The sequence below is a fragment of the Micromys minutus genome, assembly GCF_963924665.1.
Source record: "Micromys minutus genome assembly, chromosome: 18".
NCBI classification, from domain to species: Eukaryota; Metazoa; Chordata; class Mammalia; order Rodentia; family Muridae; genus Micromys; species Micromys minutus.
This window is the reverse complement of record NC_137953.1, coordinates 25,627-94,502: the sequence shown is the minus strand read 5'-3', so window position 1 is coordinate 94,502 and position 68,876 is coordinate 25,627. Positions and strand designations below refer to the sequence as shown.

The following is a 68,876-nucleotide window of genomic DNA, read 5'->3' as shown; positions in this document are numbered from 1 at the left end:
AGCATACTCCAAATAGACCTGTCCCTTCCCACTCCTTTCCCTTTCTCTAGTCTATCTTTTACATATATCATTCTTTAACATAATTTTTGAGGTGCTATGGATTAAACCCAGGGCCTTATTGTTCTACCAGTGAGCTATATATACCCAGCCATTTAACATACTTTGGGGTTTATTCTTTTGCTGCATTCATCATCCATTATGTGTCTCCCACTCACTTGGGGAGACAGCCCAGGATCCCCTGAAAACACATCTGAGCCTGGCATGGTCACATAGACTATAGCTGTGGCTGAGATGAATGTGCTGTGACTCTCCCACTGGGAAGGCAGCCTAAGGCGTCCTCTTCTGCAGCCGCCTCCTTGGACCCAGGATGGTAGCCTAGGCTGAGTACAGTACTGAGACCAACAGTGGCGGGATCCAGCCTGCAGAGCTGCGATTACTAGGATTCATTTTTCATGTTAATGTAATGCCAGCTTCTTTCTGTCTTTTTAATGCCGTTTGTACTCAGGTAGTTCAAAGTTCTTACAAACAGCCAGTAATTAATTCAACTTCATTAAGGCCAATTAATCCAGGATTAATTATAAACTTGCCCACAGGAAGTTATTATACTGTGCTCTTTGATTTGAGTTTGGGTGTTATTTTAAAGATTCTTTCAGGAACAAGATAAAAATGTGCCTTTTCTCTGAGGGTCTCTACTGCCTTGATTATATTAACCATGTGCTTGCCTTGGTTTGTCCCATACTAACCCAGAGAAGGTTGTCCCTCAAGCCTCCAGTTTATCTAGCTAATATTCCAAGTTCTGGACATAATCTACCAGTGCCACCCTGAGTCATAGATCAGATGTCATTGCAAAAGCTGGTCCCACACCAGTTTGGACTGTGCCATTAGCTCCCATCTTGCCCTCCCACAGAATAGGCGGTGTCTCCTGAGCTGATTGAGTCTGCAACAGTCAGCATCTAGGCCTTGGCTGGTCTGCGAAGATCCTTGTTTCTATTCCTCAAGGTGCCTGGGAAGTTGTTAGTGTCCAGCCTGGACTCTTAATACAACCCATTATCATGTTCCCACCCTCCTAGGTAAGGACATGCTCAAGTACAAGCAGCCTCATCCAAGAAACAGTGATAAACTGAGTATAAGAGCCCATGTCTTTAATCCCAGAACTCTAGAGGCAGAGGCTGGCAGATTTCTGTATGTTTCAGGATAACCAGGGATGCATAGTAAGACCCAAACAAAAAGGATGTGTGTTGAGATTGGGGGAGCAGTTTTGAAAAGCTGGGTCTGATAGCACACACCTGCATTCAAGTGGCTAAAACTAGAAGCCAGTCAAGACCAATTAAGATCCAAACCAGCCTGGGCTACAGTGTGAGACTCTGGATAAATAAGACAGCACAAACCAAAAATCACAAAAAATTGGGTTGGCAAGATGATGAAATGGGTAAAGGTAACAGCCACCATGCCTGACAACCTAAATTTAATCCCTGGAGCCTACATGGTAGAAGAGACCCAAAAGGTTTCCTCTGACAACACCCACACACTCAACCAATGCAATGAAAACTTTCAAAAATAAAAAGATATCAGAAGTAAAGTGGACTTGTTAGAGTTTTGGTTAGTCCGTGTTTAACTTTTCAAAAAACTGATTTTCACAGCACTGGTGATATATATATAGGTTCTTACCCATGTTACATGATTGTTTAAGTCTCTCCAAATCCTTGCTAACAATGGTTATTCTCCCCTTTGTTAAGTATAGCCAATTGAGTGTAAATGAGTGTCTCAGTGGGGTTCTGAGTCTCACTGAACCAATCATACTTGTAGAGCCTTTCTTTCTGCTTATGTGTCTTTTTGGAGAAATACCAAGTCCTTTACATGTTTTTTAAAAATTGTTATTTTATGTGTCTAAGTGTTTTGCCCACATGTGTGTCTGTGCATCACAAGAGCATCTAGTGCCTGAGGAAACCAGCAGAATGTGGGAATTCCCTGAACAATTGTGAAATACTATGTGGATACCAGGAATTGAACCTGGGTCCTCTGCAAGAGCAGCAATTGATCTTAACTTTCAAGCCATCTTCCACCCTCCACCCCAACCTCCATTGTCTCTTTAGCAATTTCATATTGTTCTTTGATGAACAGTCTTTAATTTGACAAAGTCTAACTTCATCCTCCCATTTGTTGACTGTGGTTTTGACCATATTTAAGAATTCATTGTCAGGTGGGAGAGACAGCTCAGCTGGTAAGAGTGCTTCCTGCTCTTCTGGTGATCTGAGTCCACTACATCATCCAGCTCTAGTGGTGGGTCTAACACCGTTCCTGGCTTCCACAGACACATGGCACACATATACACACAACTAAAACTAAAGTCTAAAACAATCCATTGTCAATATATGGTGGCACTGATTTACTCCGTGAATGTCTCTCTCTCTCTCTCTCTCTCTCTCTCTCTCTCTCTCTCTCTCTCTCTCTCTCTCTCTCTCTCTCTGTGTGTGTGTGTGTGTGTGTGTGTGTATTGTAGTACCAAGGATTGAACTCAAGGCCTTATGAATGTTAGGCAAGTGCTCTACCACTGAGCCAATTCCCCATCTCTTAGCTGATTTTACTTTGAATGCTTCAAGGTCCATCTATATTATAATAGAAGCCAGAATTATTTTCATCATCCTTGTCTATGCAGCACAGTCTGACCTTGAATTTGGGGTCTTCCTCTTTCCATTTCCCAGGTGCTGGGATGTTAGGTTCACAACCCTGTGCTTCAGGCTGCTTTCCGGTTCCCTTGTAATCTGCTCTTTGCCATATTAATGGTCCAGGAGTATGTTGTTTCAGGGTATGATAGCACATACTTGTGATCCCAGCACTTGGAAAGCAAGCCTGGAGGACTAGGAGCTTGAGGAGAGTCTGTCTCTGCTGCACAGAGAATTCAAGGCTGGCTGGAATCCCCTATGTCAAAATGCAAAGAAAAAAATGCTTTAAAATTTCTACATCTTTGTAAATTTTGTACTTTATTCAACTTTATGTTTCAAGTTTCATTCCATTGTTTTTGGGGAAATTTTATATCTGACTTCACTGTTTGAAAAATATATTAAGATCTGTGCTAGAGAGATGGATCTGTGACTAAGAGCACTTGCTGTTCTCGTTAGATGACCTAGGTTTAGCGCCCACTGCTCACCCCAGATGGATCACAACCACCTATTAACTACAAGTCTAGGGGTTCCAATGCCCTCTCTGGCCTCCAATGGCATACTACATGTAGTGGGCATTTGAATAAGCAGGCAGACACAAATACACATACAACTAATTTTCCTCATATTTATTTAATTTTATGTGTATGAGTGGTTTGCCTGAATGTATGCATCTGTACTCACTCCATTTGCTCCTGGTACCTGAAAAATCCCAGAGGTCAGAAGAGGGTATTTATTCTAGTTAGGGTTTCTATTGCTGTGATAGAGAGATGGCTCAGAGGTTAAAAACACTGGCTGCTTTTCCAAAGGACCTGGGTTCAATTTCTGGCACCCATATGGCAGCTTACAACTGACTCTACCTCTAGCTTCAGAGAATTTGACACACTCACACTGATGCATAAAGAAAAAACAAACAAAACCCACCATGATTAACAAAAAACAGACAAACAAACAAACAAACAAAAAAACATCATCACCATCAACAAAAACCCACTATGATAAAAGCTACTTGGGAAGGAAAGTATTTATTTCAGCTTATAGATTCCACATCACAGTCCACCACTGAAGGAAGTCAAGGCAGAAACTCAAGTAGTACAGAAACCTAGAGGCAAGAACTGAAGCAGAGGCCCCAGAGGAAGCTGCTTACTGTCTTGCTTTCCATGGCTTGGCTGGCTGCTTTCATACACATCCCAGGACCACCTGCCAAGGAGGCATCACCTTGGCTCCCTCCAACCCAGTAGTAGGCTGGGCCCTCCTATTATTGATCTCTAAGAAAATTCGCTACTGATTTGTCTATGGGTAAATCTTACAGTGGCTTTTCTTTTCTGAAACAATACTTAACTTGGGTCAAGTTAACAATAAACTAGCCAGGACAGTATTGGATCCTTGGAGCTGGAGCTACAGGCAACTACATGCTGCCCAGCATGTGTGCTAGGAAGTGAACCTGGGTACTTTGTAAGAGTAGCTAGTTCTCTTAACTCTTGAGCCATCTCTGGGTCTTCTTGACCACACACTCTGGGCAAGGCCTACCTTCTTTGGACCTCACTTTGCTCACTATAAGATGGTGCTATATCGTTTGCTTCTAAGGGAGTCACAGCTGTCAGTGAGGTTTGCACACAGGCACCATCTCCTCACTGATGCCTTCCTTCCCAGGCTCTACGGGCTGCTCCAGGTGCCCACTCTGGGCTTGCATACCACTATAGGATTTGTCCTCACGTATCTGTTGCATGTTCTCCAATCCTTATAGGTTCATTGTCTTAGTTGGGTTTAACTGCTGGGAAGACACACCATGACCACAGCAACTCTTATAAAAGAACACATTTAATTGGGGTTGTGTCTTAGTTAGGGTTTCTATTGCTGTGAACTGATACCATGACCAAGGCAACTCTTATAAAAAAAACAACATTTAATTGGAGCTAGCTTACAGGTTCAGTCCATTATTATCAAGGCAGGAAGCATGGGGGGGCTGAGAATTCTATATATTGTTCCAAAGGCAAACAGAACACTGGTTTCCAGGCAGCTAGGAAGAGGTTCTCAAAACCCAGTGACATACTTCTTCCAATAAGGGCACACTTCTTAATAGTGCCTCTCTCTGGGCCAAGCATATTCAAACCACCATAAGCTGACTTACAGTTCAAGGGTTTAGCCTATTATCATCATGGCAGACAGCGTGGTGGCATTCAGGCAGAGATGTTGCAGGAAAGGTAGCTGATAATTCTACATCTTGATGGGTAGGCAGGAGGCAGAGCACTGACTTGAGCTTCTGCGACTTCAAAAGCCCATCCCACAGTGACAAACTTTCCCCAGCAAAGCTACACCTCCTACAAGGCCACACCTCCTAGTAGTGCCATTCCCTATAGACCAAGTATTCAAACACATAAGTTTATGGGGGCCATTCCTATTCAAACCACCACACTCATCAAGGCTATTTCCTTCCTGTTTCTGAGTGCACTATAGTGTCTAGTCACACTGTTGCTAACAACTGCTTATTGAATGGATGGAGGTACATTTGTGTAGGTAATATCACTATGGAACCCAACAGAACATATTTTCTGGATTATTGTCTCCCTCAATTTGTAGGATTAGATGAATATGACGTGGAATTTCAAATCTGAAGTCCTCCACCGGAGTTCCAGTTCTGATGATTTGTTGTATGTTCTTGCTTGGACCAATCTTTGGATTTCTTTAGCCTTTAAGTTTTTGTTTTATGGTGTTAGGAAGTGACCCCCCCCCCCAATAACCAATAAGATGGCTGAGTCCTTCTTTGCTCAGATAGAAATCCTGGGTAGGTGCAAAGTTCTTCAGTGCTGGAAGTCTCAAACTCTTGAGAGCCACTGTCCAGGGGCTGGACTGGCAAAGCAAGAGGCTTACACCTTCAGTTCTGAGAGCCAGGGGCTTGTTGCTCTAAGCTTAAGAAGCCAGAGGATTCCAGCTCTGGGAGATCAGATTGTCAGCTCATCGCTCTTGGTTTAAACTACCTGTGGCCCCTGTACATAGCAACTGTTGTTAATACATAGCTTCTAGCAGGAAGTGATGCCTGCCAGCATTATAGTTTCTAAGTGGGTCAAGTGGTGGGACCCTCAACTCTTACAGTGTCTGATATTATAAATGTTGACCCTTAAAACTTGAAGCTCCCTGGGGTGGAGAGATGAGTCTTCAGTAAATAGCACTGGCTGTTCTTACAGAGGACTCAAATTCAATTCCCAACACCCATATGGTGGCTCACAACCATCTGTAACTTCAGTTCCACAGGATCTGACACCCTCTTCTGACCTCCTTGGGCACTGCATGGTACATTTCACACCTGTAGGCAAAATACCCATACACATAGATAAAACAATAAAATAAAAAGACCTGTCATTCCCTGAAACTTGTCTAGCAATCTCTACCTTTGGTTTTTCTGCTGCCTGTAACTTGTCACTTCTGTTCCCACTGCCTTTCATCACTGTCTTCACTGCTACATACATTCAGCCTGTCTTTTTCATATTACCAGCTCAGCCCATGATATTATTAATAGAGGTGGAAAGACCACTCGAGAAATCTGACAATGGGCCTACTGTTGCAACACAACCATACATTTATTGTACAGCACAGGAAGGTGTCTCCTGGCTGACTTAAAAGTGAGGGACATCTGCTTAGATAGCCAGAATGTCAGAGAAGGCAGTAAACAAGAGTGCTTGCTGTTCTTAAAACAGCCTTACATGCAAATGCATTAATTTACACTATGGCATAGTGGATTGTGAAAATGAACTACCACATTTGCACCAATAACAGAACAGCTGCTTATTCAAATTAAGGACCATGTTTTCAGCAATCACAGGCAGTTTACCTGGAAACCTGTACCCACTCCAGACTGGTGAAAATGGCTGGTCAGAGTATGGTGGCAGCACCTTTAGGTGGGGTCCTTGAGTTCTAGGCTAGGCAAGGCTGCACAAATACATCTTTTCTTTTCCTTCCTTCCTTTCTCCTCCTCCTTTTAAAAAAAAGTTTCTTGGGCATGTGATGACCAAAATTATGGCATAAAGTATTTGAAAAGTTTTGGCTGGAATAGTGCCTTCAGGATCTAGTGTATTCTGGCAAAAATGGTTGAGCAACTTCTTCAGGGCATCCTTGGGGTGTCTAAATAATTCAGTGCACATGGGAGAAGTTTGGGCAGCTGCTTTGTTGATAGTTCTCTCAGGACATCCAAGCACCTGGGAAAGGTCTAACAATTGTCAGTGAAGGAGTCAGCTCACCCTGGCACAAATATCTTATTCTAAAGAATAAAAATAAGCATCAAACCACCCTATTAAAAATGGGGTACAGTGCTAAACAAAAAGTTCTCAATTGAGGAATATTGAATGGCTGAGAAGCATCTAAGGAAGTGCTCGACATCATTAGCCTCAGGGAAATGCAAATCAAAACAACCCTGAGAGTCCACCTCACACCAGTCAGATTGGCCAAGATAAAAAATTCAGATGACAGCAGATGCTGGTGAGGATGTGGAGAAAGAGGAACACTTCTCCACTGTTGGTGGGGTTGTAAACTGGTACAACCACTCTGGAAATCAGTCTGGTGATTCCTCAGAAAATTGGACATAGTACTACCTGAAGACCCAGTTATTTCACTTCTGGGCATATACCCCAGAGAAGCTACAACATACAACAAAGACACATGCACCACAATGTTCATAGCAGCTCAATTTATAATAGCCAGAGGCTGGAAAGAACCCAGATGTCCTTCAGTAGATGAATGGATACAAAAATTGTGGTATATTTACACAATGGAGTACTATTCAGCTATCAGAAACAATGACTTTATGAAATTCTCAAGAAAATGGATGCATCTAGAGAATATCATCCTGAGTGAGATAACCCAGTCACAAAAGAACAGACATAATATGCAGTCACTGATAATTGGATACTAACCCCAGAAAGCTCTGAACACCCCAGAAACAACTCACAGACTATATGAAGTTCAAGAAAAGAAAAAAGAAAAAAAGAAAAGAAAAAACCATTATGCTTAATTCTTACACACCAAGAAAACTTTGACTAATTCCAGGTTACATCCTGTTTTACATGTACTTTATGCTCATTATAACTAGTAAGATCTTAATGCACACTATCAAACCTTTTTAAAAAAAACCAGGCACTGACAAAAATGTATTTGTATACTTTTATACAAAAATGCTTAAAATCTGTACATTTATCTTTGTTTTTTAAAATAAAGTTGTTCAATTAAAAAAAATAAAACATGTGTATCAGATACATTTTTACGAAATGACCTACATCCTTTTTATCTGTATGCATGCTCAGTCAAGAAAGTGTTTTTTTTTTTTTACTTCAGAACACAAGACCTTTTGATTTTATAAATATACTCTTTCGTGTATTAAACATGTGTTAAGTGTAAAAAAAAGAATAAAAATAAGCATTAAAAGAGGAGTTTATAATCTTAAACTTGCCATTCACATAGTGCTTAAGTATTAGGTGGTTCTCAGACAAACCTGGCCAGGGCAGGAAATGCCTGTCCTGGGGGAACCTAACCTGTAACACAGACGGAAGTTGGTGGGTGAAACTCTGCAGCCCCGACCAGCGTGGCTTGTAACCAATAGAAAGCGAAGGCTTCTTGCTTCCACCAATGGCGTACTAATAAGGGCTGGTCCCAGAGAGCGGCCTAGTAACGGCCGCGTGGTAACCCAGGCGCCTGGCCCGCGGTAGTTCCTACCTCTCCACGCTGGTTGTGGCTCCAGACACTCGACAAAATGAAGATTGAGGAGGTGAAGAGCACCACGAAGACGCAGCGCATCGCCTCCCACAGCCACGTAAAGGGTCTGGGGCTGGACGAGAGCGGCCTGGCCAAGCAGGCGGCTTCGGGGCTCGTGGGCCAGGAGAACGCGAGAGAGGTGGGCGTGGGGCGTGTGCGCGAGGAGTCCTGGGCGGCGGGACTAGGACCCACTAATATCTGTTTGAGAAGTGAGGATCACACTAGCTAGCAAGGGTCACGGCACGCAGATTAGGCCTCAATGAAACACAGTGGAAAGCTGTGGGGTTAAGTATAGAATTGACTAAGTTTTCAGAGTTGATATACCTCTTTGGGCCTGGGAGCTGATCTGTTAAGTGGAGCGGTGTGGAGGAACAGTCTTACCTATTCCCCATCCAAGCACTCTTTAGCTTTTCCAGTTCAGTCTTCTTTAAAGTCATTGGAAGTCATGCCAGGGATTTCGATAGGTTCTGTTTTGCACACCAAGAAATTAAAGGTGGGTGAGTCTGGTATTCCCCTGCCCCCAACCCAAATGAGTACTCTTCCCTTTTCCTCAGCCTGCTTCACTCTGATCTCTGCAGAGGCTCAGTATCTACAAAAACTTGCTTTTTACATGTGGTGAAGACGTTCGACCTTAGCTCACTTGCATCTCTTTTTTTTTGCAAGCAGGTAATAGTAGTTTAATGCTTTCTATTTGTCAGGCAGCTTTGAGTCTATTATTTGTTATTTCATTTCTGTTTAATAAACCTCACTTTGGTACGATGCTTTCTAGACATACTGAATAAATCCCATTGTGACCAAATTCCACAGTTAACATTTTACAGTGATGCTTTATGGTGTATTCATGTATGTCTAGTGTCACAATTCAGAGTAAAATGCAGACATCAGCACACTTTACCCCTAAGCCCTTTCTTGTGTGTACAGTTATTTTGAACATTTGGATTCAGATGAATAATAGTGATTTGTATGGGTTGTAGGTAAAATAAGTCTGAGGGCACTCACCTCAAGTGAAATGGCCAGGATATAAACTGGAGTGTATGTGACTTCAGAGTCTGCTCTAGACTTACCTCTGCACCGGGGTTCTTGTATGACTAATGACACCAACAGTCTCCCTGGTACTCAGTGTCTTCACCCTTCCTATTATTTTAATGTTAACTGGTATTTATTTTTGTTTGTTTGTTTTCATGACAGGGTCTCACTGTGTAGCTGTGGTTGTCCTGGGACTTTGTAGACCAGGCTGGCCTTGAGTTCACAGGGATCTACCTGCCTCTGCCTCCTGAGTGCTGAGATTAAAGGCATGGGCCATTACACCTGGCTTCCTTAGCTGGTATTTCTGTTTCTTTTCCTGTTTGACAAAATGCATGTGTATGGTCTGCAGTCATATAACTGCCATGGTGCTTTGGTAGAGGTCAGAGGTTCTCTCCTTCCACTGAGGGATCCAGGGATTGAACCCAGGTTTTTAGGTTTATATTGCAGGTGCTTTTTACCTACTGAGCCATCTCATCAGCCCCTTCCAATTCTTTTATTGGATGGATTTATAGCATACCCTTTTTGTTTGGATAATGTTGCTGTAGCCAAACTGGCCTGGGATGCACAGCCTTGTTGCTTTTGTTAAGTACTAGGTCTGCTGGTCCCTGGCTACCTCAACATCCCCTTTCCTTTGGTTATTTTGAGTTTGCATTTTTTGACTGAAATGTAGTTTTCTGCTCAGGGCTTCAAATGTTACATACAATGTTATGAGAAAGCGCTGCCCCTGCCCCAGCTCTCCATAACCACTCAGTGTCTCGTTGTCTCATTATGCTTCTCTCTTCGTGGGAGCATCATATGGCATGAGCTGGAGCACATGGTTTTGCTGCCTCACCTCCACCGCTCCACTCCACAGCAGCGGTTTCATAGCTGTATTGTGTCAGAAAAGCATGTGAGCTGTGTGGACCAAGCCCTGAACTGTTTAATTGTTTCTTTCTGTTTTGTGCAGGCATGTGGAGTCATAGTAGAATTAATCAAAAGCAAGAAAATGGCAGGAAGAGCTGTCTTGTTGGCAGGGCCTCCTGGAACTGGCAAGGTATTCATTCATTTTCTCTCTTTTTTAAACTAACCAAGAGAATTATATTGATGTTTAAGCCCAGTTGAATTCATGCCTTAACTAGTCTCTGTCTAGCTAGACTGGTTAGGTTAAATGAATGTTTTAAAAACCAATGTGCATTAATACAATTTAGCATAGCATAATCTATGGCCTAAAATTAAAATGACTCTGGCCTACCTCCAGAGCAAAGAGTAAAGTCCTTGGAGGGTCTCACTGTCTCTAGAATGTTCCTATTGTCTCTTTCAAGTCTCCTTTGCTTTGCTAAGAAGTAACCTTTCTGCTGATCTGAGTCTCAAAAAATAGCCAGTAATAATTTCTTGAGGTTGCTTATTCTGCCTATCCTTGTGTCCTGTGAGGGATGGTAAGAGACAAAGAAGCAACATGCTTTTTTATCTTTAGGAGGCTCAGAGTCTACAGGTGAGAAAGGGGAGACATGACAGTAACAAAGGGGTTCTCCTGAGTGTGACTGAGGGTCCTGACCAGTCCAAAATGCAGCTGGAGTTTATAGGGAGGCAGCACAGTGACTGGAAAAGTAGGTGTTGGTGCCTAATGTTTGCCCTTTAAAGGATGTGGGAGGATTGGCCTTGCAAGGAAGAAAAGGTCTTTAGGCAGGGGACAGTGTTGGAGATTGAGTGGACACACACACACATACACACACACATAAAGTACCACAGTGCATGTGTAGAGGTCAGAGAACATCTTTCAGGAGTTGGTTCTCTCCTTCTGTTGTGGTGTCTTGAAATCAAACTCTGGTTGCCATGCTTGTGCGGCAAGTGCTTTTACCTGCTGATACTTGAAAGTCACCAGAGTACATAGTCTGAGCCCCAGTCCTTCCTGGAGGCCAAAGAGACCAGGCACCTGGGTTTGTATGTGCTAAAAATAGGCCCTTGCATTCTTCCACACCTCACTCCCTACAGTTCTTAAGTCAGTGGTGAGAATATCTAATTCTTACTTTGAAATCATAACTTGAATAGGTGGTGTGTAGCCCTGGATGTCCTAGCACTCTATAATATACAGACCAGGCTGGTCCTGAGCACAGAGATCCACCTCCTGCTTCATTCGTTATGGGATTAAAGACTGTGTCACCTGCAGGGCTATCTTATAGAGGGGATTTCTTGAAGAGGGAAGAACTGTGTTAGTAAGTAGATTGAACCATTCACAGTGAGCTCAGTGGCCTCTACACAGCAACATCTGCTTGTCCATGGCATTGGGCATCTGCTTATCATGTCTTCTTGCCCTCCCTCTTTTGTCCAGTTACTTTCCTAAAGTGCATTAGCTGGGAGTTTCTTTTTATAGGTTTGTTAGTAGGAAGACTCTGTTCTCCTTATTTGGTGGTTATTGTTTGAGGCAAGGTCTCATGGAGCCAAAGCTGACCTCAGAAGTGAAGATAAAATGCATATCTCTACTGTTGTCCATTGGAAATCCTCCTGCCTCATCCTCAGAGCTGGAGTTACAGGCATGACTGCCAGGCCTTGTCCTTGTGTTGAGAATGCTTTTCCAGGTACAGTGCTGTTAGTGTTTCTTCCTGTTTGTTCTGTTTAGAAGTTTGATGTGAGTGTTTTCTTTTCCTTCTGGATGTTTGGAGATATTTTCTCTTTAGTGCTTCATTATGCATGCAACAAGGTAGATTTTTTTTTCCTGTCTATAACATAAATTATTCTTTCTTAAACATCAGTATGATGCCTCTAATCTATTCTGGAACATCCTCAGCTCTTTTCTTCGCCCATTTTCTTTGTTGAAGTTGAAGTTAGAATGTGGATTTTCAACCTACATTTGGCATCATTGGTGCTAATGGCCAGACATGATGCTGAACATTTTCCAGGGACTTTAACTGGAATAAGGAACTGTCCTGTCCCCAGTATCAGTTGGACTAAAGTTGAGAAGTTTGAAGAGTAGGAGTAGGACTAACAGACTTGTATGGTGGGCTCGTCTGTGCCTTATAACTGGGGAGATTTTTTTTTTTTTTTTTTTTTGACATTTGCTATTTCTCTATTTCTGAGCCATTTGAAAATGCGGGCACCTGTTACTTACCACAGCATCTTCATCCTGCCTTTCACCTGACTCTTCCTGCTAATGTGAAGTTTATGCCAGCAAACTAAAAACAATTAACTGAAAAGGATTAGAAGCAGGACTAGGAGGAGAATGGTCTCAGGACCATACCTTTCAAGGAAGGTGTTGGGAGCCCTGTCCACTCTGTGGGGAATTCGAGGTTGAACTTAAATGATTTGTTTTGCTTTTGCAGTGCTGGGGGTTGACCCCAGGACTTTGTGTACATCAGCAAGAGCTCTGCCACTGAGCTACCCTTTTGAGAAAGGGTCTCACTGACTCCCTCCCTGGTGGTAAGAAACTCCTGTAGCCTAGGCTGGCCTTGATTTTTGTGTTCTCTTGTCTCAACTTCTCAAGTAGCTGGGATTACAAGCAGGTGCCTTGGTGCACAGTAGGAAACATGTTTTTTAGACACGTGTGAGGGTCCGAGTGGTAGTGCTTATCTCTGATTCTAGTGCTGAGGAGACAAGAACAAGAGGACTGGCTAGTTGGGTTGGATTAGTGAGATTCTAGCTCAGAAATTAAGGTGGAGATGACTCATTAGTTTAGGGCACTTGCTGATCTTCCATAGTATTGAGTGGTTCTAGCACTCAGAGTAGGCACATTACAAGTGTCTGAAACCCTAACTCCAGGGTTTTGGATGCCCTCTTTGGCTTCTGTGGATATGTGAATACATGTAGTATACTCATAGACACACATTTGTACTTATTAAAAAAAAGATAGTGACTGAGGAAGATACCCAGGGTCAGCCTCTGGCCTCTATACATACCTGTAAGCCACCCCCCCCCCAAACACATGTACACACAGTGATATGTAGACATGCCATATATATGATATGTAGAAAAGAGGGTTCTTTCAGTTTTTCCCTTTTATTATAAACTTAAGACTACCCACTGTGTATATGTCTAGTGGCTCTGGGAAGAGAAAGTCAAACCCCCAGCAGTAACATCTCTGTTTATCTTCCTTTAGTTTAGAAGAGTTGCTGACCCTACCATTTTGCTTTGTTGTCTCTTGATGATGCTGACATTTAAAAAATTATCTTTACTCACTTTGGGCGGCAGGTAGTGTATACCTGCCATGGTATGCCTATAGAGGTCAGGGGATCACTTTAGAGTTGGTTTTCTTCTTCCATTATGTGGAACCAGGGATCAGAAACTCATCAGCAGTGCCTATATCTCCTGAGCCATCTCTCCAGCCCAACACTACACCCCCCTCCTCATCTTCCCCCTCCCAGTTTCTCTGTGTAGCCTCCTGGCTGTCCTGGAACTCACCCTGTAGACCAGGCTGGCCCTCAACTCAGATATTCACCTGCCTCCTGAGTGCTGGGACCAAAGGTGTGTGTCACCGCTTCCCAGCAACACTGACATTTTTGAAACATCTAGAGCAGTTGCTTTGTTGAAGTCTCATGGCTGTCCTATGGTGCCTCTCTAACTCTTTCCCCTAACCCCAAAACAAGTTTGTTTTTTTGTTCTGTTTTATTTTGTTTTTTGTTTTGTTTTTTTCTTCAGAATCTGTCTTGGGGTAGAAGATACTCTGGGCCTTATTTAGGAAAAATGGCTTCCCCCTTCTTTTTTTATTTTGCTTGTGTAGTTGGGTATGGCAAATCTAAAAGGCTTCTTGCATTTCCTCAGACTGTATGCTTCCTGAGAGGTTAATGAGGGGTCCTGCTCTGTAGATTTCTGGACTATGGGGTCTAGCACTGTTGGGGTGTGTGAGAGAGAGAGAGAGAGTGTGTGTGTGTGTGTGTGTGTGTGTGTGTTCATGCCTTGTACCTCAGGTAGATTTTTTGGTAGTTCGTCTTTTTTTGCCTTTCCCTGGTCCTGTTTCCATTCAAGGGTTTCTGTTTTGATGTCAGTAGCTACAGACTGCAGACTTTCAATGACAGAAGTTGTCCATAGTTTTATATGTTTATGTGCTTTGTGGACCCCTGGGTTTTATGTGGAGTTGGTGCCATGTGGCTCTCCTGTGAATCTTTCATTCCTGTGTGATGCTGGGACAGTTTTCTTCCAGAAAATGTGAAGAATTCAGTTCTTGGCCTCACTTTGTAAGCTTTTCTGATGTGATAAGTTTGAAGGCATGTGCCATCTGATGATAGAATGGTCATGTGTCTGAAGATGAGACTGATTCGCTTCATGGAGAGGCAGGGCACCTTTACTGTAAGGTCCTGAAGACCTCACAAGAACTAAGTACTTGGACCTCAAAAGGAGCCTTCAGATGAGATTGAAGTAAACCTGCTTTGCCTTCTTTCAGGAGCATCTTCATGACAGTCACATGGTCTGCTCACACCAGGGAAAATAGGGGCTCTGGGTAGTGCTTGCATCCTGGCTGTCTTTGAGTAACCTCTGTTTCAGTTTCTTAATCTATAAAATACAAACCAGAACCTGGTCACAAAGGTGCAGGTGTGTAGTCCCAGCACTCAGGCCATTGAGGCAGGAATACCAGGCCAGCCTGAGCTATGTAGTAAGTGCTGGGCCAGATATATAGTAATTTTCTACCATACTCTGTCAAAAACATGAAACCATCAAAACCAACAATAACACAGCAAAACCCCAAACCAAAGCAGGCAAAACAGAAGTAGAACATGAAGTTGATGGCCTCCTGGGGGTCTATGAGATATTTACAGAGGTGGACAGGAGGGTTAGACAGGCACTTTCTGGGCTTTCTATCTAGGACCCTTTTCCAAAAGGAAACTGGGAGTGGGAAGCACTACACCTCCCCTCCCCCAGTGTTCCTGTCTAATCTTGATGGCCACTTCTAAATTAGGCTAGAAGGAGAGGGGCCAGTGAAGTGTATGAGTGCACTCTTGGACATCTGAGGTCAAGGATGGAGAATTGAGGTCTGTGGAACTACTTAAAAGAGACAGAGTGAATTAGGAAACAGGCAGAATTAAGGTAGGAGGTGGACAAAGCTGGCCTCTAGCCCCTACTCATGTCTGTCAATTTCTGTTTCTACCATTCCTCTCTTTCTACCCTGTCATAGCCCAGACATCTCCTTGATTCCAGAATATCAGTGTTATTGCTCTGGGCTCACAAACTTAGGTGTGTGCTTGGGCTGAGACAGTGGCAGGTATGTTCCCATATGAGGGGGCTGCTGTAGGGAGGCACCTGCTGCTGCCAGCTGATGAGAAGTACATAGAACCAGTTTGCGGGCAACTTGTTTGCTAACGTGAACAGCAGCAGAGTTATCACTACTGTGCAGTTTCTGACTCATAAGCTACTTCTTTATGCACTTCACTGTATGTTCACTTGCTGCCAGCTTCTGCTGTCTTGAAACTGTCACCAAGGGGCTGAAAGGAGTAAGAGTACCACTGGCAGGTCACTTACGATGCTGCTTCAGAGTTCTCTTTAGTCAGGTCGCCAGCTTCAGAGGCTGTGGATCTGTGAATGCTCTTAGCCGCTCTTGGGCATTTGCCTTTCATACTTTATATTTTCTGCAGATCTCTCCTGTGTCTGGCCTTGCTTAGTCACTGCCCACTGTAGCTGGGTTACCAGCAGCCATTTGTGTTTCATAGAGCATAATAATGTGTCACAAAAGTCTGCCTAAGGTTTTGTTCTCTTATGGGCCACTAAACATAAAGTGGACATTGAGTGATGCCTTCCTTCAGTGCTGATTTCTGCTGGCCTGTAGGTTGGTGTTTGTGGGACAAAAAGAATGCAGTGTGTTGGTCCACACAATGGCCTAAGCAGAGTAGCTGAATGCTGTCTGACGCTGAGAGAGAATAATCAGGAAGGTAGTGCTATTTCTGGTGAGAACCTATTTTGAGATATTACTGCCAGTCCAAATGTACCTATTTTTGGTTGTGGTACCTGGGCTGTGTATTTAACCCATCTTTATTTCCTCCTTGGTAGAGTGGGGAAGGCAGTGGAATCACTTAGATGTAATATTCATGTGGAGCACTTGCGGTCAGGCCTTCTAAATATGATGGTGATCCAGGCTGGGTGTGATATGCAGAGAGTGTACACAGAGACTCAGACACTGAAATATGCCTGCTGAAGGTAGAGAATAGGACAGAAGTGTTCCTGGCAGATGCTCTCTTAATAACCCACTTCTCTGAATGACCATTTCTAACTCTAAAGCAAATGTCTTCTCCTTCTTGTCTTCCGCAGACAGCCTTAGCCCTGGCTATTGCTCAGGAGCTGGGCAGTAAAGTCCCTTTCTGCCCAATGGTGGGTAGCGAAGTATACTCAACTGAGATCAAGAAGACAGAGGTGCTGATGGAGAACTTCCGCAGGGCCATTGGTGAGTGTGGGGGGAGGGGCTGCCATCAGTAGTTGGTGAGTATGGGGGAGACAGCAGTTGGTGGGTGATTAATGTGGGAAAGTGGCTTTCTTCTCCAGGTGCCTTGAAACTTCTTGGTTGTAAAATGCCCTGTGACAGCTTGTAGCTGTTTCTCTTTTAGCATTGTCAGTATGTTTGCAAGTTAGTGACAAAATCTCAGTGTTCTGACCAAAGTGCTTTAGTAGTAGAGCACATGTGGGCCCCAGTTATGGCTCTTGGCTTCTTCATGTGGTAAAAATAGATGTAAGTCAGGCTCAGAGTGCAGCTTAGGGTTGGAGTATGGTTTTATAGGCAGAGCTCCAGGTTTGATCTCAACATCAGCCTCCTCAGGGAAAACTGGATACACAGCAATTTTTGAGGCAGAATCTCATTATGTAGTCTTGGTTGGCCTGGAACTTGCTATGTAGACCAGGCTGGCCCCAAATTCACCAGAGATCCACCTGCCTCTGCCTCCCAAGGGCTGGGATGTGCTACCACCCTGGCTAAAAAAATCTTTTTAAATACACGTGGACATGTGCATCAGACTTTTTACTGCCTGTGTCTAACTTGAGAGTGGCTGTCCTGTCCATTCAATAGTGTGCGTGTGTCCTTGCTGTCTTGAAACTCACTCTGTAGAACAGACTGGCCCCAAACTCAGATCCACCTGCCTTTGCTTCTTGAGATTAAAGGCCTGTGCCACCACACGGCCCATTGAATAGGTTCGATTCAAGCCATTCATTGTGTGCTCAACTGCCATAGCATGTGGTCCTTAGTGGTAGGCCAAGGGAGTTGTGGCCTGTCAAAGCAAGGGCACTGGGGACTATCTAAGCTTTAAGACCTGTGATGCTAGCCACTTAGGGCCTTTGCTTTCCCTAGCCAAGCTTCTCTGTCTGCATTGGCATTTGGAGAAACAGTCTTAGAAAGTTAATTAACTTGTCTAGTGTTGTGACTAGTAAGTGGCAGAGCTGATTGAAGCTCAGGTCTGTGTGCCGTCTGTAGCCTGGACTTGGAAACTGGCTGTGGGAGAATGGTCTCCCCTGAGTTAACTCCCATTCATAGGACTTCCAGGGTGATCTTTAAGTCCAGTGTCTGTTGGTCTAGTGTTAGGTATATCCTCAGTTTTTGCAGATTGCTATGGAAACGTGGGCTCTAACTATGGTGGTGGCCCATTTGTGAAGGTGGACATTTAGGTCAATTTTTAGGTTTTGCTGTTCAAACACAGGTTGCTCAGAGCATGTTCAAGTGTCTGTGAAACATCTATGTCCCTCAGCATATCTGCTGAGAGCAGGTGTAGACAGGCAACCTGTACCAGGTTGCCAGACTGTGTGAGGTATGTACAAGTGTGTGTACAGAGGCCAGAGTAGAATGCTTTGTCACTTTGACCTGTTTTCTTCAGACAGGTTCACTGAGCCTGGAACTAGGCTGCTGCCCGTTAGACTTCAGGGACCTTTTTGTCTCTACTTCACCCTCTTAGTGCTGTGATTATAGGTGCTTGTGCCACCATGCCCAGCTTTTTACATGGGTGCTTTTTTAACATGGAACTCAGTTCTCTGTCCCACTGAGCCACCTCCCTACCACCCAGAAAAGTATTCCCACTCCATCCACAGACAGGGTTTCTCTGTGTAGCTCCTAGCTATTTTGCAGCTTTGTAGACCAGGCTGACCTCTTGAGTTCTAGGATTAAAGGTATGTAGCTAAAAGTACTTTTTTATTTAAAAAAAAAAAAAGGAAAGAAAAAGGTATTTAATATCATTACTGGGGGGGGTACATGATATATGTATAGGTATACATGCTGTGGCATGCAAATGGAGGTTAGAACAACTTTATGGAGTTGTTTTTCTCTTTATCTTTATTTATCTTCCTTGGATTCAATTCAGGTTTCTGCTAGCACAGAAACCCCTTTACCTAAACCATCTCACCAGTCCCCTCAGATGTAATCTTTTCTTTTTAAGATTTTATGGTATGTGTGTGATTGTGTGTATGTGTGCGCACGCATGCGCGTTCGCGCATGCTCGTGTTAAGGAAATGTACTGAACTATGAGAGGTAGGTAGGAAAGCAGAGGTTGAGATAGTCTGCTGCCTTAGGCTAAGGTCAGGGCTTTACCTTGAGTGTAAGCCAGAACAGTTAAGTATAAGGTGCATGTGGGCTCTGAAGTTCTTCATGGAGCATGGCAGAGGGAGACCCACTGAGGTATGAGCATGGGGTGGTGCTGGAAGGAAGGTAACTAGATTCAGGAGGAGTCTGTGGTCCAGTTAGTTCTTTGGGTTTATAGAAGTGTCTGTTATGGGTACAAAGATGGGGGTAGGTGATGCCTTCAAGTTCTGCTGTGCTTGTGTTTGAGATGATGGGAAATATGAGGAGTATTAGGGGTGTTCACAGTTACTGGGGATACAGATGCCCCAGACCTTGCAGGTAGTGGTTGCTTCTTGAGGTTTTCTGGTTCACGAGAGAAGTAGATGATGGCCTTGAGGAAGATCAAAGCTTTAACAAAAGCTGTGTGATGCTGCCTCATCTTGCTGTGTTCCTTCTTACATTGTGATAAAGTTCATATTTAGGTCTTTTGAGGGATACTAAGCTATACCCAGTACCTGGGGACTGCCATTTTAAGTCAGAGACATTGGTTTACAGTTTTAAAAGCTACAAAACGGTTGGAGAGGCAGCTCAGTGGTTAGGAGCCTTGTTGTCCTTGTAAAGGCCCTGAATTTGGTTCCTAGCACTCACCCACATCCACCTGTCACTCCAATTCTGGGGCATTCAATGCCCTCACACACACAGAGACACATAGCCACATAAATAAAATAAACCTTTCAGAAACCTACAGAATATTTTTTATTGGAAATGTGCTGCTCCCTTCTGTAAGCAGCATGGTGAGAACCAGAGTGAGCTATGAAGTGGAGCTCATGCTGGGTACCCCTCAGCCCACGCATGTCCCAGTACCCATGGTTCTTCTATCTGTTCCCTGCTAGGTGAAGCCTTGGTAAGTGACAGCTAAGACTATATTGTTTGTTGGTGGGCATAATCCGGTCTGCCTCTTGCATCTGAGCTTTGCTCTCTGTTCAGATGGAGCCATGTTATGTGCTGTGCTGACTCAGTGTGCTCATTAGTCAGCTTCAGGCCGTGTTGCTGGGTGTAGTATGTTCCTTGGACTTCATGATGGCTTGAACAGCAGCAGAGGTGGCTCCTGGGCTCTCCAGGGCTGAAAATCTTACTGAGAAATAGTTTTTGTTCTTTTTGTTTTTGTTTATGTTTTCCTTCCCTTCTTTGTGCCCTTTCCCCATTTCCCTTCCTTATTTCCTTTAATTTTTAAGATAGGGTCTCACTCTGTTGCCGTTTTGCCACAAGTGTTAAGCTTAAGGGGGCCCTTCCTTGCTGCAGCCTGGCAAGCAGCTGTGACTTCAGACACCGGACCCATCACAGTTCAGTTATTAACTGGGTCAGTTACTTTTTCCTTTTTCTGTGATGTACTGCTGCTGCTGCTCCCCTCTCTCCTTCCTTTACTTCCTCTCTCTCTTCCTCCTTCCCTTCTTTTCTCCCTTTCCCTCTTTCCTTTCCTCCCTCCTTCCTTCCCCTTCCTTCCTTCTTTTTCTATTGGCGTTGAGACAGGGCCTCACTTTGTAGCCTCCCTGAACTTGACCTCAGTCCTCCTGCTTCTGCTTTCCTGCTGCTGGATTGCAGGCCTTTCCCACACCTAGCTCTTTATAGTTTCCTTTAACTCACTAATTAATTAAACAGCAAGTTATTACATTTGCTTTAAATATATGAACAGTTTAAATTTTAAAAATTTATCTTAAAATGTTTTGCTGACATTAACAAAGTATGAAAAAAAAATGAGCCTCAGGTAGGAGTGTACATTTGAATGAACCATATATTTTTATACAGATCAATTATCTTAGTACCTGGTCATAGCTTAGAGTTTTGGGGGTGGGGGGCAGAAGGCAGGGCTTGCCCATCTGTTGATGGGAACAAGGTAAAGAGATAAAGAGAAGTTTTTCTATCCTTGAATATCATGAAAGGGCAGGCCATTGACTATCTTCAGAAAGGAAGCCTGCTCATCCCCTTGCCCTGTGCCTTTGAATTCTAGTGAGGTTGGCAGAGGGGGTGGGGAAAACCTGTAAACTGACCAGAAATGAAAAGCCAGGAGTCTGTGCTATTTCCTTGATGTGATGAAGGTCCCTGTCAGGGGTTTAGAAACCTGAGCCAGCAGATGAAACCCGTCATTTGTGTCATTTCTGCCAGAGATAGCACCATTCGGCCTTTCTCCTAGCAAACAGCAGGTCTCATTGTCTGTCACCCACACCCCTGCCTGCTTGTCAGCACAGAGCAGCAGCTAACAAATAGAGGCACCAGTGAGCGATGGGCGACCTCTGCCCCTCCTACAGGAATTTTGGGTTGTAGTCAAGGGAGCTGCTCTCAGGGGATGTGTAAGATTTGTTGTAAGCTCACTCAAAAGGACATTTTCTGGGTTGTCACAATCCTTCGCTGCACTCTGTTGGAAGCATTCTGTTCACACTACTCAGGAGCTGAGAATTCAGTAAATAAAGCAGCAGTGTGGCCCTTACTTGGGGCTGTTCCAGCACCTCCATTTGTAGGCTATCGGGTGGATGGTGGGAGAGCAGAGCTGTCCCCAACTGGACTGGACTATTGGAGTGTCTGTTCTGATTAGGTTTCTGGGAGAAAGCTGGCACTGAGCCCATGATAAAGTAATGGGCACATTTGAGATGGGGAGGTGATAGAGAGTGTTCACACCCTGTCAGTGTGGCCTTGTGAGATTTCCATATCAGAGCAGGTACCTGAGTGCCAGTAATTGGCATCCTTCAATCAGGAGCAGCCATCATGCCCACTCCTGTAAGAAGAATGGGCATTGTTTACTCTCTACATTGGGGCTTTGTTGAGCCTAACTTTAGGGTCTTCTGCAGAGCTTATGATATTTGGAGTGGATGGTGTGGGTACAGATGAGCTGAGGGATGTCAGCATTCCTTAAATGGATCTGGAGGTGAGAACCATGACCACAGAACCAGCAGAGGAGCAGAGCAGTATTTTCAGCAGTATCTGCTCCTCCCTCACTAGGTCCCACAGCCATGCTCACTTATTCTTTACCTTCTAAACCGACTTTGTTATTTTGTGCTAATGTGCAGAAAAATGCACAGAACATCCATATTCTCAGTCACTGTCCCTTTCCACATGATGCATGGTCTTGATTTCTCACACTATAGGGAAGCCATGCCTCCTTTTGGACTTCACATTTATTTTCTTCTGTCCTGAAGGCACCTTTCCCAGTGTGCTCTCTGTTTAAGATTCATCTATACTGTTGCATGTAACCAGTTGGATTGCATGATAGGTACCTATGTGATTGTACCATAACTTCATTTTCTCTTCTACTGTTGACAGACTGCTTGGCAGTTGTAAGTGATGCCACTGTGATCACTGCCTGTGCCACTTAGTTGTGCCTGTTCCTATACTTCTGGCTCTATACCTAGGAATGGTAGCTATAGTGATCATGCCATGCTGTTTACATTTCCAACAGCAGCACACAGACCTTAATGTAGCTTTTTAGAACTGAATTCTTGGTATCACATTCCTTTCTACCGTTAGCATTCTGGCTGGAGGTAGGGGAGCAGTGTTTGTTTTTCTTTTTAACTTCACTATGGAAAATGTACAAAAATCATCAATTAAGGTGTCATCAGCTTTAGCTCACAGTTGGATTGGCATAAGGTTTAATCAGTCCCCTTTAAGATTATTTCAAAGCAAATTTTAGATAAGGCTTCTGGTGTGTGTATGCGTGAATAAGTGTGTCACAACTGCCTCCTCATTCCTTCCCAGTAAAGTTCCAGCAGGCAGCTGAGTCTTCTCTAAATGACGTTCTGTTAATGTTAAAAGTTAAATTCAGGACTGAATGTGACAGCATATATATATATATATATATATATATATATATATATATATATATATATATATATAATCCCAGGACTGGGGAAGTGGAGGCAGGAGGATTAAGAGTTCAAGATTGGGGACTGGCGAGATGGCTCAGTAGTTAAGAGCACTGGCTGCTCTTACAGAGGTCCTGAGTTCAATTTCCATCAACCATATGGTGGCTCACAATCCTCATCAGGCAGTCAGATATATATGCAGCAGAGCACTCAGACATTAAATAAATAAAATTAAAAAAAAAATTTCAGGATCAGGGCTGGAGATGGCTTAGCAGTTAAGAGCACTGGCGGACCCAGGTTCAATTACCAGCACCCACATAACAGCTCATAACTTAATGTAACTCCAGTTCCAGGGGAACTGACACCCCGACACACACTTAGAAACAGGCAGAATACTAATATTAGTATATACATAAGGTAAAAATAAATGTGTATGCTTGAGAGTGTGTTAGCATATGCACACACATGGTGTATGTATGGTCATGAGAACTAAAAATTTATCCTTTCCTTTCACTATTTGAGTCCCAGAGATCCAATAATCAAGGATGGTTAGATAGTTTAGTGGTTAAAGGTACATGCCTAATTACCTTCAATCAACTCCTAGAATCCATGTGATGGAAAGGGAGAAATGGCTGACAACTTGTCCTCTGGCCTCCACACATACACTCCTGTACTTACACACATGCATGTCCAAACAAAATAAGTGTTTTAAAATTATTCTTAGGTTAAAATCAGGGACCATGGGAATGGCTCAGTCTCCTGCTACTCTTGCAGAAGACCTGAGTTCTCTGTATTCATGCAGGGTGGCTCTCAACTGCCTGTAAACCCAGTTCCAGAGCGCCCAATGCCCTTTTCTGGCATGTGCAGATATCTGCAGTCACAGGCACATCTTCACTAACAAACGTGCATATACATAATTAAAACAAAAATAAGTCCTTGAGCAGTTGGACCTCTCTCCTACTCTTTATAGCACCTCCAGTTTGCATTTGTGGCTCTTCTGTTTTTCTGTCCATAGTGATATCCTTCCGCTTAAATTATTAAGGTTGGTTTATCATAGATGTTTATGACTAAGAGTTTTGGGATGTAGGTGTATGAGAAAAGGGTGGTGTTTGGGAAATGGTTCTACCTCTCATGGCCCATTTTCCATCTCGTTCAGGGCTGCGGATAAAAGAGACTAAGGAGGTTTATGAAGGGGAAGTGACAGAGCTTACTCCCTGTGAGACAGAGAACCCCATGGGTGGGTATGGCAAAACTATTAGCCATGTAATTATTGGACTCAAGACTGCCAAGGGAACCAAACAGCTGAAGGTGAGTATGTGGAGCTCTTTCTTACCTTAACTTCCTAGTGCTGTGTGGCTCTGGGGAAAGGTGTCTTGGGTTCTGTGCACTGTGGCTGTGGAGCTGCTTAGGTTATTGTAGGGTATTAAATGACAGAACAGGACATGTGCGGGACCTAGCCCTTGAAGATTCAGCAGCTGTAGCTGTTACTTCTCTTCCTTCTAGAAAACTACACATGTACATTAGAATGAGCTGCTGGGAAGTGAGGACCCTGCCTCTGCCACTCCATATTCCATATGGTACTCTGTAACCAAGGTCCCAGCCATCTGATGCACACACAGAGCAGCACCTATTGGAATCTGTCAGACTTATAGAGCAGACCGCTCCTGGGCTGCAGACTCTTGAGTAGCTCCTGATAGGCTTCCATGGTTGAAGCTCAAAGGCTTCAGTGTACTGAGTGGGACTTTGTGTCTGACTCTTGAGAACCTTTCTATCATCCTTTAGGACACAAGTTAAGATGCTTGGGATCAGAGCATAGACTTAGCTTTGTTGAACTCTTGTTTAACTCTTAGCTTTGTTTCTTCCATACATGAAGTGGCATGGTCTCCGAGCAACTGTTTGTTAACTGGGAGTGCTAATTGCTTGTCTCATAGAGTCATAGCTTTGTATTAGTTATTAACATGATGACTGGTGAATGTCATCACACCCTCCTTTTGAGCTTCAGCAGATGCTTCACATACTGTCAGTTCATGTGTGTACACATACCAAAGCTCCTTCCCCCTCTTAGAGGTAAATGGGCAGCTGCTTATAGAGGCCAGATAAGCCTGCATTAGCCCACCCAGGCTGGCTCTGCTCTCAGCCATTGTGCTGTCTGCCTTGCAGCTTGCTGAACAACCCAAGAAGTCATTTGGGCTCTCGGGACTCAGCTTTTCATCGAAGCTGCTAGATCAATTGGGTAATTTCTGTCTTTACTTCACTCTGATGTTTCTGGCTCTGTGATTCCATGAGGTTGTTTCTTGGTCACTGTTTTATGGAGAACATAAAAATGTCACTTCTTCAAAGAGCCATTTCTCTTTTTCCTAACAGAGTTCTTCATCCCATCCCAGGAACTTGCCTTGGCTCAGTGCTCAGGCTTTATTCTGTACTTCTGAGGTTTCCTAGTGGGAGGCATTACTTTTTCAGTAATCACACCTTCAGCTAATTCATTTAGGAACTTAACCAACTTAAAAACACAAGAGGAATACACACACACACACACACACACACACACACACACACTATATTCTTAAGTGTATCTTATATTAAAAGACCTGCAACTAAAATTTGACCTGTCTATAAGGCCACCTGACAGTGTATTGAGGAAAATAAGGAGAAAGTTTTTTAGAAAAAGTTCCAAATGTGTCTACTTCTAGATACTTGGATCAAATGTAGATATTGTCTAGAAGAACCAAAAACTTGGTGGGTGGTCTAGTGTAAAGGGCATGTCTCAGTTTGTTCAAGGAGTACATGTTTAGTCTTCTATCAGGTCTACCTTGTACACTTAGCACTCCTTGTCCTGCTACAGCAGTGCCTAGCTGTCAACCCCTCTCCACCCAAGCAGCAAGGTAGATTCCTGACTTTGCAGCTGAGGTGGTAAGTATTCCAAGGCTCTATTAAGATCACATTTAAAATATAGTTCATTGCTTTTAAATACACATCTTAAGCGATTTTAATATACAGTCTCATAAACCACCACCAGTCTAAATTTAGAATATTTCCATCACCTCCAGAAGAAACCTCAAGCCACTGATGGTGCCTCCCAGCCCACCCTTAGCCCAGGCAGCCACTAAACTATATACTGTCTCTTTAGGTCTACTAGTTGGGGACATTTCACAGAAATGGAGCCACAGAATATGCTTTTCTCTTTGGCTTCTACCTGATGCTGGGTTTTTAACTCTTTGATTTTATTTAGAATAGAGCTTCTGTTTCCCCCACTACAACCACATATGTAACAGCTTTGTTTAAAGTTTAGCATTGAGAGATGTATCTAAAAGATGCTGTTCTAGAATGTCAGTAGCCTAGGGCATGGGTCTGAGAAGCCCAGGGAAGCAATAGACCTGTGCTTACCACTCTGCCCATGCCCATAGGCAGACCCTGAGCACTGGCATTTGACTCAGAGCCCGGAAGGGTCCTAGCTTGTGTCTCATTTTTAATTTTATGTGTCTGTGATTGTGTCTTGGTGCTGTTTAGGAGATGAGGAAACAAGGCTCTAGAATCATGCAGCTGTTAAGAACCAACCTGGTAAGCAGGTATGGCAAGTTCTATGAGAGAAAGGTCCAGGGCTACCTGAGGGCATAAGAGGAGCATAGGACAGTTGACTAGAGAGAGACAATAGGGCTGTTGGTTCTGTGGTCAGCTCATCCATGTAAAGGCAGCCAGGGCCACTTTTAGGAACCCTGTATCTGCTCCTTTATGGCCTCTGAAACTAAGGAAGGTGAAAGATGTTCTGGTATCCTGTGACTGGCTAGTGGGCTCACATGTGCTCCTCCTCTCCTGGACTATTTATCCTTATTCAATCCGATATGCTCCCCACTGGTGGGTGCTCTATGCAGTTGCTAGTCCTCATCCTTGGTGTTTTTGGTTTTTTTTTTTTTTTGTTTGTTTGTTTTTTCAGCTGGACCCCAGTATTTTCGAAAGTTTGCAGAAAGAACGAGTAGAGGCTGGGGATGTGATTTACATTGAAGCAAACAGTGGAGCTGTGAAGGTAATGTCCTTTTTGGGACAAAGCATTATGCCTGATTTGTGTGTCATAGGAAGACCCGGGTACTGGAGGAGGGTGGGTACTGCTTGGTGCCCTGCCATGGAAGGGCAGAGTTGTCTCTTTTCGAATTATAAAGTTTCTTTTCCTTATCTCCATTTTTTAACCTTCTCATTGTGAAAACAGACAGTCTGTTAGAAATACTAAGACCTGTTTAGAGGGGGAGAACAGGGTGAGAGACAAAACAACTTTAGTCATTTTCAAATTGAAATGTGCAGTGTATTTAATCTTCCTTTATCTCTCTGGTATTTTCTTCCCAAGATATATGCATGTGGGAAGGAATGTGGCATTAGCTGGCATTCTTTTCGTATCTGATTCCCAGTGTCCTGTACAGTGTTGCTCACTGTTTAATGGATGAGCATAATACTTGATATCAAGCAGTAAATCACCCACCTACAAAAGAGTCTGAGCAGCTCCCTCTGTCTCCAGTTAATCTGCTGAATTTGCCCTTTATCGGGAATTGCGTACAGTTACGGGTGTTGGGGGACTCTGGAGAAAGTATCGGGTATCTCTAACTCCATGATAGCTTCTTTCTCTTGGCAGAGGGTAGTGGGTACACTGGGGTAGGGCAAATTGGGGATTGTCAGGGAGGCTGTTGTTGTTAGGCTGCAGTTGGGCACCAAACTTTTATCTCACTGAGCTCTCTGCCATTTGAGGACTGGGCAGTGAAAACCCACACAGCATTCATGTCTCTCTGTCTACAGAGGCAAGGCAGGTGTGACACCTATGCCACAGAATTTGACCTTGAAGCTGAAGAGTACGTTCCTTTGCCAAAGGGAGATGTGCACAAGAAGAAGGAAATCATACAGGATGTGACTTTGCATGACCTGGACGTGGCCAATGCACGGCCTCAGGTACTGCTCTGCTGCTGTGGGGAACATACTCAGGCAGCACAATTGCCTTTTGTCTCTGCCTGGAAGGGAAGCTCTGGGGATGAATCGGCAAGGTCTTGTTGCCACTTTGGAAGCAGGCACTCCTTTTCTGTCTGTGATGTTCAGTAATTAACATGGGCATGAGCTACGCAGGACTCCTTTGTTCCCATTCTAGTGCACCAGTCACAGATGATTTCCTGGGCTATTTCTTCTCCCAGCCAAGCTTACCGCCCTGAGCTAGCCAGCTTCCTCCCTGGCTTCTCTCCAGCAGTGACTCATGCCTGGATGCTCTGGGTATTACTGACAGGAGGGCATGAGTGCTGTGTGAACCCTCACAGGGTTTCTGAAAGCCTAGTACAACTGTGACCTTCCCTCCACTTAGCAGAGCCTCACCACCTTTAGCTTTGAGCTGGACCCAAGTCTGAAACTCTGGAGGGATAGTAGATACTTAAACTTTAACTGATCGCTATAGGAAAGGATGTCAACCCAAAACATCAGTTCTGAGAAACTTGATTCAAAGATCCAAAGTATATATGTTCCTTACTGGTGGCCTTTCAGGCTGCATTTGTCTTCATTCTCCCTAGGCCACCTCTTCAGCAGCAGTGAAGAATGGGTCCCTTTAGGCTTTGCTCAAGAGATTGTTGACATCAGTCTTAGACAAGCAAGTGCCTTCTGGAAGTAGATGTCTGTCTGCAAACTGACCTTAGAAGCCTCTACTTTAGGCAGAGTGTATGTAGGTCAGGAGAATGTAAGCAGTTGTGTGGGGGACAGAGCATCAGCAGAGCAGCTTCTTAGAAGAAAGGACCTTCCAGGAAGATGCCACAGACTGCCAAAGCTTTGAGTCATAGCTTTGGTCCTTTGTGGATAATCCAGGAGTAACAAATTTTAAAAGATACGGTGGGAGAAGAGGTCACCCTGTTCTCTCTACTCCAAATGGAAAGTTTATTTGATTCCTAGAGGTCTGGAGCCTGTGAAAGTTCCTCTGTGTTTAGAAGTTTATCAAAGAAGCTGGGTATGATGCCACATACCTTAATCTCAGCACTCAAGAGTCAGAGGCAGGTAGATCTCAGAGTCATAGGCCAGCCTGGTCTATAGAGCAAGTTCTAGGGCAGAAAGGGCTACATAGAAAAGCCCTGTCTGAAAAAAATGTACATACATAGATACATGCATGCACGCACACATGCATATATACATACATACATACATGAAAATAAAAGCTTACAGTGATTTCCAGGAGACTTGTATTAGTATCTCCAAGTGAGTTGACATTGGAGACCAATAGGAAGCAGGGGAATTAGGTTTGGTTGCCTCCTTAGACATCATGGTCACTCAGTCTTCTTTGGCTGACTGAGTCTTCCCTGGCTGACTTAAGTCTTCTCTTTCCCAGGGTGGGCAAGATATTCTGTCTATGATGGGCCAGTTGATGAAGCCAAAAAAGACAGAGATTACAGGTAAGAGCTGGTGATCTGCCCACCCCTAGAGCCTACAGCAGATCAGGGCCCTGGGTGTCAAACTTGGTGGCTCTGTGTGCACCTCTAAGCAAAATATGTGTGGGGATGGTGTCTTCCCTCCTCTGAGATCACAGTGTAAATCTGTGTTCTGTTCAGACAGCTAGTAGTCTGCTCTCTTATCCTGGGCACCTAGAGTTTCTGGTCCCTTTGGGGTCCTAGCAAGGTTGAAAAGCAAACTCTGCTGCCATGGCAGTACCACCTTCTTCCCTCCACTCATGTGTGGCCTTTGTACTCTTCTTTTCCCCACCTCTGTGTTATTGTTTCCTAGCAACCTGTAGGTTGGTATCTTAAAATGTGAGTGAAACATGGAAGTCTCTGTGGTCTTGGTGTCTCAGCTGGAGGAATAGCCAAGACAGTTCTTCCAGATCCCAAGAGCAGCTGTGTCTGGACTTTTGCTTGGCCTTGCGTGGCTGATGAGGCAGGGTTTTACTGTTTAGTCTGGGATCATCTTGAATGCTGCATCATCTCCTGCCTCAACCTCCCTAGTGCTGGGGTCACAAGTGTGTCTGCTACACCCAGCAGCAACCGCTGTGGTCTTTTGCCCCGAGTATGTTCTTTGTTCTCAGACAATCCTTGATGGTAGATTTGGTGGAAGAGGAAGAAGCAACTCCAGCAGGGTGTACAGTTCTATTTGTGGAGACTCACCCCTACTGGTGCTGGTCAAGACTGAGCTGTGGCTAGTGGTAGCTTATATGGCTGTGGATAATATCTTCTAGGGCCTAAAATCTTTCTGTCTGGAGGGGACTGAGACTGCAAGTGCTTGAAGGCTAATTAGCCTAAGCATTGTCATACAGGCCCCAAGACATGGTCATTTACAGAGCACAAAACAGGAAAATTTGCATATGAAAACTTCTGTCAACCCAGGCTTCCAAATCTGCTGGATTTAGAGTTCTAGTGAGAGCTGAACCGTCAGGTTGGAAGTATGAGCCAGTAAGACAGGGTGGGGGTTTGTGTGAGGAGGTGATGGTATTCCGGTGCACAACCCACTTGGGGTTAGCCAGACAACTCTAGGGAAGCTGCCAATTCTGTGGCCTTTAGGTGTGTTTGTTCCTGTTTCGGATGATGTAACTGAAGCTGGAGTGGGGCCAGGGCCTACTGGGGCCTCACAGTTGGGGAAATGGGTGGGTTTAGGTGGAAGTCTGAGCTCAGAGGGGGAGATGTTTGCTGGTGCTGACCCTGCCATTCCACTTCTAGATAAACTTCGAGGGGAGATCAACAAGGTGGTGAACAAATACATTGACCAGGGTGTTGCAGAGCTGGTACCTGGAGTGCTCTTTGTCGATGAAGTCCACATGCTGGATATAGAGTGCTTTACCTACTTGCACCGAGCCCTGGAGTCCTCCATTGCTCCCATTGTCATCTTTGCATCCAACCGAGGCAACTGTGTCATCAGGTAGGGCCTTTCACTCCTGCCCCATGGCTTTCCACCTTCCTTCTGAGCAAGTGTTTTCCTTGGTTCAATATACCTGCATGCCATGAGGCAGATGGGGAAGAAGCAAGGTTGTGTCTCAGTGTTGTTTAGATGGGGAGGGTCTTCCCAGGAGTCTTTAGGGCTATAAAGTGTGTAAAATGATGGCTGCATAGGGCGAGACTTTAGTAGGATGTCACGAGCTAGCTAACTTCCTGTCTCCTGAGGAGAGATAGGCATTGTTAACTTAACTTCGGGTGAGGGAACTTAATGGTGTAAGTTGGCCCAGTTCTTCCCATCCCAGACCTTCCTGTGACAGTGGGGTACCTTGCTGGCTCTCCTCCCTCAAGCCCCCTTGAGAGCTTCAGTAGAGCCCTGAATAGTGGGTTTTCATACAGCCCCCCATGTTAATACAGACTCCATTTTCCCCTAAGTATTCTGGGCCTGAGTTTCTTTTCAAGCCCACAGCAGTTACATACAGAGGCAGTGCCCTGGGGATTTGTGATTCTGACAGTAGTCATTGGATATACTATGGTTCTGCAGCCCATGAGTATGGCTTGCCTTTCCATGATGGTGGACCACATAGAAGAATGCCATCGGCCCTTATTGGTGTTTTCTGTGAGCGGTGGTGCATTATAACTGCAGCCCCCTCAGTTGTGCCCCCTACCCACTTGTAGTTGGGATATGTGTGTGGTTCAAGTGTAGATGGTGGCATGTGTGTTCTGATACCTTATGATGCCATCTGGATAAGAGCATTATCACAGGTATGTCCTATAGTTTTAGAGAAAGCTGCAGTGCCAGGGCCAGGCCAGCTGCTGGAGAGGATCAGAGCCACCTGGTTGGCATCTAGAGGCTACATGTGGGCCCTGGCTCAGGAAGCCTGGCACCTGTGGCTCTGCTGGAGACTTGCTTTTTTGCACAGCTTCATCTGGGCTCAGCATGGACACATGGTACCCCCTGCTGGTAGGTCTGCCAACAGAGCTAACCTAATCAGTGGGTGCCAACAGGGGCTGGCAGCTCTTGGCTCCATTTGCCAGGGCTATCTCAAGAGGAAGAAGCCCTTGATCCTAGCCTGCTTGTGAGAACCAAGCTCTAGCCAGCTGCATGAATGCTACAAAGTGGGCTTGGTGCTGAGTGCCAGCTCCATCGTGCTGACATCATCCATAGGAGGTGACAGGAGCCCACTCTTACAGCACCACACTGCTGCTCTCACTGACTTAGGCAAGCAGGGCCTGAACTCTCACCAGGTAGGCATGTGGCTTGGATTTGGATGAAGACTGGGCTCCAGAATACACTAGTTTGGCTAGGATGCTAAAAGACAGAATTTTAGGACTATCTACACAGTGTGAGCAGCCTGTGACAAGTCATGCACAGCCTTTTCTCCCCAGAGGAGCTGCTGATCTCTTGCACCATCTGCATCATATCTGATTCCCAAGCTCTAATAGGAAGTTACATTGTTGATGGTTTTCTCCTTGTCAGGTTTCTAGAGCTCTCTGTATGAGCTACCAATGGAGAGATATCAGGACACTCTGCCACCCAAGAGCAGATGAGGCTATCTCCCAGTGATAGGCTACAAGCCACAAGTGCTGCCACTTAGCTTGCTGTAAAGCCCACATGATCCTCTCAACCCAGTCACTGCTGGGCAGTAAGTAGGTATAAAGTGTTGAGCATGGCATGACATGGCATGGAGCTGGCCTCAGGGGACACCAGGCTCCCTGTGTTGAGGAAGGTTGGTAGGACCAAAGATGACCTTGAATGCCTAATCTTTCTACTTCCCAAGTTCTAGGATTCCAAATGTGCCCAGTTTTCATTTTGGTTATTTGCCTTTACTTTAGAGTGGTAAACATGCTTTATGTACTTTGGATGAAGGACATTTCTTATGTACAGCAATAATGTTAGGACATTATATGAATGTATTTTCTTTGGGTAGTCTTCAATTTTTTGACACTTTTTTGACACAGGTTTTAAATTTTTATTTAGAACACTAATTTTTAGGGTAGGAATTCAACTCAGTAGAACACTTACCTTGTATGTGCAAGGCCTTGGTCTTTAGCCCCTGTACCCAGGAACAAACTCCAGGCCACCTTGAAGTCCAGTCTGCCTGCTTTTGTGCTTTGTTCTTACATAAGAAGCACTGTCTAACCCAAGACCACAGGGACATGCCTTTGTTTTCTCCCAAGAATTCATAGTTCAGCTCCGGGTTCATAAGTCAATTGGGGTTAATTTTGTGCATGGTCAAAGAAGGGTTGGTTCTACATCCAGACATAGATACAGATATCCAGCTGTCATAGAGCCACTTGTTGAAATGGCTGTCCTTTAAAAGAACGGTTAATATGTATATGTGTGTGCAGGTGCCACAGAGGTTAGAGGGTGCTGGAGCCCCTGGGACAGAGTTACAGGAGGTTACCTGATGATAGTGGTGCTGAGGACCAAATTTGGGTCTCTGGAAGAGCAGTAAGATCTCTTACTTACTGAGCCTCTCCCCAGCCCAGAATGACAATTTTTCTTACCAAGTTGCATTGCAGCCAAGTCATATGGCTGTCCTTTTAGATGTGTCTCATTGTGTCTACTGGGCCATGGTCAGGAAGTTGCCCATTAAATTGCCCGGGTATTTACCACATTTTTACTTGTCAGGAAAGCCTTGTGACACCTGTGTCCCTGTTGTTATGGATTACAGAGAGTAGTAGTAGGCATTGATCCTCCATCAGGTGCCATTGTTACCTGTGAACATTTGGCAACATCTACAGACAATCTTATTTTTCATGACTCAATGTTCATGGCATCTCACAGTGCATATGACAGCCTCAGCCTCTGACAGAAAATAACGAGTCCAGAAATCAACAGTGGCACAGCACAGAGCCCAGAGTTTCCAGAGGAAGAGTGTTAAAAAGTGGGTGTGTCATTTGCTCAAGCATAAGCTATGTTTCTAGAAGCTCTGCTTTATCCCTGCAGAGGTGTCATACCTAAGCTCAAGGAGCATTGGTATGTCTACCTGGAAACTCGGTATCAGCCAAAATCCATTCATTAACAAATCTGGGATAAGGTGTTTTACCTCTGTTCCTAGGTTGGGGGTTGGGGTTGGGGGAGCTGCCAGTGAGCAGGGTCTCTGTGCTTTTCTCATCTTGGATGGAATTTCATTAACTGTTTTCCATGAACATGTTTTCCAGAAGAATCTTTATGCTTCTGACTCACAGCTTGGATGACTGAGTCGTACTTGGCAGTCCTTAGTAACTTCTGAGTGGTCTTTTGGTTTATGTTTTAGATTTATGAACTCAGCTATAAGAAAACTGGTTACTCCATTGCTGTGTAAAGTCTGTTCTTTCGTGGCCAAGGGACATCAGGCTGGAGAGATGGCTCAGTGGTTAAGAGCACTGACTGCTCTTCCAAAGGTCCTGAGTTCAATTCCCAGCAATCACTTGGTGGCTCACAACGATCTGTAATGGAATCTAACACCCTCTTCTGGTGTGTCTGAAGATAGCTACAGTGTACTCATATATATACATAAATAATTTTTTTAAAAAATTAAACACTTCAAAACTTTTTCTTACAAGATGGTAGCTGTTCTAAGTACTGTGTTTGAATCCTGATTAAAACTTCTTATTTTATAATTCTGTCTTGCTATTAAAAGTGTTGCTCGCCTCAGATTCTTTGTATATCTTAAATGGTAACCTTGAACTCCTGATCCTCCTGAGGCACAGTAGTAATACAGACTTGTCCTCTACACGCTGTCTCGGTGCGGTGCTGGGGATCAAACCTAGGGTGCCATTCTTGCTAGGCTAGCACTCTGCTGAGCATGCCCAGTCTGAACATTTGTGGTTTTAACCATTTTTAACTGTAAAATTCATTGACATATGACCATCACTACTATCTATAGTTCCAAAACTTATTTAAAGATATATTCATTTTTATCTTATGTGTATAAAGATACAACCTATGAATGTCTTTGCACCACATGCATGCATGAGACTGTGGAAGCCAGGAAAAGGCATTAGACCCCCCTGAAACTGGAGTTATAGACAGCTGTGAGCCACTTGTAGGTGCTGGGAAAATCAAACAACAGGTCCTCTTTGAAAGCAGCCAGTACCCTTAACACAGAGCTGTCCTCTAGTGCCTGTTTCCAGGACCTCTTCCTCACTGCAAACCAGGACTTCTATGGCCCTAATTAGTATCCGGTCCCATCTTCCCTGCTCAGGCTGCAGTCACCTCTGACTTTCTTCTGTGCATGCTGCCAATTTTGTTTCCTGGCACACAGTCTGTCATCCATTGGCTGTGTTTATTGTTTCCTACTGTGTTTCAAGTCTATCTTGCCATACAGTTTATTTTTATAATAAATACACACTGATACTCACCTGTATGGAAAGAATTTCAAAATAGATTTTTGGGTTTTTTTTTTCTTGCTTTTTTGTCTTTTCTTCTTCTTCCTTTTTTGTATATATGGACATGCTCACACGCCCAAAGCACCGCACACATGAGGGGGTCTCTCTGAATTGAACTCAGACTATTAGGCTTGGTAAGCACCTTTGCCTGCTGGACCAAGTTGCCAGCCCTGAAACCAAATATTTTGATATTAGCAATTAAATTGAAAAGATGTGCTTTGCTCTTTGTTATTCTAATCAGTTGTGTTATTGTTTGCAGTTGTGACTCCTGTTGTTAGAGAGACTGACGGCCACCTGTTTTAGGATGGCCGGATGCAGAGGCCCACAATTGCTCAGCTTCCATTGCTGTGGCTGGGCTGGTTGTAGGGCACCAGTGTCTGCCCAGCATGTGTCCCATCAGGTGGCTGGCACAGGCCTGGCAGGTTGGCAGGCTTCCTCTCCTGGCTGTTGACTAGGGTTTGGCTAAGGGTTGAAAAGAAAAACAAAGGATGTAATTGGACAATTTTCAGGAAGAAAAGCGTGAATATAAGGGAAAACATTTGTACTTCATTAGTAACCAAGGAAATGCAACTCAATCAAGGTGTTCCCCTTTCTCTTTTTCTAAATTATTAAAGCAGCAAATATTTAGGAATTAAAATGCTTGGTGATGGCTGTGGTGCTGAGGCTACTCATGGCTGTACAGGCTGGTACAGGCATCCATGACACAGATCTTAGGGATGGTCAAACATGATGCTAGTTTCAGAGGAGATAATTCATGAATGTGTGCTGTCAAATAGAAATTAGTCCTAGTTATTAAGACTGAAGCAACAGAAAAAACAGAAAAATGTATACATTAGCGGTATAATTATAAAACACTCATTGAAGGTTTGGTAAATAGACAGGTCTGTTTGATTTTGGTTTTGGTGTGTTCCCTTCCCAAACAGGGATAATAAAGCTGTTGCCCAGGGCCACTTGGCCCTGATACTCAGGGGATGCTAGAGCTATCTGCTTGTGCTGTGAGTATCTCCATTCATGTGTCTGTTGTCCAAGATCTGAGAGTCCCTTGGGTAACGGGAGTGATTTTGACCCTTGTAGGGGCACTGAGGACATCACTTCTCCACACGGCATCCCGTTGGACCTGCTGGACCGGGTGATGATCATAAGGACCATGCTATATACGCCACAGGAGATGAAGCAGGTAAGCACCTGAATCTTACACTCTTCCCTCTCTTCTTTCTATCCACTTCTTACCACTTGGCTAGCCTAGGCCTTGCTTTTGCTCACTATTCTGAGCAAGTCACAGTGTCCTTGAGGCTCTGAAAGATGAGTTATTCTGAGCCAACATTCTCAGATGGGTTAGAACCTGTGCTCCCTGCGGGTTGGACCCATCTACTCCTGATGAGCTTGAGGAAAGGGAGGAAAGAAAACATGAACATAATGGCCAATGGATGCCATCAGCCTGAAGAAAGGAGCAAGTAAAAATGATGTAGTTGCTTGGTGTAATAATGCACACCTATAGTTCCAGCACTCAGGAGGCTGAGGCAAGAGGATCATAGGTTTAGGCATAGTGAGATCCTGTCTCAAAAGGAAACAAACAATCAAACACAAACATTCTGGGCCTGTACCTTGTTAGCAGACTCATTTTTCCAGCATGCACAAAGCCCTGGTTTTGGTCCCCAGTATAAACCCGACTTGGTGAAGCTTTCCTGTGCTTGTCCAGCACTTGAGAAATGGAGGTGGGAGGGTCCTCCAAAGCCACCCTATGACTTGGAGGCTACGATAGACTTTTGTTAAAACAAACAAAAACCTAGACAGATGAGAACACTAAGCTTAGCTTTCACAGATGTCTTAATGTTATAGATCATACTAGTTAGTGGCTGGGACAGGGCAGCATGCCTGGAGCATTCAGGTGGGTGTGGCTCTTCTCTTCTGGGAACTCCTTGAAACTGTGTTCTCCTGTGTCCTGTGCAGTGTGGCCCTGCCAGTATTTCTCATTGATAGCACTCGATTCATGGTGACACACTGGCCTATCCTGCATCTCCCAGACCAGCTGTTTCAGTTCATAGTGCCACTTGTGAACCTCACTTAGGAGGTCATCTCCATGGCCTAACTAACATCTTTCTGTTACTGTGACAGTACCTGAGGTAATCAACTTAAGAAGAGGGTTATTTTGGACATGGTTTCAGTGGATTTGGTTTGTGATTTGATCCTGTTCTTTGAACTCATAGCTCTATAGTATATCATGAAGGAGACAAAGCAGAACAGGTAGCTTACCTCTTGATATGCTTGGAGTGAAGAAAGATAGGAAAGACTCAGGGGTCCCATTATCTCCTCAGAGAAACATCCCAGTTACCCAACTTCCACTGGGCCCATGTCTTGAAATGGCCCATTACCTCCCAGGCCAGTGCCAGGGTGGCCACTGAGCAGGAGCAGAAGCAAAACTACACTGCAGACCAAGAAGTACTTGATGTTGAGCTCAAAGCTTTAGTCCTGCCAAGAAATGACACCCACTTTTCTGTGGCTTCCCTTTGCTGGACTAGCGACTTGAGCAACTGGGCACCTGTGATAGCTGGTCTTGGTTGTCAACTTGACACACCTCAGGAAGAGAGAACTTCATTTGGGGAATTGTCTCCCTCAGCCATGTCTGTGAGGCATTTTCTTGATTACTAATGATATAGACTGGCCCATCCCATTTTGGACAGTGCTATTCCTAAGTTAGCCTAGGCTGTTTAAGAAACAAGCTAAACATGAGCCTGGGAGCCAGCCACTTAGAGCAGCATTCCTCCATGTTTCTGCTACAATTCCTGCCTCCAGGGACAGTTCCTGCCTCCAAGTTTCCACTTGAGTTCCTGCCCTAGGTTTCCTGGATGGTGGACTGTGACCTATGAGATGTAATAAACCTTCTCTCCCCAAGTCACCTTGGTCATTGTTTTACCACAACAGAAGCAATCTAGAACACCCTCCCTGGTAAACAAGAGACCTACCTTAGGCTTTGGGCCATGGTCACTCAGATTTCATGAAAAATGGTGATAAAAGAGACTCTCCCTGCTTTGCAAAATTATCACATGAATTCTGTGAGCTAGATAGTAACTGGGCACTATCCTCAACAGCTTTGTGATAACTAGGGTTTGCATCTCAAAGCTAAGTGATGGAGCTAGGGTCCTATCCAGAGTAGCTCACCTTGAAGCCCCAGTTGAAGCTCCTCTGGAGAGCTCGGTCTCCCCTCATACCTGTTTGACTGACAGGTCCACTTGGGCCAGTCCCCAGGCTTTTCTCAGTGTCTTCCTGTCTGGGTCTTAGTTTGGCCTTGATGGTGTCAGGAATCCCCTCAGCCTTTGCTGGAGCCAGGACAGCTTTTACACAGATAAGCTCAACTTAAAATGTGTGTAGTGTGTCACAAGTGCCGACACCTTATAAACATCCCTACGACTTATTAAATGATTAAAGATCTCATTCATGAGCCTGTTTCCAATGATTGCTCTGACCTGTGCTAGGGACACTGAGTGCAGATATACCTGGCATTGTGGAAGGAAGCCAAGCCACAGATCCAGCACAGCAGAGAGGCCGTGCTGTGCTGACCCTCCTCTCAGACAAGCCCTCAGTGTTTGTATCTCTGTGGAGCTGGCAGCACTGGGGATATAACCTAGGACCCTATGCATGCTGAGAACATTCTCTGCCACTGGTCTACATACACCCCAGTCCCTCTTGTAGTTCCCAAAGACTCTTGAACAGCCAACTCTTTTCGCTGTTGGCTTGAAGTCTTCCTTGTCCAGCTGTTGGTCACAGGTCCTTGAGTCATGAAGCTGGCTGAGAGAACATGGGGCTTTCTTTCCACGGCCCTTGTATCTACCTGGTGACTGCCTTAGGCCCCTCCAGTGTTGACCTGATGGCTCAGATCCTGACCCTTGTTTGTGGACTCTGTAGTGTTTGGGACATGCTTGTACCAGTCAAAAGGTTTTCCCGAATTCTGCTCTTGCAGCCTGTTTGAATAAAAGCAGCACCAGTAGTGGTAGCTTGTGGACTGGCCACCTCTCAGGAATGCATGCTGGCCTGCTGGCCTTAGCTCCATGCTGCTTACAGTGACAGCATGATTCCTGTCCACAGGCAGCTGATGATTCCTGACCCCTGGCAGAGTCCTGAGTTGTCCCAAGCTTTTTCTCTCTCTGGCCTGTTCTAGGACTCGGTGTCTTCCAGCCCGTGCCTCTACTCTGGCTGTTTTTACAGCTTTAATTTAAACGACGGCTTCTTGATATCTTGTTTACGAAGCTGCCAGAGTGAAAAATTCCTGTATTATATGAGGCTCGAAGTCCTCGAGTTATCTCAGCCCCGCAACACACAACATCATTATCCCGCTGGCCCTTATCACTCAGTGCTGCTGCGCTTGTGAGACCCCGTGCCACTGCTTCAGCGTCTCACCGCTGCTGGCCACCCCTCCAGCCTCACCAGGATACACTCAGTGCAACAAGCATTAGGCTCTTGATAGATTAGATATCTCAGTGATATTAGGAGAGCTGGTAAATCTTTAAAAGTAACTTTTTATTTATTTATTTAACCATTATATTTATCAAGCAAACAAAAATCTCTTCTCTTGCTTGAGTGCTCATAGGCAATGCTGCCCAAGCTGCCAGGGGAAGTTGGAACCTTGAGGAGTGGCTCCAGTGCTCTGTAACAGTGGAAGAGAGAGCCAAAGGCAGCTGTGAGCTGCCCTGGGTGTGGGAGTTCTCTAGAGTCAGATGAGCCTAGCTCTGGCTGTGACATCATTCAAATAGATTGTGGTTGGACATGGTTTCTCCAGAAGCTCAGTCCAGCAGTGCTGGTGACCATCAGTAGGTCAAACACTGAATACAGTTGAGACACTTAACATTGTTTTTTTTTCTCCAAAGATCATTAAGATCCGAGCTCAGACAGAAGGTATCAACATCAGTGAGGAAGCACTGAACCACCTTGGGGAGATTGGCACCAAGACCACTCTGAGGTAAACTAAGTGGTGCTCAGCTGGAACACTTTTGCTGTGGCAAGGGCCTTCTCCTGGCAGCTAGTCCAGAGCGCCGAGGATCTAGAAATGACCTCCTGTTTCCCAGCAGAGCAGGGAGGGCCTGCCCCTATCACCCTCACTTGTGACTGGGTGTACTCCAGGAATCTGGTGGCAGCAGCCCAGGGGATCAGTGCAATGCACAGTGTTTTCTCAGCTGTTCTTCCTGGGCTTAGAGGCAGTGACTGGAAAAAATAGTTCTTCAAACCCTGAGCCTTCCCTGTATCCCTTGAATCTGTGGCTCTTGTTCCTGAAGTAAAGGGAGAATAGTCAACTGTTTGAACTTTCAGTGATTGGATTTTCATGTCTTGGACACGCATAGGTTTTTGGTTACCTATGTTGATTTCCCTGTTAAAAGTCCCCATCTGAGTTGGCACTGTGCACACTACCAGGGGTGTGTGCTTTGAAGTGTTAGTGTGTCAGCCGAAGGGCAAATGTGAGAGTAGCACTGTCATCTGTCCTTGGGTGGCTGCTCTCTGCTGTGATGGACAGGAAGTCCCCTGCTGCACTCTCCCTGAGCAGACTGTTCATCCATGCCAGTGGTGTCTCCCTTCAGTGGCCACTTCAGTTCACCACTATGCTGTCTGCTGTAGGTATTCAGTGCAGCTGCTTACCCCAGCCAACCTGCTGGCAAAGATCAACGGGAAGGACAGCATTGAGAAGGAGCATGTGGAAGAGATCAGCGAGCTCTTCTATGATGCCAAGTCCTCTGCCAAGATTCTGGCTGACCAGCAGGACAAGTACATGAAGTAACGTTGGGTTTGGAAGTGCACCCAGAGGACAGACCCTACATCGTGGACAGGGTCTTTCCTCAAGCATGCTTTGCAGTGTTAGTTTCTTTGTAAATTATCAAACTTCCATGGTTGTTTGGGTGGAACCCCTTCCCACCTAGCTTGTTTTCTAATAAAACTGCATTTTATTTTGATGATACTTTTCTTTGGGTTTTTATTTATTTTTAACTTGTGTGTGTGTGTGTGTATGTGTTATGTCTTTGTGTGTGCATGTGCACATTCTTGCAGGTGCCTGTGGAGGCCAGAAGACTGCATCAGAGTTCTAGGAGCTGGAGTTGTTATGTAAGGTTCTTGGTTCTTTCCCCAGCACAAAACAAGGTGATTTATGTATAACACACAAGAATTGCAGAACTGATTTAGATTTATAATTACTGTGCACTCAGTGCATGGAGTTGCCGTGGCACAGCCTCCTGTAGTAGGCAGCCATTCATCAATGAGTGTCAGAGCAGAATCAGGGTGTTTCAGCTCATCTTCCTCTCAGGCTGTGAGATACCTAGATATCCTGAGTTCTGATCACCTGAACAGTTATAGACTGTTGAGTATTCTGATCCATGCTCTTGGTGGGTTTTGCTCAGTATTTTTCTTGTGATTAGCCAGGGGTGTAGGTCTCAGAGCCACACATGTCTACAGCCCATCTTGACAAGTACTTTGAATAGGACACCTCCACTGTGACCCTCTGCACCTGGCCAAGGTTGCCATGTCTGCAACTGTTAATCCTCCATGTTCTGTGTGGGCTCTTTTGAGTTAAGTCACTCTGTGCTAACCGCACTGAAGGTTTAAAAGCTGTGCCTCTTAAGGGCTGCCTTAAGGGCTACTTGTAGTTGGGAATTCTGCATGAGGAACTGCCTCACTGCTGACTTATTTAATAAACCATCTGTGGATTCATGGGTGGTCAGTACTCTGGGCATCATGTTTTGAGACAGTCTTACTATGTAAACCAGGCTGGCTTAGTTTTGGCAATTCTGCCTCTGCCTTCTGAGTTGTTGGGATTAAAAGCACCACCATTCTCAGTCATCATTTTGTCTTCATAACAAAGATCTTAGGAGATTGTTGTGGGTATTTAAGCCTACTAGACCAATGAGGACATGGTGTGTAGGCCAAATGCACCTGCCCAGCTAGCAGGAGACAGAAACCAGAATTGAGATCCAACTAGCTAGAGCCAGTGCTAGAAATTGGAATTTCCATGCCCAGTAGTAGTTTTGAATCCGACCTTGAGCAGGTGAGGCTGTGCTGTAAACTGAGGAGGGCTGACTGCTCAAGCCTAACCCTTCACAGCACGTGATCCAGACAAGGAAGTACTGGTCCCCACAGTCCCTGGCACCTGATCTCCAGAGCTTTTAGTAAGGACTAGGAATGTGGCCTTGTGCTTCCTAACCACAGCTCCCTCCTGCCACTCCTCCCTCTTCTGGGGTATGACAGTGCCTTGGGATGGGGGGAACAGTGCTCTGATGGGAGGGAGATGGTCTGGCTAGGTAGCAAGGTTTAGTTATTTTAATTTTCTTCCCTTTCCCTAGTAAAGCCTGTGATTATTACATTAATCTTACAGGCGAAGTTTTTATGGCCCATCCCTTGTAGACTATGAGAAGTTTCTCCATCCATTCCCAGGCGGGTTGCAGACCCTGGTGGGGAGGAAGTATTTGTTACATCTTATCAGGCTGACACACAATCTAACAACAATTACAGCAGCCCCATTTTTCCCACTAGTTCAGCTCCAGCTTGAAAAATTGTTGTAATATTAAAGTCAGGCAGGATGGGGGCTGGTCACAGGAGCTACTTAGTGGCTGAGTAGAAGTGTCTGCTGCTGTTTCCAGGTGCAGTGCAGTCTCCCCAAGCCAAGGCAAATCCTTACCATTTCCAGCTGGCCCAACCCTAGACTGATTCAGAGAATATTCAGGGTTTAAGAAAGAACAGCTTGTTTTCTCACAAAGAAAGGTGGTGGGTCAAGGAGCCAGCCAGACACAGCTAAAAAATGGAATTGCAGGCAGAGGGCGGGACTTAAACCCTGTAGACCTCTATCTCCCTGACCCTGGGGCAGCCCTGATTGGGCAGCTAGCCAAAGCTGAAAAGGCCCTGCCTTTGAGTGAGGAGCAGCAGCCAAGCTGGGATGTGAGAGTCTCTGAAGCCACAGGCATTATGTGACTAGGGTTCAGATCAGAATGACCAGTTCCTGGTTCTTGTTGCTAGAGGAGATCAGAGTTAATAAAACAGGCTCAAGTTGAGGTCCAGCTCTCTGCGTTTGGATGCAGTTCTGTTTATGTTCCAGCTTCCCGAAAACGGGTCCTGCTATCCCCTAGAAAGGAGTAACGGTATGGCCTGCCATCAGCCAGACAAGCCAGTTTTCCCTTGGGACCCTGAGAGGTATACACCGTCCTCCCATCCCATTATGCAAGTGACCTGGGGATGCGGGTGACCTGAGTCAAGGCCCTACAATGGAAGGCGCGGGCTGGCAGGGCTGGCAATCGCCCGCTGGCCCTGTCGCCCTCCCCGTCACTCCGCACCGTGTGGTGATTAATGGCCGGGCCGAGAGCGCGTGCGGCCGTCAGCGCGATGGATGTGGCTGTCAGGCCGAGCGTCCGCGCTGACCCCAGGCCCGGGCCCGCGCGATCAATGGGCGGCGTGCGACGGGAGAAGGCTGGGCTGGCGCGATAAGATGGGCCGATGCACGCCCGCCGATTGCCCGCTCCGTCACCCGCCGTCACCGGCGCCGTCACGCCGCCCGCGTGCGGGTCGGCGCCGTCAGCACGCGTGATTAATGGGGATGCGGGCAGGAGGTTCCACCCAGACCCTTGCAAATGCCCGCGGACCCCGAGTGGCATGGCCCGCAGCGCCCCCGTGTGGCCAGACGAGCAGCCTGTGGGTGAAGGATGCCTATGGGAGAACTGATGGGGTAGGCGCATGGAGCTTGGCTTCTCTCCTCATTTTGTATTTTGGTCTTACTATGTAGGCAGGAACACTCCATATAGAACAAGTGGCCCTGAACACAGATTCCTCTGAATGCCTCTTCCTCCACAGTGCTAATTTTGTGTCAATTCTGAACAAGGAGTAAAATTTGGACTGAATCAAAGGAAGGGGTATGCAAAAATGGTGTGTTCCACTTCTGTGTTCCCTCTGTGCAAACCACTTTAACACTCAGTGTATTTCCTAGTGTACTAGAGATGGCAAAGATTAGGGAAAGAAGGTGCTACAAGTCTCAAGTCCAGCCTCTGCATTTCATAGTGGCTGACCCTGTTCCCTCATCCTGAGTGATTTATTTCCTTGCTTAGTTCCAGATTTGCATGTACTCTATTTTAAAATCCCTAGGCCATAAGTGGGCCACTCTGAGTTCTGACAAAGAAATCTTCCTAATCCCTTGAGAAGAAATGTCTACTCACTTCCTCCTTGGACCTTAGCAACAAACTAAAGTCCACTAAAGACCAGTGAATTTCTTGGTCTTACAGAGCAAAGGGTAGAGGGTTATAGGCAGTTGTATGGGTGACCTTAAAGCAGCCACAATGGAAATGTACACTCAGCAGTGATGGTAACTCCCCCATGGCTGCATAGGTGGAGCTTCTTCCCTAATACATTCCCACCTATATCCTCTAGCCCCTCTTGGAGCCCGAGGCCAAGGTGGTAGAATTAAGGCAGGATTTCATACAACTTGTTGGGACAGATGGCTGTGTACTGAGGGGAGGGTCCTATGAACTTCCCTGGCCTCCGTTGAAAGGAAAGACAGTCAACAAACCCATCTATGAAGATTCTGGGCAAGTAGGTACAGTCAAACTTAAGAGACAATCTTGTACAACAGCTGCTTCTGGCCTACCTTGAGTACTGTGGTTGGAAGGGTTCCTGTCCTAATTGAATTATCTCCTTTCATTCAGAACAGTGTATGGCTGTCCCATTATCTATTTATGACTGCTCATGGCTATTTGGGCTCTCCCATTTCCCATGCATGTAAGAACTGGGAGAGGACATGTACATAGCTTTCCAGATGCAGTGTCATGTCCTTGCCCACTGCCCCCATTAGGTGTCTGTCACACACGCATGCACGGTCTCACTGTGTAGTATAGCTTGGGCTGACCTGGTACTAAGAACAACCTGCTTCCCCATCTGAAGTAATGGGATTAACAGTATCAATCTCCACACCAGGCTCCTCCTTGCCTACTCTAAACATGAACAGTAATGGACACATTGCTTTTGGTATTTCCCTCCAGTGTAATTTAGCAATTTTTCTGATTTAGTCTACACCCATACTTCCCAAGCGGCCTTAAACTCATGATCCTCCTTTCAGTCTTGTGAACTATGGGATTACTGTCACCCCTTTGATGGGTTGTGGGTGATTTTAAATCTTATTGATGTAGGCTTTGAAGGATAGACAGGAAGTTGTCAGGCAGGAGGGAAATATAGGTGATGGGCTTGGTAGACACTGGAAAAGCTCGTTTGGGGTATAAGCTCCCATGGTGGATTCTATTCCCACAAAGCTACTTGCTGGTACAATGCAATACCAGAAGACTGATCACAGGTTTCAGCCAAAAGGGTGCAGGGCAACACCATCAATGGTGGCCCTGTAGCAGTCCAGACCAAGGCCTGGCACATCTAAGTCCAGCCTGGGTTTTTGCTATCACTGGGAAGCATGCTCTTCCCCAAGGCCTAAGCCACCCGTGGAACAGAGATTAAGCTCTTTGGTCTTTCCTAGACTCTACTGAGGCAGTCATCCAATCTAGCCAGAGCAGACTGGGATGCAGGGAGGTAGTGGGAAGGAAAGCAGCATACAGAATTGGGTTACAGGGAGCATAAGAACCTGGCTTATTAGCTATTTGTCTCATTGCTGCTTAAGAGCTTACTCTGGCTCAGTCCATGGTGGCAGGAAGTCAAGGTAGCGTGAGTTTGAAGCATCAGTCACACTGCATCTAGTCAGATGGCTGCCCCTGCTCTGCTAGCTTTCTCTTTCATTCTGTGCTCTGAACCTGAACAGTTAGAGCTATAGGATCCTTCCAACTGTGCCACCTACCTTGCTTGGGCAGCACACTCCAGTACCCTTCAGGACCCAGTTGTACGCTGCTCCTGGAAGTCAGAGCCTTACCCCTGCTGGCGCACAGGGATTCCACTGCCCTAGTCCCATGCCTTCTTTTCCCAGGAAGAAGCAGACAGGCAGTGCTTTGCACAGTAGGTCTCAGGAGATGTCATAGATGAGCTGATAGCTCTGGCTTATCTAAAGCACTCTGAAAAAGCTTTCTGCTTGCTAACAAAGATGACGAGGCAGCTTGTAAAAAGTTGGTTTATTTGTCATGTTTTCACTGTATCTCAGTTAAGCCATTTTGGTGTCCACAGTGACAGTCCTCTTGGAAGCCAGGTCATCCCCACTCACCCACTAATAGCGACCATCAACAATAAGCCACCAAGCCCAGCTGACAGCCAGAGCAGCAGGTGAGGCTGTGGACTCCTCTAGGCCTGATGCTCCACAGCACAGTCCAGAGCTGGGGACTCTGCACCTGTTTGCCAGAAACTGTGGAATCCCTAGGGTAGATGGGAAGCCCTGCTGCTCTGTGGCAGTGGCAGAGGAGGGGCAGTGGGAAGACCCTGTGGACTGGGAGGGCACCGGGCTCCTCTGCTCAGGACTGGGTCTAGACAAGGCCTCGTGTGATATGGTGTGAGTCCTGGGCTGTGTACAAGGGACCTGGCCTTGATGCTGACCTGTGTCTGGACAAGTGGCTAATTGTCCCTTGATTGCCATTTGTTGGCAAGTATAGCAGCAAGAGTTCCTAGAAGCCCTGGGTTAGGGAGATATTTGCTACTTTCACTGAGGTGTGGTAGACCCAGGTGTCTTGCTGCTAGCAGACTGTGACCACATGGCTGCACACCCATGGCTGCTCCTGCCCTTGTGTGAACAACTGGACCCTCCTTTGTCTTAAGGTAAGCTGACAAGCTCTAATTGATCTGATTTCAAACTGCAACCTTTGTGCCCTTGCTATAACAGTTTCTGTCTTAAGCAGGGCCTTTCCTATAGACCTGAGGCTTCTAACCCTCAGGCCCATGCTATCTGTTACCCCAGACACCTTAACTACAAACAAGATTTTGAGCAACTTCCCTAAGACATCTCTGAACCACAGTGTGATTTTCTTATAGGTCCTGAGCCAGTCTACATTTGGTCCTAATGACAATAAGAAAATTCTAAAACTTGGAACAGGAAGTTCTCAGTAGGAAGACAGAGGTGGCCACCATAGGAGCTCCCTTTCTAGTGGGAACTGGAAAAAAATCAAGCATGGCCAGGCTCCAGATAAAGCCAGTGATCCTTTCCTTGCTGGCAATAGCAGACACGTAGATCTTGCTGATCCTATCTGCATTCCCAGATGAGATGCAGACATCTCCTAGTTTGTGCTTCCTTCAATCAGGGCTACAGACTGCCTCAAGGGCAGTTGGGACCCTTGCAGCTGCCAGGCACTGAGAAGTGCAAGGGTTTAAATAAAAGTTACATTAGATACTTGGGGACAATTTGTTACCACACCTCCTGGTCATCAGCTAACAACTCACTTCTATTGGTTTCTTGCCAATGCCAGAAAAAACAAATTTTAAATTTGGAAATTTCCTAGCACTTTAAACAGTGGAATGAAAAGATATGAAATTAAAAAAAAAAAAAAAAGTCCATATGCCACAGTAGCATGCTCCAGCAGTAAGAGCATCCTTCCCGGCAGTTCTGGAGCCTGTGCCCTCACCCTGGTCCATGGGCACACAAGGCTCAGAAGAGAAGGGCTCCCATGCTGCCCACCTCGCTCTGCTCCTTGACGAAGATCTCAAAGTATTGGTAGATGATGGTAACCGCCAGCAGAATCCCGGTTCCAGACCCAATAGCACCCAGGAAGTCAGCCAGGACAGAGAGGGCCCCAATGCACAGCCCACCGAAAGCTGCAGCTGTGGGGATGTACCTGCAGACAGACAGACAGCTCTATGTTGCCTGATGAACCAGAAAGCCTAGTAGGCCCATTAAGCCACATGGGACTAGGGGAATGTGACCAGCACAGATTCAAACATAAATGATGCCACTCTAGATCTTAAACAGCCTGAAAACAAGAATGTGACACTATCCTGGTTCCTGTGCTGCTGGAAAGCTGAAACCATATGCAGACATGCCCAGATGGGTGCACTGTGAATGACAAGTGTCTTTGCCTGAGACTGCTGTGCATTTCTCCTGGACAGCCCGAGTCAGAGGCCTTAAGAGTTAATAGACTGAAGTGAAAGCCCTGCTGCCCCTGGCTCAGAAACAGACATTTCTGGTGTTCCTTGCGGTGGCCTTCTTCAGTGAGGTCAGCAAGCTTCAGATCACCACTTGCTCATTCTATGAAGTGTCTGGTTGTTCTAAGTGACTATAGAAGGACCAACCGTAATGACAGACTGGGCAGAAAGCCTCAGGCACCTTTCACCTACCAAGAGGCAGATTCAGAATATTGACCAGGAGGCATATGCAGGGTTGCCTACTGCTCCTGGAGCTCTAGACTCTCATCTCCTTCTCTTTGCAAGGTGACTGCTATATTCCTCCATCACTTGTGGCTGAGCTTGGCAGTCTCTGGCCTCTGGTTTGATCTTATTTCTGAACACTAACTACCTGTTCCAGGCTAGCTCTTGATAGTATCTTGACTTCATGTGTGCTAGGACCCACCCAGCCTAAACCAGCACTGCTCAGTCATCACCATCCTATACCATTTCAGATTTCAACACCCTGGCTGTGTGCTTCCTTCTCTCCCATTGTGTCTTCTTTGGCCAGGGGCTATACAGGGCTACATTTCAGTGTATTTCTAGTATTCGGACTTAATGACCACACTTACCGGTTGAGCTCATGCACCATGGAAGTCTCCCTGTGGCCTCTCATCACCATCTGCTGCTCCTTCAGCTGCTTTGCAACCTACATGACCCAAGCAGAAGCATGTGAGCCAGAGGCTGGGGGGTGAGGTAGGGCTGCTTTACAGTAGAACTAAACAATTTCAGTTTGTTTGTTTATTTATTTATTTTTAGAGTTTCTTTATGTAGCCTGTCTGTATCCACTTCACAGAGATCTATCTGACTCTGCTTCCCAAGTGCTAGGATTAAAAGTGAATGCTATTACCTCCCGACCAGATATTTTTCCCCACAGCTCAGACAGTTTCTTCCATGGAGAAACTTTAACTTGCAGCAATACACTCCCTCATACAATACTCTATCTTTCTAGTATGGCCTCTGGTTGTCAGAACCAACTTTGTTAATCTCCATTGGTTGCCCTCAGGGCTTCCAGACTACCCCACCCCCACCCCAAGGAAGAGTCCAACCATAGAATGGACAGCTTGTATCACAAACTACTACATATACAGTAGTAACAAATGGAGCTCCCTGGATGCCAGCAGCAGCCTATATCTCTAGCAGGAATGTGAATTTAGACTTACATCTTTGGCAGAAGAACCCGAAACTTCGATCCATGTTTTGGAAAAGAATGCACAGGAGCCCAGCATGAATACAATGTACACGACCGCATGGACAGGGTCCTCCAGCACTGAGCCAAATGATTCCGGAGGAGACAGGTAGTAACACAAGCCACCAACTGGATAAGCACGAGCTGGTCCCCCAGATGATGTATCCTAGGAGTTAGATATAGAAGTCTTCTGAATGCTGCTTCAACACACCACAACACAGAGCCAAAGCACTTCAGCAGATGCTTTGTGGTGTTATAAGCACACCCATAGCAATCTCACTGAATTGTGTTTTTAAGAGGCAGTTCAGAAAGACCTTGGGTGAAATATTTGGTCCTAAGCTAAGATACCTTGTCACAAGCCACAGCTACTACATCAGTACAAACAATCCTACCTAACCAAGTGACACTCACCGACCAGGTGCCCAGCAGGCTAACCAGCAGGTTGCCACTGAAGCGTGCTGACAGCATCTGGGAGATGACATACAGGTTGGACACCAGCGCAGACTGCAAGATGATGGGAATATTGGAGGTGTAGAAGAGCTTGATGGGGTAGGTGTTGTACTGGCCTCGGTAACGTGCCGACTTGATTGGAAGGTCCACTCGGAAGCCCTACAGTGCAAACAAAACAGCAGGACCTTTCACTGCCATATTCTGCCTACTGTCCCAAGTGATCATTAGATTGACCACTGGAGAGGTAATGGCCATTGGAGAGGTGATGCTGGGTGTTATTTTTTCTGACTCCCAGCTGAGACAGTGTCTGTGGGCACATATCCTTTCCTTTCCTGTACAGAAAGGAGGGCATGGATACCTCCAGATCCCATTGGTAGTTCCCAGGCAGTGATCATTCATGATGTGATCATTAACAAAAACCACTAAGCTTCCTACCAATACTACCCACCCCTCTGAAACCCTGGACACCAGAGTTGCTTCCTTCTTTATTGTTATAAACCCAGTGCCCAGGACACTAGGACAGAAGACTCAAACCTCTTACTGATTCAACTTGTCATCACCTTGCTCCAAAAGACTGATTTGTTACTAAGTAAGCAGGCAGTGAGCCGCGACTCAGCAGGAGTTGTTACCTACTCATCACAAACATGTCTTTCAAGTGCTCTTTTTTAAAATTTTATTTAAATGTGTGTGTATGTGTGTGTGTGTATGCATGCATGCCACAGTGTGTAAGTAGAGATCAAAGGACAGCATATAGAAAAAAGTTCTTTCCATGTGGGTCCTGGGAATTGAACTTATCACTAGGTTTGACAACAATCACCTGTACATACTGAGCCATCTCACCAGCACTGTTTGTTTTAAAACAGAGTCGCACTACATACACCACACTGAACTTTTGGTCTTATGTCCCACCAACCTAAATGAGCCACCACACCTGCATTAACTGCTGTAATTTCTTTCACTTAATATCAAAATACTGCAAAGCATGCTGGGCATGTTGACATAAACCTTTAATCTCAACACCTGAAAGGCAGAGGACGGTAGATCTTTTTTGAGTTTAGGATAGCCTGCAGGTCAGCCAAGGCTAGACAGACCCTGTCTCAAATCAACCTTAACCAACCAACCAACCCATCCACCCACTTTCAAATACAAAAATCCTGCTAAATATGAGGGTCAGTACAATTAAGACAGCAGTTTAGGTGTCCTACTCAAAAACAAGAGAGACTAATAATCATAAACCTGAGAACTGTCAAGCAGGACAATGTGGATGGTGAATTCAACTGCTGTACAAGGCAGACCTTCTCTCAGCTGCCTTTGGACACACCTGGAAATAGATGACAACAGCAAAGACGAAGATGGTGGCAATCAGGTTCATGAGGTTAGGGAGGTTCTGGCGGTAGAATGCCTCTCGAAGGGCTCGGACCTTGTCTGTGCGGGTGGCCAGCAGGTGGAACAGCGCAATGATGGCACCTTCGAATTCCATCCCTATGGGCAGAGTAAAACATGTGGTGTGCAGAGGAATTTTAATCCAGCAACATGGCTGTTCCTGCAAGAGATCACATCTAAAGACATGATCCAGCCAGAATACAGTCCCTTAGTTCACACCTTTAATCCTTATGAATACAAGGTTAGTTTTTAGGAGGAAGCAGCCATGTTCAATGTGATGGCTAATTGAGGTACAGATTTGACAGAATGAATCAGAAATAAGGTAAGCCCAACTCTCACAAGAACATCAGAGGAAGAGAGGCTACTTAAGAGCCTTGAAAGAGAGCTAAAGAGATGGCTCAGAGGTTAAGAGCACTGACTGCTCTTCCAGTGGTCCTAAGTTCAATTTTCAGCAACCACATGGTGGCTCACAACCATCTGTAATGGGATCCATGTGTCTGAAGACAGCTACAGTGTACTCATATACATTAAATATTAAAAGGGGGGGGCCTCCAAAGAGAAAAGGTGGTGTAGTGGTGGTAGTGATGGGTGGTGGGTGTGTATGGCAGCTTTATTGGGACAGATCTACCATACAGGTTACAGAGAGAACAACAGAACAAGCTAGACACAGGTGAAGACACAATGAGCTAGAGAATAAGGAGCCCGAGGATTAGAACAGATTGCCAAAGTTAGTATGAGGCCAGACAGAGCAATTCAGTCAGAAGCTGAGAAAAGCTGGATTGAGTCAATCAGCTTGGAAGTTAAGATTGCAGAGGTTATTAGCTTCCAGGCCTAGGCTTAGGGTATGGTTCTCATCTCATCACTTTATCTGAGAACATTTATAGAAGCGGAGGATGAAGAGTGCTTGTTTTGCTCCTCAGCTTCTTAATGACCCAAACTAACTAGGTGAAGGAGTTTAGAGAGGCAAACTGCAGCACTGGGCTCTTCTGAGATGAGCTGGCTGCTCTCATTTCTTAGGTCACAAGATGTGTGGAAGGACAATTACCAATTGTGATATACCTGTGATACAATTTGCCTGGAAAAGGCCAAGTCTTATTCTGGAATCAGGGCAATATGGATATTCATCCTAGTCCCTGAAGAGGGTGGCCTGTCTCCAGTGGGAGAGAGTGGGAAAAGCTTGAGTTCTCAGCTCTAAACACCAAACACCAACACTACAAGGAGAAATGTGGCTGGCATTGTGGGTATATGGCCTGAGATCATGGTCTCCACCCTTCCACAGGTCATGCCTATTGTAGACCTGGTGAATAGATGGGCTCCAAGGGAGCAGGAAGAGTGTTCCAAATACCTACAGGGTAAGGGGAGGTTAGAGTAAGCCCTAACCTTTCAGCTGTGGCCTATCTTCTATTTAGGGATAAGGGAGCTGCAGCCAGCACAAACCTTGTATCTAACAGAGGAGATGTGCTAGGGGTGGGGGGGGGGGGTGATTGCTCCTACTTTCTCCTTTCTAAGTTCCCCATTACTCTGCTTTTGCCCTGTTCCAGCTTTGTGGAGACAACCTCAGCTCAGTATGCAGAGCTGCTGGTTGCTTCTCTCATGTCTTTCAATACTGCTCAACTGAGATACCCTGATCAACTCTATAACACCTTCCCTATGGCCCTTTCTTGCTTATTGCTGTCACAGTGACTCAAGACCCCAGGATGCTGTGTGACAGCAACGTCTTAGAATCCACAGAAGTCCCAACAATGCCATAATTAGGTCCTGGCTCCTCTAATTTTTATAATTGCTGTCATATTTGTCAAATCTCTAGGAACAAGCCCATCTCCACATGCTTAACACCATCACAGTAACACACCCATGCATGCTGTCCACTTTCCCAGTCCTGGACTTTTGCACTATCCAGGGAGGCAGCAGTGATGAACCAGCCAAGCTGTAGCAGCCCTTCTGGCTTCCGGTCACCTGTGTCCTCTGTATACTTCTGGTCCTTGTACCTTATTGATGCTATCATTCCTGATGTGGTCCATCCCATCCCATAGCCAGTAAATCAAACCACCCTTTCAGACTACATGTCCACCAGGTGTAGTCATGGAGACACTCCCAGTGACTTCTCAGTTTTCCATGTTGGCCCCATCTCCCACATCTCCCCTGACAGTCAATCTGTGCTTCACATCTTGTCTGTTCAAGGCAGCCATGGCACATCCCAGCAGTGTGCTCTGCAGTATGAGTAATTAAGGAGTCCTTCTATAGTCCATCAGCCCCAGAATGCAGCCATTCTCTGCTGGTTCCTAACCCTAACCCTGCTCCCTTCTTTGCTATCATTTTAAATGCACCCCTGATCATGTGGTCTTTCTAAACAGTATACTCCAACTGCATTTACCTGCTGCCTCTCCACATTTAAGTCTGAGAAGCTGTGCCTTCTGCTGCCCCAGTCTCTCTCAATGCCATTCATCTCACTAGAAGACAGCCTTTGTTCATTAGATATGTGGGACTGTATGCATGGCCTCTGAAGGCAGAAACTGCCTCTGCATCCAGTTTTATAAAAATATGCACAAATATTTTTCATGAGGCACTTCTAAATAAATAACATATTTAACAACAAAAGTTGCTTTCGCCAATAAGTCTTATTCTACAGCATTCGTTGTGTTTTCACATTTTGATTAGAAACATTCCCATCCCAGGGTATTCTTAATGGCTATGCCATAGCATGCTAGTATCTGACCTGTATCTACTATGAGCTAGGCATCATATGGTTGCATGGCATTCTGTGGTACCAGGTATCACAAGCCTTGCACAAATCTCTATCACTGAGCTACACTCTCAGTTCTTAGTCTTCTGAGAGCATGGCCTCAAATTCAAAACTCTCCTGTCTCAGTCATGACCCCTCACTACATGACCCATTCAGCAGTAAAGGAATGTGCTCACACCACTCACAGACCATTAATAGATCTGAGCTCAAGGGCATGATAAAATGCTTTGCTATAGTAGTTTTAGTTTTTATTTTTTAAATGATGCAGAGTGAACTGCCAAAATATATAAAGGTGAGGATACATAAAATCTCAATGTCAACACAGTGGCTATGACTTGAAGTCCACCCAAGACAGAGGATAAAACAAAAGGCACTTACTTACTCCTGTAATACAGTTCTTACTGTACTGAGAACACAGATCCTACTCATATCTGGTACACCAACCATGAGGCATATGAAAATCTAGGCTGTGTTATGCTGTGAGCATAAGTCCCTCTGTACTTAAAAACACAGCAGATAGACAGAAAAACCAGGAGTCTGTGCTTCTGCCAAACTCTGGCGTGAGCTCGTGAGGTCCTTACCTCGGCCAGTGTTGACAGTGGTGGGGCTGAATGCCTTCCACACAATGGTCTCACAGATATTAGTCGCAATGAAGAGAGAGATGCCAGAGCCCAAGCCGTACCCTTTCTGCAGGAGTTCATCCAAAAGTAGGACAATTAAGCCAGCAACAAAGAGCTGTGGGAAAAAAAGGAAAAGTAAAGAAACCCAAATAGATCATGTTACCGCTCCCAGTGGATGTGGCTCTCTTCTTCAATAATTGAATTCTTGAGTACAAAAACAGAAAGCTGAGTGGGTGTGTCCTCAGCCTTCATCTGGTTTTAAGAAGGGCAAACCTACAACCTCCAGTTTTTTTTTAAGGCATAGCTGAGATTTGGTATTTGGGGGTGGGGTTTGGGGGCACAGCATAACAATTACCTGAATGGTGATCAGCAGGCAGATTCCAGCACCCATCTCTGAAGGGTCCCCGTACATGCCCGTCATCACATACACAATGGACTGACCGATGGTAATGATCATTCCAAACACTAGAAATCAAGAGAACTGTGTTTTCAAAGCAGGACAGTACAAAGCAGAGGAAGTGTTGAATGAACACTTGAATGTCCAACACTGAGAAGAAAAAACATAGTGCTGACACTGCCTCCAAGGAGCTGAGGAGGAATCAAATCACACTGTCAAAGTGTGAGACAACACAGGTGCCCTCAACAAAAGCACATCTGCTATCCAGTCTCACTTGATTACTGATGGAAAGAGTTGAAGCATGGCAAATGTGGTCTTAGGAAAAGCATGGAATCTCAAGCAAAATCAAGACGCAATGCAGTGCTGGCACTTCTGCAGCCCAGGTGCACAGCAGGTCACTAGGATCTGAAGACCTCTAAGCTGAGCCTTAAGTAAGCTACCTCAAAAACTTACCACTCTGATCCAAGTCCAGAGTGTAGAAGATTTTGGGATAAAACCCATACTTTTGGATCTAAGTTTATAGTTCAAGTGTCTTGAAAGAGAACCCATTGTGCCACTGGTCTGGGCTCCTTCTGCACAGTATCTCAGATCTTATTATATTTTCTTCCTAGACATATTTGAATTGACACATAGGTTTCCCAGTATTAGATGGTTCTAAATAAGACTTAAATTTCAGTTTAAATTTTCAAGTGTCCCTCTAATATAATCCCTATTCGAAATTTGAAAAAAACTGTTGAGGAAGTGTCACAATGTCCACATTGATAAAATACTTGTCATGCAGGTCTGATTCCACACAGAGAAGAGAGAACTCTTCTTATCATGGAGAGGACTCTAAAATATCTTCTGACCTTTCCCTACACAGACCCATGGCACATACATGCATGTAAACACAATAAAAATAAATAAAATAAAAGCCAACCAATGAAACAAACATGGCCAGCAAAATGGATTAGCAGGTAAGGACACCTGCTGCCAAGCTGGAAAATTTGAGGATAATGGTCAGAACCCACATGACGGAAGGGCAGAATCATATCTGCAGTTGTTCTCTGATTTACACACATACACTATGACACATGAATAAAAAAATGTAAAAATTTAAAATAATATTGCTCAGTATCCCTGCTTTATTTAAAAGACTTTTTTTTCCCCAGTATCAGCAATCCCAGGGATTTGGGCATGCTATAAATGCTCTTCCACATCCCAATATTCCTGAATTCTTTAGGCAGAAAAGGTTTGAAAACTTTTCCTGAACAACCTATTCCAGTTCAGAGGTAGGAGACCGTTGCTAGTGGGTAGCCACTGTTACCAGTTACACCTATCATTTGCTGTATGGCAAACATCACTACCTCCTTAGATGAAAAAACTGAGCCTTCAGAATAACCACCTCACTTTCTTCATTTCACAAGCTGATAGGAAGCACAGGACAGACATACAGGAGGGCCCTCTCTCCCCTTAACCCACTTCACACATATAGGAGGAGTTCTGATAAAGGAGTGCCACCTGAGCACAGTAAAGGGAGAGCTCCCAGCCCTGTTCCTTCTGCTCCATCCTGCCTCTTCCTAGTGCAGGTCATGAAGTGAATGCAGATGGGCAGCCAAGGAGGTCAGAGCACAGAGCACAACTGCTTTAATACCAGCTTTACAGAAAAATCACATTGGCAATTGTGGACACCAGAACATAATGTACAATATTTCTTACACTTTTGAGCTCCATTGAAGAGAGCGCGGTCTTTTGGGGTGTCCCCAACTTCAATTATCTTAGCACCAGCTAAGAGCTGCATGATAAGGCCAGAGGTGACAATAGGAGAAATGCCCAGTTCCATCAAGGTACCTTGAGGAAAGGAAGCAAGTCACAGCCAAAATGAGCTTGGAAGAACAAACATTATTAAATACAATGAGCAACACTAAGGGCACTAATATACACACTCAATGGCATTCAGTTTGCTAGCAGCATTTAACTTACAGATCTACCCCCAAATATCAATGACCAGAGAGCATAGTTTAACACAGTCTATTCACCCTGCCAGGCAGCATCTCATTCTGTCCAGGCAGTCACATGTCATTCAGACTGCTGCATTTCAATTCAGCAAAAGATTTACTCTAGCCTCATGGAGATAAGAGGCTGGTCTTCCCATCAGTTAGTAAGAAAAGATAACATTGAAGGCATTTCCAGAGTCTTGCATGTCCCCCTCCCCGCACAACCATATCTGGCTGTGAATAAACTCCCACCTTCCATTATGCTAAATCCATTCACAGTTCTAATTTCCAACTTTATGTGCACATATTTTTTAATTGAGTTAATCAAATGCAGTATTAACATACATATTCAAAATCCTCTCAGTGTCCATAGGTAGGTAAATGGTCTAGGGCTTACCAAAAAAAAAAAAAAAAAAAAAAAAAAAGGGGGGGGGGGCAGACATTGTAACCTACAGATATAAAAAGATTCAGCTGAGAAACAAATTATACCTTCTAAAGAATGTTACCAATTTAGGCATTCCAATTCTCCCATGTTTTAAACAATTTTCTACAATACAGCCATATCTTATTATAGCAGGTTCTGTGTTGTATCCAGACCCACAAGGTGCATTCATCAGCAAATGCTGTATTACTTTCCCACACCAGCATCCTCTATTTTCCAAGCTATACATCTTCACAAACTTTCTGAGCTCTATATAGTCAAAACCCTTAAGTGAGTAAACCAGGCTTTTCATCCCCAAACCACAGGTAAGGGTAGCATAGGCAGAGTCCTACCTCTGTTAGAGGCCAGAATCACTCGCATCCAGTAGAACGGGTCAGCTGAGTCTGAAGACATGATGCCAAACAGGGGAATCTAGACATAGGCAGAGAGCCTTATCACACATGTGTTTCCAGCTCACTCACCCCTAATGACACTGGAGCAGAGCTTACCTGGCAGCATACTAAGAAGATGAAGAGGGTGATGGCTGTCCATAATACTTTTTCCTTAAACTGAATCTGGGAGAACGAATGAAGGTATGCTATTATATAGGCAAATAAATACAGATGAATCCAAGTAAGATTTCATTCCTCATTTTTCAGAGGCTGCCCAAAGTACACAAAACACAGCATCATAACATTAAGTAGCATACATCATGTGTTTTCCCTGTCTAAGACATGATACAATGACCTGTATGGGTCTTCACTTCAGATAATCCTCCCACTGCAGATTATCTTCATGTGACAATGAGCAAAGTGGCCAAGTAAGCTTAATCTGTCTCAAATTCTACAGCAGAAGTGAATCTGAGCACAAAGCTATGCTCTTAACCATTCACAGTACAGCTGAGTCTCAAGATGGCTTCTCTTCAACTCTTTCCAGGTGTAAGCATGATGGTTAACCTTGATTGTCAACTTCATGGGATTCAAAATCTTCATGGAAGCATCTAGGCATGACTACTGAGTAGTTTCTGGACTGAGTTAAAGTGGGAAGACCCAGCTTAAACATGGGAGGCACCAATGGGCTAGAATCCAGAACTGAATAAAAATGAGTAAGTGAGCAAGCACTAGCATTCAACTATCTGGGCTTCCTGGCTGGGGATGCAGTGTAACCAGTGTGCCTGAAGTTCTTGCTGTCAAATGAACTGCACCCATGAACAGTAAAAGCCCAAACACAATCCTTCCTTCCTTCCATTTCTTTTGTCAGGAAAGCTGTCATAACAATTAGAAAGGTAACAAATCAAGCAAGTTAAACAGTCAACACAAATCATTTTACTCTCTAGTCTGATTAGAAACATACAGGCTCCTCTTGTCCAAGAAAGCTGTCACTAGGTAGTGAGTAGTGCTTGACCCACCCCCACACAGTTTAGATGATTTTAACAAACAGCTAAAGACCAACGATGTTAAATGAATGTAAAGCTAAAAGGAAAACAAAACAAAACAAACAAACAAAAAAACAAAAACAAAAACAAAAACAAAGAAAGAAAAGGCTCTAACAAGCACTGGGTGCTGGCTGTCAGGTCAGAACCTAAGTCCTATGGGTCTAGACATTCCCGGCAAGACACAGTATTGGACCCCATGGGTAGTATGAATTCCAAGTTCAGACCCTGCAGAGGCAGCTGGGGGACTAAGAGTGTTTTAAATGAAAAAGCCTCCTCTCCTGGTCAATTTAAGAGCAAAACATCCTGTCTGAGTCCTGAACCTTCTGCCTCTGGAATAGCTGCAAACTCACACTCATTCGGTACCATGATTTGCCCTCTCCTGCAAGGGATCCCAAGCCACACTCCAGGCCCCCTCCCTTCTGTCAAGGCCATTTCCTATCTGCCCACCGCACTCAGCTTAGCCTTTACATTTACAACCTACCATCCTTCCCACACCCTCAAGGCAACTTCTAGTCTTCATTCAAAAGCTCCAACAGACAGACTCCCCACCAGGGCCAGTTATACCTTAAATATTCCCATCTCCCTGTTCTACCAGGCCAAGGTCACAGGACTATGAAGAAAGAATGTAAAGCGTGGGACTTGGGCTTCTTGGCCCCCAAGCCAGAACCTATGCACTGAGGTGGAACAGGTAAAGCTTTGCACATCGTCCTGTCAAAGGCAGCAAGGGTACTTACTATAAGGCATTTGCATAAAAGTATCTTAAGTAAAAAAATTAGGAGTACACACTAAGTATCCATATGAATGTCAACTACAAATACTGGGTGTGAATGTATGACACAGACTGAGAAAAAGAGGGACACAAAGTAGATTTACTGTTTTCTGTAACCCTCGGGCCTGGACTTCCCTTCATCTGGCAATATCATATTAGGAACACTTATTCTTGGGGGAAGCTGACTGCCATGGAAATTCTGATTAAAATTCACACGATGCTACATTCCCTACCCCCTCCCTGTTTTAGCGCACCTGCTGTCAATGGCAGCAGTCTTCACTGGATGCTGGGGCAGCATACATTAAAAGAAAAAAAAAAGCCAAGCAAACAAACAAAACAAACCACGTTCATATTGATTACCTGACTGGCTTTTTCTTTTGGAAACTAGATACTAAAGTCACTTCCCACACGAAACAAACACCCCATGATCTGCTCCTGCTGGGGGTGAAGAACGGAGGGTAACTCAATCTGGGATCCTAACTGTGGTCTTAATCACTGCTCAGACCCACTTTTAGACTAGGCAGACCTGAGGCTTTGTTCATCACTAAAGATGCTCTAAATGAGATATGGTGTCGTGAGAATTCCCACACAACCAGGTCACCTTTCAACAGCTCCCGTGAGTATCCCAGCACACACAGCTACACTCCTGAGGGGCAGTTTCCATTTGGTGTGCTGAGGCCATTTTTAATTGTACTGTAAACTCCCAGCGCCCAGTTTTGCAAGGCTTCTTTGACCACCATCTGGGGGAACTTACCTTTCTTTCCGGCTTCTGAATTTCCGGCAAGATGACACAGAATGGCTTGATGACTTCCAGAAATTTGACTTTGATGGAAGAAACAGAAAGAGAGAGTTAGGTACAGAGTAACTTGAAGGCACCTAAGGGAGCCCGGCACGATGGGTGCCGGGCGTGGGCGTGCGGGTACCCAAAGGGCTCGGTCTAGGGGCGCGGGGACCAGTCGCTGGGGCAGGCCGCGTTCCGCCAGGATCTGGAAACACGGTCTGCGAGCGCCCAAGCGGGTAAAGGAGACGCATTCTGGCTGTGCCGGGGTGGCCCCAGGAGACTCACTCGCCATGGCGGCTGCTGATCCGACTACACGCCCTGCTTCGACGGCGCTCCACTTCTAGTGAGGCGGCGCTGCTAGCTCTGGAGCGCGCTTCCTCAGCCGAGAGACACGTCAGTGATAGCCCGGCGGCGAGCAGCGGGGCGAGGCGGGGCCGGGGAGGGCCACCGGCCGCTTCCGCTTCCTGCCACGCGCGCTCGCCGCGCCGCTTACGCCAAAACCACAACTCCCGGCATGCCGCAGGAGCAGAGAGGCTGTCGGGAAGAGGACTGTCGGGGCACGCCGGAAGTAGGCGTGTGCAGCTAGTCAGATTTGCCCAGAAGTGAGGACCTAATCAGGTCGTCTTGCTTATGGACGCTTCGCCGTGGTTATGGCCCTATGAAGCCGATTATCCGGCCTTCCAGGTCGGTAGTCCTCAGTGCCACTGATAGCACGTCTCGACCTAGTAGGCCTCGGCTGCTGCGCTACTCGCGCGAGTGAACATCTGTGTGTTGAATTCTATCTTGCGTGCCTCCTGTCTTTGAGGATGCCTACGGTCTTGCGTTTGAGGACGTTCGGCGGAGGCCGGGTCTGGTGGCTCGGTGTGGGCCTTTGTGCAGTGCATTCGGAATAGGCCTTGGAAACTGGAGAGTTAGGAAAGATGAAGAAACCTAGCCAACTCTTGCTGCTCCAGATCTTCAGGGAAAGGAATACTGTTGGGTGGAGCAAAGGCTGTGTGAAAGGGACTGGGCAAGGTGGGGCAACGTAAAATTTGCTTTTTAGAAGAATCTCGGATTTCAGTTCTGTGCTGTCAGAAATAGACTTCTTGCTGTGCGACTTGAGTTGCATGTGCTTACACAAATTTGATGGGTTTAATGAAAGCACTAGCTCAATATACTTAGCAAAATGTGAGGTTTTTGTTTTTGATTATTTAAAATAGGTTTATAGCCCTCAATACCACTATGATAACTCCCTTATCAGCAATCTCCTTGTATAATGTGTGAAGCCCTATGCTCAGTGCTCACAAACAGGTTGGCTTCAGATACACAGAGAATCACCTGACTCTGGCTTTGAGTGCTGGGACTATCAGTGCATGCGCCACCAACCAGGCCACAATGTGAGGTTTTTAAAACAGATCTGTGGTGTTTTTGCATTTGCACGTATTAAAGATTTTATTATTAAATATTAGAAACATGTCTAGAAGAGACAAAATCTAAATGAAGTTTTGATTAAGTATTTCTTTGAGATTTAATTTTTATTGTTTCTGTGCTCACATAAGTATGATTACAGGTGCCCTTTGAAGGTAGAAGAGGGAGCCACCTGACAAGGTATTGGGAACTGAACGCAGGTCCTCTGGAAGAACAGCAAGTGATCTAAACTTCTGAGTTATCTTTCCATCCCCCTGATAATGGTATTTTAACATACAATAACATGAATCTTGTTAATCTTCAGGACAAAGAAGAAGTTAAAATAGTAATGGATTTCATACCTCAACTTTGTTTGATAACAAAATAAAATCTGTATTTTATAAAACAAAGTTCTGGAAGAAAATGTAGTTTGATTTTTTTCCCCCTCCCCAACCAAGAATTTTAGCATCTTATGTTGGTGACAGGATACAAAAAGTTGAGAACAAAAGTTTTATTGAAAAGTGAAAGTAGGGGGCTGGAGAGACGGTTCGGCAGTTAGAAAGACCCAGATTCAAGTTCCAACATGCAGCTCACAATGGTCTGTAATTTCATTTTCAGATGATCTGACACCTCACACAGATATACATGGAGGCAGAACACTATTATATAAGATCTAAAAACTGAGAATAGAACTGAGACTCCCTTATCAGCAAACTTCTTGTATAATCTGTAAGGCCCAGTGCTCAGTGCTCTCAAACAACACCTATCATAAAGATTACAGTACTACAGATTTGTTTCTTCAAATTACTGTTAAATCTTGTGGTTTGAGTGGAAAGCTTTAATTGTCAATGAGTAGAAAATATAAAAAACAGTTTTATACATCAAATATTTCACGAATAAAGACTCCCTACAGTCTGACTTAGGTCTGTAGTCCAGAACTTGGGGGGCTGAGGGAAGAAGGTCAGTATTTCAAGGACACCTAACCCTAACCCTGGGCTATAAGACACTGTCTTCAAAACCTCTAAACAAAAAAGAGTTCCCAATATGTTACTATGGGAAGGAAAAGACTGGCCAGGACCAATGAGATGTCACCAGACAGGTCTGAAGTGTTCCCATGCAGTGTTGTGATCTGAATTCAGTCCCTGGAACCTACATAAAGGTTGACCTTGGACACACCCAGAGCCCTGACAAGCTCCCTTCCATACTGTTTTTTTTTTTTTTTTTTTTTTTTAAGGTGTAGTTCGGTGTCACATCTGGATAAAAAAAAATAAGAATAAAAAGATTCAGAAGGCATTGCCAGAATTTTTAGCACTGTTATAAAAATGAGTCAAGTGGGCTGGAGAGATGGCTCAGTAGTTAAGAGCACTGACTGTTCTTCAAGAGGTCCTGAGTTCAATTCCCAGCAACCATATGGTGGCTCACAATCATCTATAATGGGACCTGGTGCCCTTTTCTGCTGTGTCTGAAAATAGCTACAGTGTACTCATAAATAAACAAATCTTAAAAAACAAAACAAAACCAATCAGAAATCCACAGGAAGTGACATTTAATTTTAAAAAATGAGTCAAGCATTTTCATGAAACTTTTAACACAACAATGGAGTATGGACCCAAGGATTTTTTTGTTGTTGTTGTTTGTTTTTTTGTTTTTTTGCTTTCTAATTCTTGTAAACAAAGGATAGTTTTAAACAAATGAAAGATGGTATGGAAAACAGGTATACTGCTTGAAAAATGAAATCAATTCTTAGTGAAAAACTTGGAATTCCCAATAGATGATATGAAAATGACAAAAGTAGGAAATGATATTGAGCCTTTCAATTTCCATTTCTTTATTGGAGAAGTGGAAAGAACTGTGACACCCAGGTGAAAGCCCAGGCTTGGAGCACACTAAACAAACACTACCCCTGAGCTGTATGTATCTCCAGATATGGACTTCTTTAATACTTTTGTTTATTTTTGAGATTACAATATGTCATTTCTCTTTCTTTCCTCCAAATCCGCCTTTCTCTGTTTCAAATTCATGACCTCACTTTTCATTGTTACATGAATATTGTACATGCATATATATTCTGAAATACAACCTGCTCAGTATGTATATCACTTGTATGTTTGCCTTCAGGGCTGACTACTTGGTGTTGGATAACCACTTTGGGTACTACTCCCTGGGAAAGACTATTTTTTTCTGTTCTTGTCATTCCTTGGTTGCCTGTAATTCTTTGAGGCCTTTTGGTCTCTCCCCAAGGCACTTCGGCTTATCTACCATTAAAAGCACTTACTGCCATTATAGAAGGTCTTAGTTAGGTTCCCAGTACCAACACCAGGCAGCTCACAACTGCTTCTAATTCCAGCTCTAGGAGATATGACATCCTTTTAGCCTGTGTGGGCATGTGCACAGGCAAATAATTAAAAACAAAAGCTCAAAGCCAGATGTGGTGGCACATGTTTTTAGACCCAGCTCTTAGGAGGCAGTGACAGGAAGAACTCTTAGTTTAAGGCCAGCCTGATCTAGTGAAGTACAAGTCAGCTAGTGCGAAATAGTGAGAGCCTGTCTCAAACAGCAACAAACCCCATATGAACTTAACCATCGCTCTCAAGACAGCAGTGGGATCTTCAGGACTGCATTTTCTTTCAGTAGCCTCATCACTTCCTAGTCTAATAAATTAGAACTAAAGTTCTTGCATCTCTGCCTACAGAGCATGTGCCTGGGCAAATATTATGGTTAAATCTAACAATCTGCTCTCCTCACTGGCTCTTTGAGCTGATTGTGGGCAGTTAGATCTTCTGAAGCCCACCCAGCTTCCAATGGCTCATAACACTGTAAGGAGTGTCCCCCTATGCTTGACTGTCATGCTGTTCTGAGAGCTGCTGTAGCTGTTCTCAAAAGGAGTGTTGCTCACCAGATTGACAGTACTGGTAGGCAGTGACACCTTTAAGAAGTGGAGTCTAGTAGGTCTTTAGGGGGAAGCCCCTAAAGGAAATTGTGGGATCCATTGCCATCTTTGTTTCTTGTCTCCGAGGCATGAGATAAGTGGGTTTTGTTCTGCTGACTAGCCTAAAGAACCTGTGGCATGGAGTAAACCTCCATGACCACGGGCTAAAAATAAACCCCTTCTTTTTATAAGCTCTAGACCTTGGTTATTTTCTTACAGTGACAAGGCTACTAGTGATTCCTGATCTACCTGTTGGTTTTTGTAAGTACTGTTGACTAGGTTACCTCTCTGTTTTTGGCAGTATCTATCATACTTCCCAATGTAGTGAAAAGTTTAAGGGGGTCTTGCTCTAGATTTCCTCTTGTTTCTTTGGTTTCTGTCTGGACTGGCTCTTTAGGCCTACAGGCCACCTCTTGGCCTGAATTTTCATTACTAAGGATGCTTCTTCACTTTCCTGGGACATTGCACCCTCCTATTTCTTGGGGAGTTTCATTGCTTTTCTGGGTCACTTTCCCCAGCAGTGTCTAAAGATGGTGTGTAGGAGGAAAACTTTCTCAGTGGGGTATGAGTCTGGTTGCTGTAGAGGATGTGAGTTCGAGCCACTATCCCATAGCATTTGCAATCATTGTCCACCATAAAGATTTTCTGCAGCTAAGAGATCTGGAACCATTCTGACCACTGGCTCTTTGTGCAATCATCAAAGGAGCCTGGGTAGGTGGCATGCAGGTTGCCAGCCATCTGGGAGCTACCGAGCGTCTGAGTTCCCTTTCTACTCTTAGACTCTTCATAGTGCTGCCCAAGGGTCCTGAATACCTCATCATACTACTCTATTCTTTTTCTCCATGTACAAGGCTACCTGCAGATGGTATGTGGAATACCCAGTTGCATTTGTCCTTTGGAAAACCAGAGAATAGTGTCTTAGAATAAATATATCGCATGTAACATTTGGAACAGCCTCATACCAAACACATTATTTCTTGTTTGTTAAAATTTCAAATTGAGTTTGGAATCCTAGCTGTGTTTTAATTTATTTTAAATCTGGTGTCCACACCCAAATGGCCTCTCCTTTTTCTTCTTAGGGAGGGTCATCTCTCAACTGTGAGAGGTGTGGGAGGCAAGCATTTTTGTTTAACTGCTATAGTGAACTTGACTTCCAGCCCAGATTTGGTACAGCATAGAGGTTTGCCATCATGTAAGCTCTAGTGTTATGCTTCTGGCCTCCCGCACACCCTGCTTCAGAGGTACTGGTAGTATACACCACCTTTGCAAGCAATTGAAAAATAAAAAGACAGACTCATTTCATGTTCATTTACTTCCCAAGAGCTGACAATCTTCTAAGTGTCATTCTTCTGTCACTGTCTCTTTCTCTGACCTTGCGAGGTTTTAATTTAATTTTTATTTTTTTGGCATTCTTAGTTCAATGGGGTGTTCTAAAGGAAGCAAGGGACTTGGGAGAGAATAATTTTCTGATACAAGACATTAAAATAAACAAATTACCAATCAAAGGTGGATATTGTTGTAGTTGCTTATCCATCCCAAATAAACTCCTGCAAATAAAAACACAACTCAGTTAATATGAATACAAGCATATGCCTAGAGTGGGCAGATCTACCACTACACTACTCTGTTCCCCTGCTAAGAAATCCCTTACAACTTTTGGTTTCTCCAGTCCATGTGCTTCAGCTTCATCTTCTCTCTTCTCTCTTGCCACCTCCCCACTTTCCAACCCTCCAGCTCCACTTTCCCTTCCCCTGCCCAATCACCAGCTCTCAACTTTATTCTACAAATTAAAATGGGAAGAAAGTTCTGATGAAGTCATCCGAGTCTATGACTAGGCAGCTCTTCTTGGGGAAGTGGAATCAGCATCAAAATACAAAGAGCTCCAGGACAATCCACAACATTTCCCCCTTTTTGTCCAGTTAAAAGGCTCTTTTCTCTCAAATATAAAATGAGTACAACTATTATCATTCTACAATTTATGAAATATAAGACACACTTAACACCTAGTACAAAAATTTGTCCATTAAATAAAGCACTCTACCATCTATCCTAAAAGACTATACCTGACTTATATCCTGGTTTTAGATTTATGTCGTCCACCCTTTCAGATCTATATTATCTTTCTCAATATTAAACAGCTGAGTTGACTATGAGACTACCAGTCTTCAACCATACCAGGAACCCAAGAATGACTAATAATACCTGGTATATGAGAAGCACAAAACATAGCTTCCAAAACTTAGACAATTTATAGAGATCATTGATTACCTGGACAGTCCCACATTCCTCAAAACATTGGAACACCAGTCTTCAGCCTTCTGGCCCAGGATCATATCTGACAGACCTTTGTAATGCAGAATTTTGGAGGGCTGATAGTTCTGGCTCAGCAAAGATTATCAGACTATTCTGCATAACGTATCTCATTCTTGATAGTATTTGTAGATAAATTGAGGCAATTCTTGCCCAGGACTGCCTTTCCACAATTGGAGAAACTCCATTAATGCTCAATTTCTTCTTAGAATCTAAGAAGGGGTGCTGTCAGGAGCAGACAGCTCTCTAGTAATGATCTCTAATAAAGAAATGTTCATAAACATCATATTTCATGGACTTCTGATGCCTTTAAAGATTTTCTATCTACAGAAAGCATCTCTGAACTGTTAAGGCTTAACTACTCTTGGCCATTTCTAATTGAAAAACCTCAAAAATACCCTTTTAATTGACTCAGAATCATGAGTTTGCTATTTGGCCCTTAACTCATATTGCTTAATCATCTAAAAACAGTTTATTATCTCAGTTTTAGGACTGGGCCTAAGCCTTGTACTTTAAAAATTTGTAACAAATAAGTTTTATAGCAATGCAAAGCTATGACTTTAGCTTAGTTACCAAATGAGATTATGGCTGTTCAAATCAATCTAGCTAATTTCTCCCAGTTAAATTATGACAATTTCTAAATTCCTCATAAAAACAACCTTAGAATAACCACTTTCAGCCCCCACCCAAAGTCCAAGGAATTGGGGTGGCGAATCATCAATGGCTTCTTCAAACTGTACATGGGTGTTGAGATATTCTTGGTGGTGGGGGAGTAGAGAAAATATGGTAGTTGAATGGCCTTAAGAAGGCCACCCAACAATTGTTGTGACCTCTGATGTTGGTCTTGACTGGATCTGGCTGAAAGTTCCTGAGATCAGGAATCCAAGCAGGCCAGTTCAGCATTCTGATGATGAGCTTCACCAAAGCTTAGTCTGTAATATATAAATCTCAAAACAAAATTTTAGTACCATCAAGATATCTTTTTGTTTGATTCTCTTGAATCTAGCTTTTCAGGCTGTCTCCCTCTATCAAATTTGATCCATATAACTCTGGAAGGTGTCCAGAACCTAATCCTCTTTTCTAATGATGCAAAGAAGAAATCCTTCCTAATTAATATAACCCTTAGTCAGAAACCAGAAAAGCTTGTATCTTGTAATCTCCTCCAGAGAAATCATATTCTTACAAAGCCCAAGGTCAAACTCATTTTGAAAATTAAAACAATATAAAACAAATGAATAAACTAAAACAGTGTATGAGCCTATCCTTAGGCCTCTAATTATCTGTCATGTCAGGAAATCAACTCAAAATTCTTGTGGAGTCCACATTAAGAGAATGTGAGCCTCCTGCTGTAGTAATTTTAACGTAACCACAAACCGTCATTAGCAGGTATCGACAAGCCATATGGCAATTAGTGGGGTAATTCATAAGACAAGTTAAACACCTTTTATCAATTCCAATACCAACAACTAAGCAATTTGGGTGTTGTTGTTGATGATGATGATGATGGAGACATCCTGTTTAGGGATGAGTGTTCTAAAGTCTCTCCCTCCTGTGAAATATCTAACTGTGGTCTCTATTTGTTTTCATCTGTTACGGGAGAAAGCTTCTCTGATGATGGCTGAGCAAGGCCCTGATCTCTACATATAAGATATTGCCATCATGTGGGGCACTGCCTGCACATTCTCCATTACAAGATGGCGCTGACATCCGGCTGGAGTTAGCAGTAAACAAGTCATGTGCGCACGCGCTGGGTAACTTTCCACTCCTTGAGCTCTGCCTCTCCCATGGCGTCATAGGGCCTGATGAGTTTCAACCAATCAGGGGGCTCCACGTCCAAGGCGAGGACTGATCCCTTTATAAGGGGATGGGCTAGATAGTTCGGGGTCTTCGTCTTCACGTGTTGCAAGCTTATGCTCTGCCTCTCGAGAGCATTAAAGCTTTACCGCAGAAGAATCCTATTTCGTGTGCCGCGTCGTTCTTGCTGGCGAGACGGTTGCCCAGGACACCATCAGGAGTCATTGTATTGCTATAGTCTTTTAGCAGAGCACTAGTATTTAGATTTACCTTAGATACCTGGACTATCTAGTTCTAGGTTCTTGGTCACCCA

General features: G+C 44.7%; 2 protein-coding genes across 2 annotated transcripts; one reads left to right on the top strand and one right to left on the bottom strand.

Annotated features, from left to right (window-relative positions):
• Nucleotides 1–8,335: 8,335 nt before the first annotated feature.
• RUVBL1 (RuvB like AAA ATPase 1) lies at nt 8,336–40,895 on the top strand. Its single transcript, XM_080932186.1, has 11 exons — nt 8,336–8,541; nt 10,375–10,461; nt 16,635–16,767; nt 23,869–24,020; nt 26,644–26,733; nt 27,492–27,641; nt 29,047–29,110; nt 30,365–30,563; nt 36,029–36,131; nt 39,817–39,908; nt 40,559–40,895. Exons 1-11 carry the CDS (start codon nt 8,401–8,403, stop codon nt 40,716–40,718), a joined length of 1,371 nt encoding a protein of 456 aa, XP_080788312.1. The 5' UTR covers nt 8,336–8,400; the 3' UTR covers nt 40,719–40,895.
• Nucleotides 40,896–46,016: 5,121 nt separating this feature from the next.
• On the bottom strand, nt 46,017–60,568 carry SEC61A1 (SEC61 translocon subunit alpha 1). The gene is made up of 12 exons (XM_080931818.1): nt 60,430–60,568; nt 60,118–60,185; nt 57,669–57,734; nt 57,513–57,591; nt 56,461–56,592; nt 54,721–54,830; nt 54,327–54,480; nt 50,941–51,101; nt 49,581–49,778; nt 49,144–49,335; nt 48,553–48,629; nt 46,017–47,655 (listed from the first exon to the last, which is right to left on the bottom strand). Exons 1-12 carry the CDS (start codon nt 60,434–60,436, stop codon nt 47,469–47,471), a joined length of 1,431 nt encoding a protein of 476 aa, XP_080787944.1. The 5' UTR covers nt 60,437–60,568; the 3' UTR covers nt 46,017–47,468.
• Nucleotides 60,569–68,876: the final 8,308 nt, after the last annotated feature.

Excerpts from the sequence above, each read along its gene's own strand:
- RUVBL1 (XM_080932186.1), top strand. The coding sequence starts at position 8,401 with ATGAAGATTGAGGAGGTGAAGAGCACCACGAAGACGCAGCGCATCGCC. Across the intron at positions 10,462-16,634 it reads GGCCTCCTGGAACTGGCAAG|ACAGCCTTAGCCCTGGCTAT; the intron begins GTATTCATTCAT and ends TGTCTTCCGCAG. Across the intron at positions 26,734-27,491 it reads CAAACAGTGGAGCTGTGAAG|AGGCAAGGCAGGTGTGACAC; the intron begins GTAATGTCCTTT and ends CTCTGTCTACAG.
- SEC61A1 (XM_080931818.1), bottom strand. Across the intron at positions 54,481-54,720 it reads GCCTGCTGATCACCATTCAG|CTCTTTGTTGCTGGCTTAAT; the intron begins GTAATTGTTATG and ends TTTTTCCCACAG. Across the intron at positions 48,630-49,143 it reads CGGGTTCTTCTGCCAAAGAT|GTTGCAAAGCAGCTGAAGGA; the intron begins GTAAGTCTAAAT and ends TGGGTCATGTAG.